The sequence below is a fragment of the Bombina bombina genome, chromosome 1, assembly GCF_027579735.1.
Source record: "Bombina bombina isolate aBomBom1 chromosome 1, aBomBom1.pri, whole genome shotgun sequence".
NCBI lineage: Eukaryota > Metazoa > Chordata > Amphibia > Anura > Bombinatoridae > Bombina > Bombina bombina.
This window is the reverse complement of record NC_069499.1, coordinates 43,572,192-43,644,280: the sequence shown is the minus strand read 5'-3', so window position 1 is coordinate 43,644,280 and position 72,089 is coordinate 43,572,192. Positions and strand designations below refer to the sequence as shown.

General features: G+C 40.2%; 1 long non-coding RNA gene across 1 annotated transcript; it reads left to right on the top strand.

Moving 5' to 3' along the window:
* The first annotated feature begins 31,175 nt into the window (after positions 1–31,175).
* On the top strand, positions 31,176–62,906 carry LOC128636104 (uncharacterized). Its single transcript, XR_008398661.1, has 3 exons — positions 31,176–31,205; positions 59,949–60,110; positions 62,820–62,906. It is a non-coding gene; the product is annotated as an uncharacterized LOC128636104 (long non-coding RNA).
* The last annotated feature ends 9,183 nt before the right edge of the window (positions 62,907–72,089 follow it).

Genomic DNA, 72,089 nt, shown 5'->3' with positions numbered 1-72,089 from the left:
AGCTAGTGACGTATGGGATATACATTCCTACCAGGAGGGGCAAAGTTTCCCAAACCTCAAAATGCCTATAAATACACCCCTCACCACACCCACAAATCAGTTTTACAAACTTTGCATCCTATGGTGGTGGTGAAGTAAGTTTGTGTTAGATTCTACGTTGATATGCGCTCCGCAGCAGGTTGGAGCCCGGTTTTCCTCTCAGCGTGCAGTGAATGTCAGAGGGATGTGAAGAGAGTATTGCCTATTTGAATTCAATGATCTCCTTCTACGGGGTCTATTTCATAGGTTCTCTGTTATCGGTCGTAGAGATTCATCTCTTACCTCCCTTTTCAGATCGACGATATACTCTTATATATACCATTACCTCTGCTGATTCTCGTTTCAGTACTGGTTTGGCTTTCTACTTCATGTAGATGAGTGTCCTGGGGTAAGTAAGTCTTATTTTTGTGACACTCTAAGCTATGGTTGGGCACTTTTATATAAAGTTCTAAATATATGTGTTTAAACATTTATTTGCCTTGACTCAGGATGTTCAACGTTCCTTATTTCAGACAGTCAGTTTCATATTTGGGATAATGCATATGAATAAATCAATTTTTTTCTTACCTTAAAATTTGACTTTTTTCCCTGTGGGCTGTTAGGCTCGCGGGGGCTGAAAATGCTTCATTTTATTGCGTCATTCTTGGCGCAGACTTTTTTGGCGCAAACATTTTTTTTCTTTTGTTTCCGGCGTCATACGTGTCACCGGAAGTTGCGTCATTTTTTTGCGCCAAAAGTGTCGGCGTTACCGGATGTGGCGTCATTTTTGGCGCCAAAAGCATTTAGGCGCCAAATAATGTGGGCGTCTTTTTTGGCGCTAAAAATTATGGGCGTCACTATTGTCTCCACATTATTTAAGTCTCATTGTTTATTGCTTCTGGTTGCTAGAAGCTTGTTCACTGGCATTTTTTCCCATTCCTGAAACTGTCATTTAAGGAATTTGATCAATTTTGCTTTATATGTTGTTTTTTCTATTACATATTGCAAGATGTCCCAGATTGACCCTGAGTCAGAAGATACTTCTGGAAAATCGCTGCCTGGTGCTGGATCTACCAAAGTTAAGTGTATTTGCTGTAAACTTGTGGTATCTGTTCCTCCAGCTGTTGTTTGTAATGAATGTCATGACAAACTTGTTAAAGCAGATAATATTTCCTTTAGTAATGTTACATTACCTGTTGTTGTTCCATCAACATCTAATGCTCAGAGTGTTCCTGTTAACATAAGACATTTTGTTTCTAAATCCATTAAGAAGGCTATGTCTGTTATTCCTCCTTCTAGTAAACGTAAAAGGTCCTTTAAAACTTCTCATTTTTCAGATGAATTTTTAAATGAACATCATCATTCTGATTCTGATAATGATTCCTCTGGTTCAGAGGATTCTGTTTCAGAGGTTGATGCTGATAAACCTTCATATTTGTTCAAAATGGAATTTATTCGTTCTTTACTTAAAGAGGTCTTAATTGCATTAGAAATAGAGGATTCTGGTCCTCTTGATACTAAATCTAAACGTTTAAATAAGGTTTTTAAATCTCCTGTAGTTATTCCAGAAGTTTTTCCTGTCCCTGATGCTACTTCTGAAGTAATCTCCAGGGAATGGAATAATTTGGGTAATTCATTTACTCCTTCTAAACATTTTAAGCAATTATATCCTGTGCCATCTGACAGATTAGAGTTTTGGGACAAAATCCCTAAAGTTGATGGGGCTATCTCTACTCTTGCTAAACGTACTACTATTCCTACGGCAGATAGTACTTCCTTTAAAGATCCTTTAGATAGGAAAATTGAATCCTTTCTAAGAAAAGCTTACTTATGTTCAGGTAATCTTCTTAGACCTGCTATTTCTTTAGCGGATGTTGCTGCAGCTTCAACTTTTTGGTTAGAAGCTTTAGCGCAACAAGTAACAGATCATAATTCTCATAGCATTGTTAATCTTCTTCAACATGCTAATAATTTTATTTGTGATGCCATCTTTGATATCATTAGGGTTGATGTCAGGTATATGTCTCTAGCTATTTTAGCTAGAAGAGCTTTATGGCTTAAAACTTGGAATGCTGATATGTCTTCTAAGTCAACTTTGCTTTCCCTTTCTTTCCAGGGTAATAAATTATTTGGTTCACAGTTGGATTCTATTATCTCAACTGTTACTGGAGGAAAAGGAACTTTTTTACCACAGGATAAAAAATCTAAAGGTAAATTTAGGTCTAATAATCGTTTTCGTTCCTTTCGTCACAATAAGGAACAAAATCCTGATCCTTCACCCTCAGGAGCGGTATCAGTTTGGAAACCATCTCCAGTCTGGAATAAATCCAAGCCTTTTAGAAAACCAAAGCCAGCTCCCAAGTCCACATGAAGGTGTGGCCCTCGTTCCAGCTCAGCTGGTAGGGGGCAGATTACGATTTTTCAAAGAAATTTGGATCAATTCAATTCACAATCTTTGGATTCAGAACATTGTTTCAGAAGGGTACAGAATTGGCTTCAAGATAAGGCCTCCTGCAAGAAGATTTTTTCTTTCCCGTGTCCCAGTAAATCCAGCGAAGGCTCAAGCATTTCTGAAATGTGTTTCAGATCTAGAGTTGGCTGGAGTAATTTTACCAGTTCCAGTTCTGGAACAGGGGCTGGGGTTTTACTCAAATCTCTTCATTGTACCAAAGAAGGAGAATTCCTTCAGACCAGTTCTGGATTTAAAAATATTGAATCGTTATGTAAGGATACCAACATTCAAAATGGTAACTATAAGGACTATCCTGCCTTTTGTTCAGCAAGGGCATTATATGTCCACAATAGATTTACAGGATGCATATCTGCATATTCCGATTCATCCAGATCACTATCAGTTTCTGAGATTCTCTTTTCTAGACAAGCATTACCAGTTTGTGGCTCTGCCGTTTGGCCTAGCAACAGCTCCAAGGATTTTTACAAAGGTTCTCGGTGCCCTTCTGTCTGTAATCAGAGAACAGGGTATTGTGGTATTTCCTTATTTGGACGATATCTTGGTACTTGCTCAGTCTTCACTTTTAGCAGAATCTCATACGATTCAACTTGTATTGTTTCTTTGAGAACATGGTTGGAGGATCAATTTACCAAAGAGTTCGTTGATTCCTCAGACAAGGGTAACCTTTTTAGGTTTCCAGATAGATTCAGTGTCCATGACTCTGTCGCTGACAGAAAAAAGACGTCTGAAATTGGTTTCAGCTTGTCGAAACCTTCAGTCTCAATCATTCCCTTCGGTAGCCTTATGCATGGAAATTCTAGGTCTTATGACTGCTGCATCGGACGCGATCCCCTTTGTTCGTTTTCACATGCGACCTCTTCAGCTTTGTATGCTGAACCAGTGGTGCAGGGATTACACAAAGATATCTCAATTGATATCTTTAAAACCGATTGTACGACACTCTCTGACGTGGTGGACAGATCACCATCGTTTAGTTCAGGGGGCTTCTTTTGTTCTTCCGACCTGGACTGTGATTTCAACAGATGCAAGTCTGACAGGTTGGGGAGCTGTTTGGGGGTCTCTGACAGCACAAGGGGTTTGGGAATCTCAGGAGGTGAGATTACCAATCAATATTTTGGAACTCCGTGCAATTTTCAGAGCTCTTCAGTCATGGCCTCTTCTAAAGAGAGAATCGTTCATTTGTTTTCAGACAGACAATGTCACAACTGTGGCATATATCAATCATCAAGGAGGGACTCACAGTCCTCTGGCTATGAAAGAAGTATGTCGAATACTGGTTTGGGCGGAATCCAGCTCCTGTCTAATCTCTGCAGTTCATATCCCAGGTATAGACAATTGGGAAGCGGATTATCTCAGTCGCCAAACTTTGCATCCGGGCGAAAGGTCTCTTCATCCAGAGGTTTTTCTTCAGATTGTTCAAATGTGGGGATTTCCAGAAATAGATCTGATGGCTTCTCATCTAAACAAGAAACTTCCCAGGTATCTGTCCAGATCCAGGGATCCTCAGGCGGAAGCAGTGGATGCATTGTCACTTCCTTGGAAGTATCATCCTGCCTATATCTTTCCGCTTCTAGTTCTTCTTCCAAGAGTAATTTCCAAGATTCTGAAGGAATGCTCGTTTGTTCTGCTGGTGGCTCCAGCATGGCCTCACAGGTTTTGGTATGTGGATCTTGTCCGGATGGCCTCTTGCCAACCGTGGACTCTTCCGTTAAGACCAGACCTTCTATCGCAAGGTCCTTTTTTCCATCAGGATCTCAAATCCTTAAATTTGAAGGTATGGAGATTGAACGCTTGATTCTTAGTCAAAGAGGTTTCTCTGACTCTGTGATTAATACTATGTTACAGGCTCGTAAATCTGTATCTAGGAAGATATATTATCGAGTCTGGAAGACTTACATTTCTTGGTGTCTTTCTCATCATTTTTCCTGGCATTCTTTCAGAATTCCGAGAGTTTTACAGTTTCAGGATGGTTTGGATAAAGGTTTGTCTGCAAGTTCCTTGAAAGGACAAATCTCTGCTCTTTCTGTTCTTTTTCACAGAAAGATTGCTAATCTTCCTGATATTCATTGTTTTGTACAAGCTTTGGTTCGTATAAAGCCTGTTATTAAGTCAATTTCTCCTCCTTGGAGTTTGAATTTGGTTCTGGGGGCTCTTCAGGCTCCTCCTTTTGAACCTATGCATTCACTGGACATTAAACTACTTTCTTGGAAAGTTTTGTTTCTTTTGGCCATCTCTTCTGCTAGAAGAGTTTCTGAATTATCTGCTCTTTCTTGTGAATCTCCTTTTCTGATTTTTCATCAGGATAAGGCGGTGTTGCGAACTTCTTTTAAATTTTTACCTAAGGTTGTGAATTCTAACAACATTAGTAGAGAAATTGTGGTTCCTTCATTGTGTCCTAATCCTAAGAATTCTAAGGAGAGATCTTTGCATTCTTTGGATGTAGTTAGAGCTTTGAAATATTATGTTGAAGCTACTAAAAATTTCCGAAAGACTTCTAGTCTATTTGTTATCTTTTCCGGTTCTAGGAAAGGTCAGAAGGCCTCTGCCATTTCTTTGGCATCTTGGTTGAAATCTTTAATTCATCATGCTTATGTTGAGTCGGGTAAAACTCCGCCTCAAAGGATTACAGCTCATTCTACTAGGTCAGTTTCTACTTCCTGGGCGTTTAGGAATGAAGCTTCGGTTGATCAGATTTGCAAAGCAGCAACTTGGTCTTCTTTGCATACTTTTACTAAATTCTACCATTTTGATGTGTTTTCTTCTTCTGAAGCAGTTTTTGGTAGAAAAGTACTTCAGGCAGCTGTTTCAGTTTGATTCTTCTGCTTATAATTTCAGTTTTTTTCATTATAAGATTTAAACTTTATTTTGGGTGTGGATTATTTTCAGCGGAATTGGCTGTCTTTATTTTATCCCTCCCTCTCTAGTGACTCTTGCGTGGAAGATCCACATCTTGGGTATTCATTATCCCATACGTCACTAGCTCATGGACTCTTGCTAATTACATGAAAGAAAACATAATTTATGTAAGAACTTACCTGATAAATTCATTTCTTTCATATTAGCAAGAGTCCATGAGGCCCACCCTTTTTTGTGGTGGTTATGATTTTTTTGTATAAATATATTACATAATTACATATATTTTTTATGCTTTCGCACTTTTTTCTTATCACCCCACTTCTTGGCTATGCGTTAAACTGATTTGTGGGTGTGGTGAGGGGTGTATTTATAGGCATTTTGAGGTTTGGGAAACTTTGCCCCTCCTGGTAGGAATGTATATCCCATACGTCACTAGCTCATGGACTCTTGCTAATATGAGAGAAATGAATTTATCAGGTAAGTTCTTACATAAATTATGTTTTGTCTAATCCTCATATATAGCAGGGACTCAGGTGTACAGGTGGCGGTGTTCATCAATATTCCAGTGGAGCTCCTCGGGGTGCTGGCCTGTGAGTACTTTCCTTTTCCCACACAACACCAACTCATCAATAGCCAGATCACACAGGGGTCATATCTGGGGAAGCTAGACACCCGACACACGTTAGAAGCTTACCCACACATTACACCCTTTGATCCATTCTATAATATCTAAATGCCAAAAAGGCGGACATAGCTATTTTAGAGGAAACCCACCTAAAGCCGAGCAAACACCAGAAACTGAAGCAGGGATTGGTGGTGGAGGTACTATTTACACAGTGTGAGTCTAGCAGGGCTAGGGGTGTTGCCTTTCTTTTCAGGAAAAACCTAAATTACAAAGTCACGCAAATTATTACAGACCCAGAGGGAAGGTACATACTCTTAAAAATCACACTAGATGGAACTCCGCTGATTTTGGGGGCGGGGGGGGGTGTATGGCCCACACACATGAAAGCAGGAATTCTGGAGTTCGTTGAGAACCCGCTTATTGCGGATGCTCCGCTGATTTAGGGGGGTTTAATATAGTGCCACAGTCCCCAGCTGATAGGTACAACAATCCAAATCTGACACAACAATCACGTAGCAAACAGTTGAATTCAAAAAGGGACTCCTGCACACTAACAAAATTCTGCAATGCCCTCTCACTAGTGGAGGACAGAGGAACCCAGCAAAGGACACACGCTCGTAAATAGACCTTTTTCTGATCACGCATACGCTGTGCACAAAAAACATAGATGCCACTATAGTTGCCCCATCGGTCTCGGATCATGCCCCAATTATGGTTAAGGTTAAGATGGGACAGTTCAGGAATCCCCCGGGCACATGGACCCTCCCCAGATACCTATATCACAATGTGAATCTTAAAAAGCATCTCATAGAAGAATGGCTACAATACAAAAAGGCTAATTACCAACATCTAGAAAAACCTAGTGTATATTGGGTGGCAGGGAAGGCGGTGCTTAGAGGGGTCACAATGTCGTACATAGCAGGGGCCAGGAAAAAAAAAACTCAGGGAGGAATTATTATTGAGCAAATTACTTAATGCGAGGAATAAATACCTAAGAAACCCCACAACCAATACAAGAAATAGATACAAAGAAATAAAAGTGCAGAGACACACAATGATGGCGCAAAATGCGGCTAAAGACATTAACGTAAATCATGCCAAATACTACCGCCACGGCAATAAAACAGGACGCCTATTGGCTAGACTCACTAAACTAGGCACCCCTAACCGACCTATTGTGGCGATTAAGAAGGAGGGACACATTTACACGGACAACGCTGATATTCAAAAAGTTTTTAAAGATTATTACACAGAGCTATATAAAAGGCAGGAAGTGCAAGACTCCGACAGCCAGAAATTTTGGGGAAACCCAAGCTTTGTCCCGGGCCTTACATCAAAGACATTCAGGGAGTGGAAGGATCTGGGAATAGGCACTATCTCTAAACTCCTGGAAGGGGATGTTAGGACGATTTCCCCCTTTTCCCACTTAGAGGCGCAATATGGGATCCCACGAATGCACCACTTCGCATACCTACAAATAAAGCATTACATAAGGTCACTAACTGCAGCGGATCAGCTCTCAGGGAAGAAGAACCCAATATACTCACTATGCAACGCATATGAACACAGTGTCACCTCAATCTCACTAACGTACAAAACTCTTAGCGTGCTAGATAGCGAATCCTCTTTAACACAAATAAGTAAGAAATGGACAGATATTTTAGGAACTGAGGTACCAGTCAAAACGGTTCAGCAGAGCATACATAAGGTGAGAAAAGCCTCTGTTTCAGCTGACATAAGGGAAGCACACACCAAACTGTTAGGGACCGCATACATTACACCCAAAATATTCAAAATCTGGGAACCACAGTCAGAAAGCAAATACCCGAAATGCTCTATGCCGAAAGCAGACTTGCTACACATGGTCTGGGACTGTCCCAAGCTCGCAACATTTGGGGTATGCTCACACATTGGCTACATTCCTCTCAGCACATAACACTCACCCTCATGCCACATGGGGTGGTATTCCTAGACTTCCAGGACATCCCCAAACCAGACTTACTTTTCATTTACAACGTGATTCTCCAGGCCAGAAAAACTATTTTTAAATACTGGTTAAAGGCTGATGCCCCTACCCTCACACAAATCAAAAGGGAACTCTACCAACAAATGGTGTATGAGCAGGCCAACACTCTAGGGGACATTCAGGGTAAGACAGCACAATTCATGAAAAAATGGGAAACGTACATAAAGAGGCTGAATCCGACACAACAGTTACAGATCATTTACCCAATTAGAAACACTGACTATATACTCAATGCGCAGTTGAGGGGAGAGTGGCCACTTGTCCTGAACACATGATATAATAGTCAGGTGCTATAACTTATAGAGACTGGGATGAATAGCTGGTGACACCCCGGGGACCCCGAACACAAACCGGCTCCCAGAGGGGGGTGGAGGTGGGGAGTTCTATATCTGAGGCTTTATAACACAGGGACAATTAGCTGGCATGGTACTGTAGATACCTGTCTCCCAGGTATGCCCAACCATTCGATACTGCCATTTAATAACCAGCTTACTCTTGAGGGATAGTCCTCTGGAGACTCTAGACTCTTGCCCCTAGATACCCGCCATGACACTGCCACCTCTGCACTAGCTGGGACCCCCTGACTCCCAGAAGGTAGGACCTGGTCTGGCCAGGATTATAGTGAACTAATGGACTGCCTGGCCCTTGGAGATGTTAAAGTAAGGGCTACATGTACAGGATTTAAGTTGGAAAAAGGGACATTACATAATTAAGGTTCAATAACTGTGTAGCTATGTGAACTGCGTTCTTGAATCTCATTGTAAGCTATTGCCTACAGTTGGACAGTCCTGTGAACAATACTCGTTTAAGTTCAGCAAGTTGTATCCGCAGGGGAACTGTGGTTTGGAATCTCTTTGTAAGAAATGTTTAATGTGAAAATGTCTTGTGAAATGAACGCAAATAAGTTTATATTGTATGTCTCGACATAAACAAAGTTTTTTTTTAAAAAAAAAAAAGCCAAATGTGAGTGAGCCAAGATGGTTTTAATAGAGTAAAAGCTTGGTTACTTATTTAGAATTTCCTATTGAAAAGCATGGATGCTAGAGTGACATGTTTGGTGCCATATTATTTGATTAATATCCTTTAGCTCAGGCTAGATTTAATTGTTTTATATAGAGATATGCCTAATTAGCATAAAACAAGCTAAATGAGAGTGAGCCAAGATGGTTTTAACAGAGTAAAAGCTTGGTTACTTATTCAGAATTTCCCATTGAAATGTATGGATGCTAGGGTACCAAGTGTGGTGCCATATTATATGATCAATATCATTTGGCTCAGGCTAGATTTAATTTTTTTATATAGAGGGATGCCCAATTAGTATAAAACAAGCCAAATGTGAGTGAGCCAAGATGGTTTTAATAGAGTAAAAGCTTGGTTACTTATTTAGAATTTCCTATTGAAAAGCATGGATGCTAGAATGCCAAATTTGGTGCCATATTATTTGATCAATATCCTTTAGCTCAGGCTAGATTGAATTGTTTTATATAGAGAGATGCCCAATTAGCATAAAACAAGCCAAATGAGAGTGAGACAAGATGTTTTTAATAGAGTAAAAGCTTAGTTACTTATTCAAAATCTTCTATTGAAATGCATGGAAATTAGGGTACCAATTTGGTGCCATATTATATGATCAATATAATTTGGCTGAGGCTAGATTGAATTTTGTATATAGATGGATGCCCAATTAGCATAAAATAAGCCAAATGTGAGTGAGCCAATATTGTTTTAATATAGTAAAAGCTTGGTTACTTATTTATAATCTCCTATTGAAATGCATGGAAATTAGGGTACCAAGTTTGGTGCCATATTATATGATCAATATCATTTGGCTCAGGCTAGATTGTTTTTTTATATAGAGGGATTGTCAATTAGCATAAAACCAGCCAAATGTGAGTGAGCCAAGATGGTTTTCATAGAGTAAAAGCTTGGTTACTTATTCAAAATTTCCTATTGAAATTCATGGATGCTATGGTGCCAGTTTTGATGCCATATTATATATCATTTGGCTCAGACTAGATTGATTTTTTTTATATAGAGGGATGCCCAATTTCTGTATGTATTAATAATCACATTATGCTCAGCTTCTATAAAATGGTAACAGAAATACTTCCCTCTGAATTGATACTGAGGGCCCTGTTTAGTATACTGTGGGCAGAAAGATTCCCAAGTAGGGTAACATGTCCGCCTGCATACACAGGGAGAGACGCATCATTCACTGCTGGAATATATCATTGCACAAACAATGTCTTGTACATCAAGGTCCACTGCTCTCATACAACCAATTTCATGAGAGAAAGACTTGTCAATCATGTGTTTTTGTAATGTTTTAAGTCTGTCACAGGTTAGAAAGCAACATTATAAACAAGGATGGTTTATGGGGGCTGTGTTGGATCTCAGGGCCCTGAACAACTCTTTATCTTCAAGTTCAAGATTAAGGGGCCTATTTATAATGGCCCGAATGGGACAAATACCCCTGTTTCCATGCTAACCTTCAGGCTCGTTGGAAAAAGGAGTCAAGAAGTAGCAGTCGGGTTGATTGACACCCCCTGTTAGCTTCACCAGAACTGCTTATGCAATGATAAATGCAGACAGCGTATGATATTGATGTTTGGCGAACATGATTGCTACAGCGGATCATGTCTGCCAGACAAATGATAAATCGACCTCTATGTCTTTTCTGCTTCTAATCAATCTAATAACACAGGATATATATCTTCTGTGACTAGATCTTATGAATGCTTATTTCACATCCCCATAGCAAATGCAGTTATTGGCTTCTCAGCAGCAAGTTAGCATTTCCAGTCTGCTGTCCTTCCATTTGGTATTTGTATAATTTACAAATTAGAGAGACTAGTATAACCCAACCCATATTTGGCAAAATCCTTGGCTACAGCAGTGTTTAGTACTGGCTAACTGGCGGCCTAACGGCTACATGCGGTCCTCTACACTAGGTTTTGCAGCTCCAGGGAAAAAACAGAAATAACAATGACCCACTGATAGCTCAGGGTGAGCTATATCAATATTGCAGGCCCACGCTAAGACTAGCTTGCAATCTGGTATTACAAGTCCACAGTAAAAAATAATTACCATGTTTATCATGGCCAAAATCTCTTTAGCGTACCATATACTTCCAATGTATAGAAAGGCCGTAATAAACATGTGTTAAACATGTGGTAGGCTTGAGCTCAAAAATTAGTGAGACTTTAGACCTAATGTAAAGTGTCAGGGCTAAAATAAAATTATAAAAAACATCTACATATATATTAAATATAAAGTATATGTTTGCTATTGAAATAAATGTATTAAAAAGTTTTTTAAAGGGATATGGTATATAACTGACTGTTTGACATATCTACTGTATGTAATTATATATAACTATATGTACACACACACACACATATATATATATATATATATATATATATACAGTATCTCACAAAAGTGAGTACACCCCCCTCACATTTTTGCAAATGTTTTATTATATCTTTTCATGTGACAACACTGAAGAAATTACACTTTGCTACAATCTAAAGTAGTGAGTGTACAGCCTGTATAACGGTGCAAATTTGCTGTCCCCTCAAAATAACTCAACACACAGCCATTAATGTCTAAATCATTGGCAACAAAAGTGAGTACACCCCTAAGTGGAAATGTCCAAATTGGGTCCAAAGTGTCAATATTTTGTGTGGCCACTATTATTTTCTAGCACTGCCTTAACCCTCTTGGGCATGGAGTTCACAGGTTGCCACTGGAGTCCTCTTCCACTCCTCCATGATGACATCACGGATATGGTGGATGTTAGAGACCTTGCGCTCCCCCCACCTTCCATTTGAGGATGCCACACAGATGCTCAATAGGGTTTAGGTCTGGAGACATGCTTGGCCAGTCCATCAGCTTTACCCTCAACTTCTTTAGCAAGGCAGTGGTCGTCTTGGAAGTGTGTTTGGGGTCGTTATGTTGGAATACTGCCCTGCGGCCCAGTCTCCGAAGGGAGGGGATCATGCTCTGCTTCAGTATGTCACAGTACATGTTGCCATTCATGGTTCCCTTAATGAACTGTAGCTCCCCAGTGCCGGCAGCACTCATGCAGGCCCAGACCATGACACTCCCACCACCATGCTTGACTGTAGGCACACTTGTCTTTGTACTCCTCACCAGGTTAACGCCACACACATTTGACACCATTTTAACCAAATAAGTTTATCTTGGTCTCATCGGACCACAGGACATGGTTCCAGCAATCCATGTCCTTAGTCTGCTTGTGTAGAGAAAACTGTTAGCAGACTTTCTTGTGCATCATCTTTTGAAGAGGCTTCCTTCTGGGACGACAGCCATGCAGACCAATTTGATGCAGTGTGCCGTGTATGGTCTGAGCACTAACAGGCTGACCCTCCACCCCTTCAACCTCTGCAGCAATGCTGGCAGAATGCTGGCAGCACTCATACGTCTATTTCCCAAAGACAACCTCTGGATATGACGCTGAGCACTTCTTTGGTCGACCATGGCGAGGCCTGTTTTGAGTGGAACCTGTCCTGTGAAACCGCTGTATGGTCTTGCCCACTGTGCTGCAGCTCAGTTTCAGGGTCTTGGCAATCTTATTATAGCCTAGGCCATCTTTATGTACAGCAACAATTATTTTTTTCAGATCTTCAGAGAGTTATTTGCCATGAGGTGCCATGTTGAACTTCCAGTGACCAGTATGAGTATTTATCTGGTTTTCTTGGGCAAGTCAGCTTTAGTAGCCTCTTCAGTGTTTAAGCTAGCCGTTCACCTATATTGGTATGATTTCCTTTTCTCTGTTTTGCCTTTTTCATAATTAAAGGGACATTAAACTGATGCAGTATAACTGTAAAAAGCTGACAGGAAAATATCTCCTGATATCTATGTAAAAAAAGGAAGATATTTACCTCACAATCTCCTCAGCTCAGCATAGTAAGGTCTGTGTATAAAGTTATACTCAGCTGCTGCCCAGCTGCAGGTAAAAAAAATTAAAAAAATGAAGAAATGAACAGCAGCCAATCAGCATCAGCAGTGCTGAGGTCATGAACTTGTTTACTGTGATCTCATGAGATTTCACTTAACTCTCATGAGATTTCATAGTAAACTTCCTTGAAGGGACAGTCTAGTCAAAATAAAACTTTCATAATTCAGATAGGGCATGAAATTTTAAACAACTTTCCATTTGATTTTATCATTAAATTTGCTCTGTTCCCTTGGTGGTATTTTTAAAAAGCTAAACCTAGCTAGGCTCAAACTGATTTCTAAACCGTTGAAAACCGCCTCTTAGCTCAGAGCATTTTGAGAGTTTTTCACAATTAGATAGTACTAGTTCATGTGTGTCATATAGATAACAATGTGCTTACTCCCGTGGAGTTATTTAGGAACCTGCACTGATTGGCTAAACTGCATGTCTGTCAAAAGCACTAAGATAAGGGGGCAGTCTGCAGAGGCTTAGGTACAAGAGAATCACAGAGGTAAAACATATATTAATATAACTGTGTTGGTTATGCAAAACTGGGGAATGGGTAATAAAGGGATTGTCTATCTTTTTAAATAATAAAAATTCTGGTGTAGACTGTCCCTTTAAACTGAATAGGGAAATAACATGAGTGTACACGAGGCTCACTCCCTTGCCTGTCCTGGGACAGACATACTGATTTGCTGCTTAAAGTCCTTTACAATGGGATGTGAATATTTAGGATTTATTTTGGTAAAATATCTTTCTTTTATACATAGAGATAGATGTTCAGGTGATATTTTCTAGTCAGCTTTTTACAGCTATGCTGCATCACTTTCAAGTGTTTCAACATTTGGGTATCATGGCCCTTTAACTGGGAAGGGAAGTATTTTCAACATATTTTTAAAGATAATTTATTTTGCCAAACACTGAGTAGGTTATCCTTCAAATAGATTCACTCATTTTAGCCAAAGAGACTTGGGCCTCTAGTTATGAAGCTCCGTACGTACCTGTCTTCGCCGGCCCCAATACGCTCGCCTAAGCTCGCCTCACATCGCCGCCGCAGACCTGAATACGCTCGCCAAAGTTATTAATAAATTTGTCAAAAAGCCGCGCACGAAGTACGGGGCGATGAGCAGCGGACTGTGATAGTTATCAATCTTCAATCTCGCTGCTCTTTGGCTTTTTTACAGCTTTATTGATACCCCTTTCACTAAGCACTCACACTATACTATACTGTTCTACCCCCTATACCGGCACCCCCGGAGCCCCCCACAACTAAATAAAGTTATTAACCCCTAAACCGCCTCTCCTAGACCCCGCCGCAACTATAATAAATATATTAGCCCCTAAACCGCCGCTCCCGGACCCCGCCGCAACTATAATAAATATGTTAACCCCTAAACCACCGCTCCTAGACCTGCCGCAACTATAATAAATATGTTAACCCCTAAACCGTCGCTCATGGACCCTGCCGCAACCATAAAAAATATGCTAACCCCTAAACCGCCGCTCCTAGACCCCGCCACAACTATAATAAATATGTTAACCCCTAAACCGCCACACCCGGACCCCGCCACCACCTACATAATACCTATTAACCCCTATCCTGCCCCCCCTATACCGCTGCCACCTATAATAAATTTATTAACCCCTATCCTGCCCCCCCTATACCGCCGCCACCTGTAATAAATTTATTAACCCCTATCCTGCCGCCCCCTACACCGCCGCCACTATAATAAAATTATTAACCCCTAAACCTAAGTCTAACACTAACCCTAATACCCCCCCTAACTTAAATATTAATTAAATAAATCTAAATAATATTACTCTTATTAACTAAATTAATCCTATTTAAAACTAAATACCTATAAAATAAACCCTAATATAGCTACATTATAACTAATAATTACATTGTAACTATTTTAGGATTTATTTTTATTTTACAGGCAACTTTGTATTTATTTTAACTAGGTACAATAGTTATTAAATAGTTATTAACTATTTAATAACTACCTAGCTAAAAGAAATACAAAATTACCTGTAAAATAAATCCTAACCTAAGTTAAAATTTAACCTAACACTACATTATCATTAAATGAATTAAATAAATTAGCTACCGGGGGGGCGTGACTAGCAGCCATAGAAGCTGGACATGTTTTCAGAGAGCTCCTGTGCAGTTAAAGGCTAACGAATAAAATACACCCTATTATCAAGAGACTTTCACTTGAAAATAACCCCAGAGACATTAGGAAGACCAAAGCCTGATTTGCTGGACCCGGCAAAACTTTTCTTCACATATCCGGAGGGATACACAGCTCGGTGAACACTGCCTACAACTTCAGCCGCCGGAGGGTCGGAGCTCCGCTCCGGCGACTGAACAAGTCCTATAAAGAAGATCCCGGAGGAGGTAGACATAAAGTGGCTTCCACAGCCGAAATCTCCAAAGAGAGGAGAACAGGATCGCCGAGAATAGAAAGCGTCTGCCATTACAGCCGGATAGGAAGCCACGCAATCAGCCGACAGGAGCCGACGCTGCAAGGAGGTAAAAGTCTCTCCCATAAGGACACACAAATAAGGCCGGTAGGCTGGGGACTTTAACTGATAAATAAACAGTTATAGACATTAAGCCCTGAGAGGGTTTGGGGGCCACTACGCACATAAAAAAATAAAAAGAGCTTGGCGGGAAAAGACGCCATATTGGGATCCCGAGCCCTCATCCCCACAGCTAACTAATAGTTACCAACACTGCAAGCTTGTGAAAAAAAACACAGCACAGAAACACTCAGCTGCACAAACAAATTACAAATGTAATCAAAATTATTTAAAGATTCACAGTTCCTTCTTCAATCGGTCCCTGTAAGAAACACCAATTAATCCTCCTGGGCCCCAAGAGGCTGCAATTTGGGAAGTGTCCCATGAGCTTTATTAGAGGGACTACAGTCTCAAGACAAAGGAACTGTCTCTTACTTCTCAGGAAGAATACGGAATACAGATCACATTATAGGTCACATACACCCTCCTCAGCTTTCATGATGGATGACCAGTAAACTGAGTGGTGTGACGGGTGGCGGGCTTCAAACTTTCTCTCTTCAAAAAATTAAAAAGGAGGGGAAAAAAATAAATAAAAAAATAAATAAAAAAAATAACATAAAACAGCACAATGCCATTTAGCTTAATATAGCCTTCACATCCCAGCCCCTGAGCCTACTACATAACTAAAGCCAACTGCTGTCACAATATTCTAATACTTTTAGGAGTATTCAACAAAGGGATCACAAGATGAAAAATAAAACGCAAACTGTCAAGGAATGCCTATCTAAATCCCAACTCAAACAAAAACAACTAGACAGGGGTTTGCCAGCACAGGTGAAAAATCAAGATACTAGCATGACGGAAATGAACACACCCCTTATAACAGATACCCAGAATAAAGAACTTTTGTCTCAGATCAAATCTCTATTCCAGGAAGAATTGAAATCTGCGTTATCAGACCTAAGACAAGACATCAAAGATATTGGCACTCGCACTGCAGAACTGGAGGAAAGAACTGATACAATTGCAGAAGAAATCCCATGCATACAAAAATGTCTGTCAGAGCATGAAGAATACATATATAAGCTCGAGGAGCAAATTGAGGATCTCGAAAACAGATCCCGCAGATCCAATTTGCGTATAAGAAACGTGCCAGAGTCAAACAAGAATCTGAAAGAAGCCATGTTAACCCTTTTTCACCAACTTGTTCCTGATATAGAACCTGACAAATTCTTGATGGATAGAGTGCATAGAGCCCTCACCAAACCCCAACAATCTTCCACAAGAGACATTGTCCTTAAACTCCACTATTTTCATATAAAAGAACTCATTCTCAAAGCTGCCAGACAACAACAAACAATTGACTTTGAGGGCCACACAATACAAATCTTTGCCGACATTGCTCCAATCACTCTGAGGAAGCCGCGAACAGCGGACTCGAACTTCTGGTATTGTTCACGAACCGGCGTTGAATTTAATAGGCAGGCGAACTTTAAAACCTACAAGGACTCTTTCTGGCCACAATAGTGATGGAAAAGTTGTTTCAAGGGGACTAGCACCTGGACTGTGACATGCTGGAGGGGGATCCCTGGCAAAACTCCCATGGAAAATTACATAGTTTATGCAGAGTCTGCTTTTAACCCATAAAGGGCCTAAATCACCTAACATTCCCAAATTGTTTGCAATAACGTGCTTTAAAACATCAGTTATGATGTCGTATCTATCAGGTAGTGTAAGGGTTACGGCCGCTTCACAGTGACAGAGTAAACTCCAAGTGTAACGCACCGCAATCAACCGCAAACAGTCCACTTGCACAACCACGAGATAGATAGATTTGATAGATAGATACATAGATTACATAGCTCAATCGATGCAATATAAATATGATCGATACACTGTACATAGATCAATAGATGCAATATGCATTTGATAGATACGAATTACATCGATCAATAGATGCAATATACATTTGATAGATACGAATGTTATCGAATCAAAGATGCAATATACATTTTATAGATACGAATGACATCAACCAAAATATGTAATACACATTTTATAGATACAAATTACATCGATTAATAGATGCAATCTACATTTGATAGTTCGATCGATTTGATAGATAAATAAATCGATTTGAAATATATATAATTTCCCTGACAGAGTATAACAATAAGACATGCGGTCTGTGACCCGTGGTGTGTTAAGTAGTACTATTCTTAGCAGTTTACTACAACCTGTTACTCCCCCTATCGGGGGAGGTCTATAGGGCCTTCATTTTTGGAACCGGGAGATGGAAGAAGATGATTGTTCTGTCCTCCTACTTCAAATTTGTCAAAAACACATGGCTGTCTCAAAACAGTCCGGACAGAAGATAGATCGATAGATAGGATAGATAGATATACATAGATTGATAGTTAGATAGAATCGATAGAAGAGAAATAGATAGATTTGTTAGATATATAATTACCCTGATAAAGTATAATAATTAAATATGCGGTCTTGGACCCATGGTAACTAGGTTGTGTTAAGTAGTACTATTCTTAGCACTTTCAGCCCTGTAACTCCCCCTATTAGTGGAGGTCTATATGGCGGTTATGATTACCCTGACAAAGTATAGCAACAAGACACGCGGTCTGGGACCCATGGTAATTTTGTTGTGTTAAGTAAAACTTTTCTGATCACTTTAATCCCTCTTACCCCCCCTTTTGTTGGAGTTCTATATGGCCTGCATGATTAGCCTGACAAAGTATAACAAGAAAACATCTGGTCTGGGACCCATGGTAACTAGGTTGTGTTTAAGTAGTACTATTCTTAGAACTGTAATCTCTGTTACTCCCCCTATCAAGGGCGGTCTATATGGCCTGCATGATTACCCTGACAAAGTATAACAACAAGACACACGGTGTTGGACCCATGGTAACTAGCTTGTGTTAATTAGTACTTTTCTTAGCACTTTAATCCCTGTTACCCCCCCTATCGGGGGAGGTCTATATGGCCTGCCTGATTACCCTGAAAAAATATAATAATAAGACATGCGGTCTGGGACCCATGTTAACTAGGTTGTGTTTTAAGTAGTACCATTCTTAGCACTTTAATCTCTGTAACTCCCCCTATTTGGGGAGGTCTATATGGATGACTACCCATACAAAATATAATAATAAGACATCTGCTCTGGGTCTTGGACCCATGGTAACTATGTTGTGTTAAGTAGTAATGTCCTTAGCATTTTAATAGCTGTTACTCACCCTATCGGTGGAGGTCTATATGGCCTGCATGATTACACCTTACAAAATATAATAACAAAACATGTGGTCTGGGACCTATGGTAACTAGGTTGTGTTAAGTATTACTCTTCTTAGCATTTCAATACCTGTTACTCACCCTATCGTGGGAGGTCTATACGGCCTGCATGATTACCCATACAAAATATAATAATAAGACATCTGCTCTGGGTCTGGGACCCATGGTAACTAGGTTGTGTTAAGTAGTACTGTTCTTATCATTTTAATACCTGTTACACCCTGTCGGGGGAGGTCTATATGGCCTGCATGATTACCCTGACAAAGTATAATAACAAGACATGCGGTCTGGGACCCATGGTAACTAGGTTGTGTTAAGTAGTACTCTTCTTAGCATTTTAATACGTGTTACTCACCCTATCGGGGGAGGTCTATATGGCCTGCATGATTAACCGAACAAAATATAATAATAAGACATATGCTCTGGGACCCATGGTAACTTTGTGTTAAGTAGTACTGTTCTTAGCATTTCAATACCTGTTACTCACCCTATTGGGGGAGGTCTAATATGGCCTGCATGATTACCCTTACAAAATATAATAACAAAACATATGCTCTGGGACCCATGGTAACTAGGTTGTGTTAAGTAGTACTTTTCTTAGCAGTTTAATACCTTTTACAACACCGAATGGTGGCAGGTCTATCTGGCCTTCATGATTAGCCGCACCCAAACCCAAAAAAAAAGCCAAGCGGTCTTGGACTAAGACCCATGGCTAACTCGGTTTTTTCAATTAGTACTATTCTTAGCACTTTCATCCCTGTTACTTCCAGGCCTCTCGGGGGTGGTCTACATGGCCATCATGATTAGCCAAACCAAATACTACAATCCAACCTTGGCTCAGTCTTCATAAGGCCCTTCATTGGCTGTATTTTGGTAGTACTGTTCTTATTAGTTTAATACCTGATACAACACCGAATGTTGGCAGCTCTATATGGCCTGCATGATTCGCCACACCCAAAGCCAAAAAAAAGCCAAGCGGTCTTGGACTAACACCCATGGCTAACTCGGTTGTTTCAAGTTGTACTATTCTTAGCACTTTCATCTCATCCCTGTTACTTCCAGGCCTCTCGGTGGTGGTCTACATGGCCATCATGATTAGCCTAACCAAATACTACAATACAGCCTTGGCTCAGTCTTCATAAGGCCCTTCATTGGCTGTATTTTGGTAGTACTGTTCTTATTAGTTTAATACCTGATACAACACCGAATGTTGGCAGCTCTATATGGCCTGCATGATTAGCCGCACCCAAAGCCAAAAAAAAGCCAAGCGGTCTTGGACTAACACCCATGGCTAACTTGGTTGTTTCAAGTTGTACTATTCTTAGCACTTTCATCTCATCCCTGTTACTTCCAGGCCTCTCGGGGGTGGTCTACATGGCCATCATGATTAGCCGAACAAAATCATACAACCCAACCTTGGCTCAGTCTTGATAGGCCCTTCATTGGCTGTATTTTGGTAGTACTGTTCTTATTAGTTTAATACCTGATATAACACCAAATGGTGGCAGCTCTATATGGCCTGCATGATTCGCCGCACCCAAAGCCAAAAAAAAGCCAAGCGGTCTTGGACTAACACCCATGGCTAACTCGGTTGTTTCAAGTTGTCATATTCTTAGCACTTTCATCTCATCCCTGTTACTTCCAGGCCTCTCGGTGGTGGTCTACATGGCCATCATGATTAGCCTAACCAAATACTACAATCCAACCTTGGCTCAGTCTTCATAAGGCCCTTCATTGGCTGTATTTTGGTAGTACTATTCTTATTAGTTTAATACATGATACAACACTGAATGTTGGCAGCTCTATATGGCCTGCATGATTAGCCGCACCCAAAGCCAAAAAAAAAGCCAAGCGGTCTTGGACTAACACCCATGGCTAACTCGGTTGTTTCAAGCTGTACTATTCTTAGCACTTTCATCTCATCCCTGTTACTTCCAGGCCTCTCGGTGGTGGTCTACATGGCCATCATGATTATCCTAACAAAGTACAACAATAAAACCTTGGCTCTTGAAAGGCTTTATTTTGGTAGTACTGTTCTTATTAGTTTAATACCTGATACAACACTGAATAGTGGCTAGCTGGGCCTGGCACACAGGCTGGCAGGCAGGAGGAAAGTGCAATTCAATGGAACAAGCCAAATGATGATTCACAATCGAACAATGTTTAATTTTAAATATTAACAATACTGTTACAATAACTATGATTGGTGGCACTAATTGGCTTGTTTGGGCCTGACACACAGGATGGCAGGCAGGAGGAAACTGCAATTCAATGGCACTAGGAGACTGAATATTTGCAGTCAAAAAATGTATGATTTTAAATTTTTTATATACTGTTACAAGAAATATGATTGTTGGCACTAATTGGCTAGTTGGGCCTGGCACACAGGCTGGCAGGCAGGAGGAAAGTGCAATTCAATGGCACGAGCAAACTGATGAATCACAAGCGAACAATTTGTAATTTTAAAGATTAACAATACTGTTACAACAACTATGATTGGTGGCACTGATTGGCTAGTTGGGCCTGGCACACAGGCTGGCAGGCACGAGGGAACTGCAATTCAATGGCACTACTAGACTGCAGATTCACAGTCAAAAAAGTGATGATTCACAATGTTTTCAATACTGTTACAACAACTATGATTGGTGGCACTAATTGGCTAGTTGGGCCTGGCACACAGGCTGGCAGATATGAGTCGTGGCTGGTAGGTAGGGCAGAAATTTAACACTGTATGCTGTGTAAGTGAGAAAAACACAGGCCTGGTAGAAAATTAAGTTAGATTACACTAGCAAAATAATTTAAAATTTTATATTTTAATATTAAAATAATGTTAAGAAGTGCACTGCACATATGAGTGGTTGCACTGGCTGGCTGCTCCGTAGGGCAGCAATTAACAACAGTATGCTGTGTAAGTCAGATAGACAGTTAGACACAGGCCTGATAGAAAATAAAATTAGTTTACACTAGCATAATGATTTAAAGATTTTTTGGGGGAATTTAAAGAAAAAGGTTAAGCACATATGAGTCGTGGCTGATAGCCTTGGAAGGGCAGCTATTAAAAACAGTAGGCTCTGTAAGTCAGATACACACACGCCTGATAGAAAATACTATTAGATTACACTAGAAAAATTATTACAAATTTTTTTTGGGGGGGGAATTAAAAAAAGGTTAAACACATATGAGTCGTGGCTCATAGACTAGGGAGGGCAGCAAGTAAACAAAGTATGCTCTGTATGTCAGCAAAACACACAGACCTGATAGAAAATGATATTAGATTACACTAACAAAAAAATTTAAACGTTTTTTTTTTTAATTTAAAATAAGGTGAAGCAGATATGAGTGGTGGCTGCCTGGCACAGAGCAATTAACCAAAAGACTGAAAAAAACTGAAGTATATTAATGCTGTGTGAGCCTGACAGACACAGGCCTGATAGAAAATGTAATTAGATTACACTAGCAAAATGATTTAAATTTTTTTTTTTAAATTTAAAATAATGTTATAAACGGATATTAACACTGGTGGCTGGCACAGAGCAATGAACCAGAGTATATGCTGTGTGACACAGGCCTGATAGAAAATTAAAATAAATTACACTAGCAAAATAATTTCAAATTTTTGTTGGTTAAATTTAAACTAATGTTGTTAGGCAGATATCAGTGGTGGCAGTAATCACAGCATATGCTGTGCTGTGAGCCTTACACACAGGCTGAAAGCCAGGCAAATGCTAATAAAAATACAAAGAAAAAAAAAAAACAGCTCGAATTATAGCCCTAAAAAGGTCTTTTTGGGGTGCTGTCCTTGCAGCAGAGATGAGATGAGTCCTTCTGGACTGTAGTGGACACTAAATACACTAGCCTAGCTATCTATTTCCCTATAATGTCAGCAGCACAAAAACAACACATCCTCTCACTAAGAAAGCAAGGTCGTTATGAGTCTAAAATGGCTGCTTCCAAGGAGCTGGGAGGGTCTGTGAGGGAGTGTCTGATGTTGATTGGCTCTAATGTGACACATAGGGGGCGGATCGAACATTGCATGTGTTCGCCCACAGCCGCGAACATACTATGTTCGCCGTGAACCGTTCGCGGGCGAACAGTTCGGGACATCACTAATCTCAGACCCATCACAATGGCCCTCACAAAAGCTCAGATAAAATACAGATGGAACTTTCCTTTCAAAATTGGTCTTCACCCACATAAATGTAACCTACTACTGCTCAACACTGGCTGAAGGAACCACCATCCTACAACAACTTGAAATTCCTTTCAACCCTCCTAACACTCCAACTAGTTCAAATTTCTCAGAAAAAATCTATCCAGAGAGAGTGGACACAAGTGGACCAGGCTAAAAAACAAAGAAAATCAAAGATTAACTCGCATAACTCTAGAGAACCGGGACCCTCACGGGAGGAAGAGTTATTTCCAACTTGACAAACAATATGAACTAGATGTATTTCCTGACTAAAAGGCTTTGGTTTAAATATATAGCGGCCTGATGATTCTAAGCTCAACAATAGTGTAACTATATACTGTGATTCACAGTTATGTGCAGATTGTTGTAATTTGTCATTTAGCACTTAATAACTTTTATAAACATACAAGTTGAGCCGCTTTTTCCCCTCGCTCGGGGGCTGTTACTGTTACTGTTACTGCTGTTACTATTGTTATTATTACTGTTAATGTTGTTATGTCATTAGCACCCTCCCCACCACCACCACCACCCCCTCCCCTCCAACTGCGCCTTCTTCATCATTATTTGTCAGTCATCATTGTAGTTTAAACGTGCAATATTGACAACGACACCTTATGGTTCCCCACAATCTCTCCAACCCCATCCCAACCCCTTACTAGTCAATTGCCTAGAAATGGCACACAGTTGAGAAAAGCATATACAAGTTTTAATGGCGTCCGCCACCCCCCACGTAATTCTTTATTTTTCCCTGGCTAGGGATATTGTTACTATGTTGAAAGTTTTTCTGCTCATTATTATTCATGCATACTTAATTCAGGCAAGTTGTCAACTTGAAATGCTTTACACACAAAGATTACAATGCATAATACAAATTGTTTTATGTCATATAGATGCTGCTTGCGGTTTCCTAATATCATCGCCATTGATGTCCTTCATTTGTTGCTGTTGTTCCCTGGTGTCTCTCTCACATAAGGTAGGTCCCGGCTCTCACCCGCAGAATTATAGAATCTATATCCTCACATATAGGGTTTCTTTCATGACAAGCTATCAGTAGCACTCCAAAATTCATGAAAATAGTATATTACATAGCCATACACTTGACAAAGAATTCCTTAAACCCTTTAAATGTCTATAAAAATAATTTCACATAACGTCTGAGGCCTTAATTCAGATATCAAGTGGATAAAGGCAATCACCACCTACAAATCATTACAGGCCCAAATAGTCATGCTACAGGAGACACACTTCACTAAAAATCTCACACCACAATATTGGGACAAAGTGTATTCAACACAATATCATGCGATTAGTGGGGGGAAAAAATGTGGGGTCACAGTACTTTTACACTCCTCCCTAAATTTTAAAGAAGAGAAAATAATAAGAGACAAAGAAGGCAGATTTTTACTAATAAGAGGCTTAATCCAAAACACATCAATACTATTGGTTAATGTTTACGCCCCTAATGATCATCAAGCACTTTTCATAACAAAATTAAGCAAACTACTGACACAATGGAAAAGATACAAAATCATTGTGGGGGGTGACTTTAACCTTACGCTTGACCAGAAACTAGACAGAACGACAGTGGAGACTGCACAACCTAGATCCTCTGGAACCCCTTCGAATATCTTAAAAGACTTCTCACTAGATCACAATCTGGTTGATAGCTGGAGAGCCTTAAATGGGAAGGATAGGGACTACACTTATTTTTCCCCAATGTATCACACTCAATCCAGGCTGGATTATATTTTTATGAGTCAAATTATGATTCCCCTTCTAACCACTGCAAGAATCTTAAATTGCCCTTGGTCGGATCACTCTATGGTAGAAGCAACCATATCTGGAGTTTTAAATCCGAACAGAACTAAATCGTGGTCCCTCAATGCTGGTTTGTTACAAGACCCCGTGATACTACAAAACCTTAATAGACAAATAGCAGAATTCCTTAGAATTAATACAGATAGCACACCTAACTCACTTCACGTCTGGGGAGCACTAAAAGCCTACATAAGAGAGATCCTGATGGCAGAATCAGGTAAACGCAATGAACAGCAGAAAGCTAGACTGTCACAACTACAACACGAAGCCAGCGAACTGCGCTCTCTTGCCGGGGCGAATACTAGCAGAAAGCACAGGACAAGACTAAGATGCATAAATGATGAGATAGATAAAATATTAAACAAAGATGCAGCCAGATCTATAAAACAGATATACACACACTACTATATATATGGGAACAAACCTGACAAAATGTTAGCCAATAAACTCAAAGAAATCACTAGGAACACCACAGTCCCACAACTTCAACTCCCTGACAATAAGAGCACCATTGACCCCCTCCAAATTGCCAGTATATTTGCTGACTTTTATCACAATCTCTACAATCTTTCCCCACACATAACAGGTGGGGACAAATCCGAAGATTTGGATACATTTTTAGGTCCCAACACATTACCAACAATCTCAGAGGAAGAACGTAGCAACTTGAACGCCCCCATATCCCAAGATGAGATAAAATGGGCCATAAAAACCATAAAGAGCACCAAAACACTGGGTCCAGATGGATACTCTGGTGTTTTTTATAAAACACTACAAGAGGTGGTGGTACCCCAGCTCTCCCTAGTGTTTAATGCGATCATGCAAGGTAAAGAAATCCCTAAAGAAATGCTCATGGCCAGAATCGCAATAATCCCAAAACCGGGGAAAAATCATCAGCACTGTAAAAATTATAGGCCCATATCGCTGATTAACCAAGATGTAAAAAGCTTTACAAAAATCCTGGCAAACAGACTTAACCCCATTCTCAAAAATGTAATCCATCCAGACCAAGTGGGGTTTATCAAAAATAGAGAACAACACACGTAAGATTATTGACCTGATTAACGTGGCCACGACTGAAAAAAAAGCCTTCTCTGTTCCTCACTTTGGACGCAGAGAAGGCGTTTGATAGAATCAATTGGGATTACATGTTTGTTGTACTAACAAAAATAGGTATCACTGGAGCCTTCTCAGACGCCCTCTCATCCCTCTACTCGCACCCCACAGCCTTTGTTAAACTTTCAGGATACCAATCCAAACTAATACAAATTAAGAATGGGACACGACAGGGCTGCCCTTTGTCCCCCCTCTTATTCGCGCTATGCATTGAGCCACTAGCTATTCAAATTAGAAATGACCCTGACATATCTGGACTTAGAATAGGAACCAAAGAATACAAAATATCGTTATTCGCGGACGATATAATATTATCTTTAACCAGACCACTTCTAGCTCTACCCCCATTATATGCTTTAATACAGCAATATGGAACACTATCCGGATATAAAATAAAGATAAATGCGAAGCGCTTAGCATCAATCTACCCCTACACACAAAAAAATTACTAGAACTTAATTTCTCTTTTAAATGGGCTCAAAAAAAGTTAAAATATCTAGGGATAAACCTTCCAACCAATATTTTCGCCTTATATCAAGCAAATTACCATCCCATGTTCACACACATTAGGAACTTATTTACCAAATGGCTAAAGCTTAAGATATCCTTCTATAGTAGGATTGTCTCCACCAAAATGACTCTTCTGCCAAAACTACTTTATTTATTCCAATCTTTACCGATGTCTATCCCAATTACTGAGCTTAATGCTCTTCAGAGAGACATCTTGCGGTTTATCTGGCAAGGAAAACCTGCTAGAATTAACAAAAAAATTATGAGTACACACAGAAGAGATGGAGGGATACGCCTTACACACCTGATTTCTTACTATTATTCGGCCCGAATGGCCCAGACGACACACTGGTTCAATGGGACACACCAACCCCTTTGGGCACAGATTGAATCGGAGATCGCTAACACAGACCAGATTTCCAGATTATTGTGGACCCCAAAAAAATATACTCAACCAGGTATATAAAAATTTGTAGCGATTTCACACACCATATCCTTATGGAATAAATTGATCAATAAATATCCTCTAATCTAAGATAAATGTAAACTAACACCTTTAGTGCTACCACAGACCTCAATAGACTTAAATGTACAACAGAAATGGGCAAACAAAGGACTGTATAGAATTGCTGATGTTTATATAAATAACAGTTTCCTCTCATTCGAGCAATACAGAGACATTGACCCCAATGACAGAAATATATGGTTTCACTATTTACAACTAAAATCTAGAGCTCAAGAGGTAACAGGTTCTTCCAGAACATCACCAATCACTACATTTGAGACCTTATGCCTAACTAAAGACCCAATCTCTTTGTTGTACCCTATATTTAACAATCACTTTAGAGAGACTAAATCACCAACTATCCTGAAATGGGAACAAGACCTGAATAGGACCTGGCCTATTAAGACGTGGAACTCTAACTTAGCCAAGGGCCTTTCCTTTTCACATAATGCCATACTGAAAGAGAACTATCTCAAAGTAGTCTTGAGAACTCACCTCCAAAAGCTTGTTACAGAGGATGTAACAGCAGAGGAACATACATGCATATGTGGTGGCAGTGCGATAAAATCAAAGAGATTTGGGAGCAGACCTCAGGTCTTCTCAGTGCAATCTTCCAGAAACAAATAGCTTTATCCCCCGAACAAGCACCGCTGCACTTCCCAATCCCTACCATCTTAAAACAACACCAGAAACTTGTTATGATAATATGTACAGTTGTTAGGATTAGCTTGGCGCAATATTGGAAATCCACATCCCCTAGTTTCGCAACCATTGAAAAGAAGTTAACATATCATTATGAAATGGCTAGCTTAGCAGCAGAAACCTTAAATACTAGGGACGAGTTTGTCGCACAGTGGGAACCTTTCATTATGTACTATGAGGATAGATCACGAAGAGGTCTCGAAACCCCACAATAGAAACAAGGCAAATGTTGGGTAACTTAGCAGAGAGCCAGGGACTACTACCTACTACCCACTACCTATTAACTAATACCTATCAGTGTTCATTTGCTACACATAACTATTATTGATAACGTAATGTTTTTCCTTTACCATGACTGGTGATCATACCTTCAAGATGCGATATTTATATGGATGGCAACGAGAGAGCCGGGGACATTAGAGTAATAACAACTCTGCTACAGAGTTGTTAGGGTTCACACTAACTGGATATAAATGGAAACTAGTTGACAAATATGATAACTTGATTATGTTTGCCTGTATTTTGTAGTGTATTTATTTTATATAAACTCAATAAAAACTCTTTCAAAATAAATAAATTAGCTACCAATACCTACAATTAAATACAATTAAATAAACTAAACTAAATTACAAAAAAAACAAAACACTAAATTACAGAAAATAAAAAAATATTACAAGAATTTTAAACTAATTACACCTAATCTAAGCCCCTTAATAAAATAATAATAAAAAAAATAATAAAAGTCCTACCCTATTCTACATTACAAGGTAATCAGCTCTTTTACCAGCCCTTAAAAGGGCTTTTTGCGGGGCATGTCCCAAAGTAATCAGCTCTTTTGCCTGTAAAAAAAAATACAACCCCCCAACATTAAAACCCACCACCCACATACCCCTACTCTAACCCACCCAATCGCCCCATAAAAAAACCTAACACTAACCCCCTGAAGATCTCCCTACCTTGAGTCGTCTTCACCCAGCAGGGCCGAAGTCTTCATCCGATGGGGCAGAAGAGGACAGGTAGGAAAAATCTGATTGGCTGATGCTATCAGCCAATCAGATTGAAGTTTAATCCGATTGGCTCATTGGATCAGCCAATCGGATCGAACTTCAATTTTTCCTACCTTAATTTCTGATTGGCTGGTAGTCGTCGTGCAAGAAGGATGTTCCGCGCCGGAGGTCTTGAAGATGGAGCCGCTCCTCGTCGGATGGATGAAGATAGAAGATTTCTGTCGGTCTGAATGTCCTCTTCTGCCCCATCGGATGAAGACTTCGGCCCGGCTGGGTGAAGACGACTCAAGGTAGGGAGATCTTCAGGGGGGTAGTGTTAGGTTTATTTAAGGGGGGTTTGGGTGGGTTACAGTAGAGGTTTGTGGGTGGTGGGTTTTAATGTTGGGGGGGTTGTATTTTTTTTACAGGCAAAAGAGCTGATTACTTTGGGGCATGCCCTGCAAAAACCCTTTTAAGGACTGGTAAAAGAGCTGATTACTTTGTAATGTAGAATAGGTAGTGATGTTGCGAACCTTAAAAGTTCGGTTCACGAACGGCGGACTCGAACTTCCGCTACTGTTCGCGAACCGGCGAAGCGCGCGAACCGCCATTGACTTCAATAGGCAGGCGAACTTTAAAACCCACAAGGACTCTTTCTGGCCACAATAGTGATGGAAAAGTTGTTTCAAGGGGACTAACACCTGGACTGTGGCATGCCGGAGGGGGATCCATGGCAAAACTCCCACGGAAAATTACTAGTTGATGCAGAGTCTGGTTTTAACCCATAAAGGGCCTTAATCACCTAAGATTCCTAAAAATTTTTTGAATAACGTGCTTTAAAACATCAGGTATGATGTTGTATCTATCAGGTAGTGTAAGGGTTAAGCCCGCTTCACAGTGACAGGCCAAACTCCCCGTGTAACGCACCGCAAACAACTGCAAACAGTCCATTTGCACAACCACGAGATAGATAGATTTGATAGATAGATAGATAGATAGATAGATAGATACATAGATTACATAGATCAATAGATGCAATATACATATGATAGATACAAATTACATAGATGAATAGATGCAATATACATTTGATAGATACGAATTACATAGATCAATCGATACAATATACATTTGATAGATACGAATTACATAGATCAAAAGATGCAATATACATTTGATAGATACGAATTACATAGATCAATAGATGCAATTTATATTTGATAGATACGATTGATAGTTAGATAGATTTGATAGATAAATAGATAGATTTGATAGATATATAATTTCCCTGACAGAGTATAACAATAAGACATGCGGTCTGGGACCCGTGGTGTGTTAAGTAGTACTATTCTTAGAAGTTTACTACCTGTTTTTGGAACAGGGAGATGGAAGAAAATGATTGGTCTGTCCTCCTACTTCAAATTTGGCCTAAACACAAATGGCTGTCTCAAATCTGTCCGGCCACGAGATAGATAGATTTGATAGATAGCTATACATAGATTGATAGTTAGATAGAATCGATAGAAGATAAATAGATCGATTTGATAGATATATAATTACCCTGACAAAGTATAATAATAAAACATGCGGTCTGGGACCCATGGTAACTAGGTTGTGTTAAGTAGTACTATTCTTAGCACTTTAATACCTGTTACTCCCCCTATCAGGGGAGGTCTATATGGCCTGCATAATTACCCTGACAAAGTATAACAACAAAACATGTGGTCAGGGACCCATGGTAACTAGGTTGTGTTAAGTAGTACTATTCCTAGCACTTTAATCCCTGTAACTCAGAACACAGAACAGTCTCAGAACACAGAAAAAATCACAGACCTTCTCACTTAACTCCTGAAATTGCCACATAACTTTCTACAGTCTCAGAACACAGAAAAAATCACAGACCTTCTCACTTAACTCCTGAAATTGCCACATAACTTTCTACAGTCTCAGAACACAGAAAATATCACAGACCTTCTCACTTAACTCCTGAAATTGCCACATAACTTTCTACAGTCTCAGAACACAGAAAATATCACAGACCTTCTCACTTAACTCCTGAAATTGCCACATAACTTTCTACAGTCTCAGAACACAGAAAAAATCACAGACCTTCTCACTTAACTCCTGAAATTGCCACATAACTTTCTACAGGTAGCCTTCTGGGAAACAGCTTCATTATATTTTACCTGCTAAGTTGTTTATTGTATGTGTTTGTATATTTAGTGATTATTCCTTTTGTTTTGTTTTTACTTTAAATGTATATATTACAGGCTGTGCTAGTCATAATTTGCGTAGTTTAAGCTGCTGTTGTACATTTATCTGTCTATTTGTCTTAATGGTTTTATTTCACCCTTATATGTCTGTCTTATCTCTGTAATATTTTGTTTTTTTATGTGTTTTTTGGTTTCTGCATGACTGACCCTTAGCTTAAAATGTCCACAAATGTACCCTCCCACTCATTTTAACACACTTTCTCTGGACCATCATTAACCAATTTATCTCTCTCCCTTTACACAGTCTCAGAACACAGAAAAAATCACAGACCTTCTCACTTAACTCCTGAAATTGCCACATAAATTTCTACAGGTAGCCTTCTGGGAAACAGCTTCATTATATTTTACCTGCTAAGTTGTTTATTGTATGTGTTTGTATATTTAGTGATAATTCCTTTTGTTTTGTTTTTACTATAAATGTATATATTACAGGCTGTGCTAGTCATAATTTGCATAGTTTAAGCTGCTGTTGTACATTTATCTGTCTATTTGTCTTAATGGTTTTATTTCACCCTTATATGTCTGTCTTATCTCTGTAATATTTTGTTTTTTGATGTGTTTTTTGGTTTCTGCATGAATGACCCTTAGCTTAAAATGTCCACAAATGTACCCTCCCACTCATTTTAACACACTTTCTCTGGACCATCATTAACCAATTTATCTCTCTCCCTTTACACAGTCTCAGAACACAGAAAAAATCACAGACCTTCTCACTTAACTCCTGAAATTGCCACATAACTTTCTACAGGTAGCCTTCTGGGAAACAGATCTTTCGACTCAGATCTTTCCTTCACTCCTCACATTCAGTCATTGGCTAAAGCCTGCCGCTTTCACCTTAAAAACATCTCTAAAATTAGACACTTCCTTACACAAGACACAACTAAGATTTTAATCCACTCTCTCATTCTTTCCCGCCTTGATTACTTCAACTCTGTCCTCTCTGGTCTCCCCACCTGCCGCCTAGCTCCTTTACAATCCATAATGAATGCCTCTGCCAGTCTCATCTTCCTTACACGTCGCTCTTCATCTGCTGCGCCTCTCTGCCAATCCCTTCACTGGCTTCCTCTTGCCTCTAGGATCAAACACAAAACTCTCACTCTGACATACAAAGCCCTCAACTGCACTGCTCCCCCCTACATCTCAGACCTTGTCTCCAGATACTATCCCTCCCGTCCCCTTCACTCTGCTCATGACCTCCTACTCTCCTCCTCTCTTGTCACCTCATCACACTCCCGTTTACAGGACTTCTCCAGACTGGCTCCCATCTTGTGGAACTCATTGCCTCGCTCCATAAGACTCTCTTCTAGTTTTAAAAGCTTCAACTGCTCACTAAAGACTCTACTGTTCAGGGATGAATACAACCTACACTAACCTTTCCTAATACCAGTTCCTCTCATCCACTGCAATCCCCTGAACCCTCTTAGCATGTAAGCCTAATAGTCCAGCTGTTTGTGGATCACCTTCTTAAGAGCTGACTACAGCAGTGCAACTCTTGGCAGGGCCCTCTACCATATAATTGTTTTGTTGTACTCCCCCTTTGTTTATAACGCTGCGGAATCTGTTGGCGCTCTACAAATAAACGATAATAATAATAATAATAATAATAATAATCACTCCCCCTATCGGGGGAGGTCTATATGGCCTGCATGATTACCCTGACCAAGTATAACAACAAGACATGCGGTCTGGGACCCATGGTAACTATGTTGTGTTAAGTAGTACTGTTCTTAGCACTTTAATACCTGTTACTCCCCCTATCTGGGTAGGTCTATATGGCCTGCATGATTACCCTGACAAAGTATAACAACAAGACATGGGGTCTGGCACCCATGGTAACTAGGTTGTGTTAAGTAGTACTGTTCTTAGCAGTTTAATACCTGTTACTCCCCATATCGGGGGATGTCTATATGGCCTGCATGATTAACCTGACAAAGTATAACAAGACATGCGGTCTGGGACCCATGGTAACTAGGTTGTGCTAAGTAGTACTATTCTTAGCACTTTAAAACCTGTTACTCCCCCTATCGGGGGAGGTCTATATGGCCTGCATAATTACCCTGACAAAGTATAACAACAAAACATGCGGTCTGGGACCCATGGTAACTCGGTTGTGTTAAGCAGTACTGTTCTTAGCACTTTAATCCCTGTAACTTCCACTATCGGGGGAGGTCTATATAGCCTGCCTGATTACCCTGACAAAGTATAACAACAAGACATGCGGTCTGGGACCCATGGTAAATAGGTTGTGTTAAGTAGTACTGTTCTTAGCACTTTAATACCTGTTACTCCCCCTATCTGGGTAGGTCTATATGGCCTGCATGATTACCCTGACAAAGTATAACAACAAGACATGCGGTCTGGCACCCATGGTAACTAGGTTGTGTTAAGTAGTACTGTTCTTAGCAGTTTAATACCTGTTACTCCCCATATAGGGGGAATGACTATATGGCCTGCATGATTACCCTGACAAAGTATAACAACAAGACATGCGGTCTGGGACCCATGGTAACTAGGTTGTGTTAAGTAGTACTATTCTTAGCACTTTAATCCCTGTAACTCCCCCTATCGGTGGAGGTCTATATGGCCTGCATGATTACCCTGACAAAGTATAACAACAAAACATGTGGTCTGGGACCCATGGTAACTAGGTTGTGTTAAGTAGTACTATTCTTAGCACTTTAATACCTATTACTCCCCCTATCGGGGGAGGTCTATATGGCCTGCATGATTACCCTGGCAAAGTATAACAACAAAACATGAGGTCTGGGACCCATGGTAACTAGGTTGTGTTAAGTAGTACGGTTCTTAGCACTTTAATCCCTGTAACTCCCCCTATCGGGGGAGGTCTATATTGCCTGCATGATTACCCTAACAAAGTATAACAACAAGACATGCAATCTGGGACCCATGGTAACTAGGTCGTGTTAAGTAGTACTATTCTTAGCACTTTAATACCTGTTACTCCCCCTATCGGGGGAGGTCTATATGGCCTGCATGATTACCCTGACAAAGTATATCAACAAAACATGTGGTCTGGGACCCATGGTAACTAGGTTGTGTTAAGTAGTACTGTTCTTAGCACTTTAATCCCTGTAACTCCCCCTATCGGGGGAGGTCTATATGGCCTGCATGATTACCCTGACAAAGTATAACAACAAGACATGCCGTCTGGGACCCATGGTAACTAGGTTGTGTTAAGTAGTACTGTTCTTAGCAGTTTAATACTTGTTATTCCCCATATCGGGGGAGGTCTATATGGCCTGCATGATTACCCTGACAAAGTATAACAACAAGACATGCGGTCTGAGACCCATGGTAACTAGGCTGTGTTAAGTAGTACTATTCTTAGCACTTTAATACCTGTTACTCCCCCTATCAGGGGAGGTCTATATGGCCTGCATGATTACCCTGACAAAGTATAACAACAAGACATGCCGTCTGGGACCCATGGTAACTAGGCTGTGTTAAGTAGTACTATTCTTAGCACTTTAATACCTGTTACTCCCCCTATCAGGGGAGGTCTATATGGCCTGCATGATTACCCTGACAAAGTATAACAACAAAACATGCGATCTGGGACCCATGGTAACTAGGTTGTGTTAAGTAGTACTATTCTTAGCACTTTAATCCCTGTAACTCCCCCTATTGAGGGAGGTCTATATGGCCTGCATGATTACCCTGACAAAGTATAACAACAAGACATGCGGTCTGGGACCCATGGTAACTAGGTTGTGTTAAGTAGTACTGTTCTTAGCAGTTTAATACCTGTTACTCCCCCTATCGGGGGAGGTCTATATGGCCTGCATGATTACCCTGACAAAGTATAACAACAAGACATGGGATCTGGGACCCATGGTAACTAGGTTGCGTTAAGTAGTACTATTCTTAGCACTGTAATCCCTATAACTCCCCCTATCGTGGGAGGTCTATATGGCCTGCATAATTACCCTGACAAAGTATAACAACAAAACATGTGGTCTTGGACCCATGGTAACTAGGTTGTGTTAAGTAGTACTGTTCTTAGCACTTTAATACCTGTTACTCCCCCTATCTGGGTAGGTCTATATGGCCTGCATGATTACCCTAACAAAGTATAACAACAAGACATGGGGTCTGGCACCCATGGTAACTAGGTTGTGTTAAGTAGTACTGTTCTTAGCAGTTTAATACCTGTTACTCCCCATATCGGGGGATGTCTATATGGCCTGCATGATTAACCTGACAAAGTATAACAAAACATGCGGTCTGGGACCCATGGTAACTAGGTTGTGCTAAGTAGTACTATTCTTAGCACTTTAAAACCTGTTACTCCCCCTATCGGGGGAGGTCTATATGGCCTGCATAATTACCCTGACAAAGTATAACAACAAAACATGCGGCTGGGACCCATGGTAACTCGGTTGTGTTAAGCAGTACTGTTCTTAGCACTTTAATCCCTGTAACTTCCACTATCGGGGGAGGTCTATATAGCCTGCCTGATTACCCTGACAAAGTATAACAACAAGACATGCGGTCTGGGACCCATGGTAAATAGGTTGTGTTAAGTAGTACTGTTCTTAGCACTTTAATACCTGTTACTCCCCCTATCTGGGTAGGTCTATATGGCCTGCATGATTACCCTGACAAAGTATAACAACAAGACATGCGGTCTGGCACCCATGGTAACTAGGTTGTGTTAAGTAGTACTGTTCTTAGCAGTTTAATACCTGTTACTCCCCATATAGGGGGAATGACTATATGGCCTGCATGATTACCCTGACAAAGTATAACAACAAGACATGCGGTCTGGGACCCATGGTAACTAGGTTGTGTTAAGTAGTACTATTCTTAGCACTTTAATCCCTGTAACTCCCCCTATCGGTGGAGGTCTATATGGCCTGCATGATTACCCTGACAAAGTATAACAACAAAACATGTGGTCTGGGACCCATGGTAACTAGGTTGTGTTAAGTAGTACTATTCTTAGCACTTTAATACCTGTTACTCCCCCTATCGGGGGAGGTCTATATGGCCTGCATGATTACCCTGGCAAAGTATAACAACAAAACATGCGGTCTGGGACCCATGGTAACTAGGTTGTGTTAAGTAGTACGGTTCTTAGCACTTTAATCCCTGTAACTCCCCCTATCGGGGGAGGTCTATATTGCCTGCATGATTACCCTAACAAAGTATAACAACAAGACATGCAATCTGGGACCCATGGTAACTAGGTCGTGTTAAGTAGTACTATTCTTAGCACTTTAATACCTGTTACTCCCCCTATCGGGGGAGGTCTATATGGCCTGCATGATTACCCTGACAAAGTATATCAACAAAACATGTGGTCTGGGACCCATGGTAACTAGGTTGTGTTAAGTAGTACTGTTCTTAGCACTTTAATCCCTGTAACTCCCCCTATCGGGGGAGGTCTATATGGCCTGCATGATTACCCTGACAAAGTATAACAACAAGACATGCCGTCTGGGACCCATGGTAACTAGGTTGTGTTAAGTAGTACTGTTCTTAGCAGTTTAATACTTGTTATTCCCCATATCGGGGGAGGTCTATATGGCCTGCATGATTACCCTGACAAAGTATAACAACAAGACATGCGGTCTGGGACCCATGGTAACTAGGTTGTGTTAAGTAGTACTGTTCTTAGCACTTTAATCCCTTTAACTCCCCCTATCGGGGGAGGTCTATATGGCCTGCATGATTACCCTGACAAAGTATAACAACAAGACATGCGGTCTGAGACCCATGGTAACTAGGCTGTGTTAAGTAGTACTATTCTTAGCACTTTAATACCTGTTACTCCCCCTATCAGGGGAGGTCTATATGGCCTGCATGATTACCCTGACAAAGTATAACAACAAAACATGCGATCTGGGACCCATGGTAACTAGGTTGTGTTAAGTAGTACTATTCTTAGCACTTTAATCCCTGTAACTCCCCCTATTGGGGGAGGTCTATATGGCCTGCATGATTACCCTGACAAAGTATAACAACAAGACATGCGGTCTGGGACCCATGGTAACTAGGTTGTGTTAAGTAGTACTGTTCTTAGCAGTTTAATACCTGTTACTCCCCCTATCGGGGGAGGTCTATATGGCCTGCATGATTACCCTGACAAAGTATAACAACAAGACATGCGATCTGGGACCCATGGTAACTAGGTTGCGTTAAGTAGTACTATTCTTAGCACTGTAATCCCTATAACTCCCCCTATCGGGGGAGGTCTATATGGCCTGCATAATTACCCTGACAAAGTATAACAACAAAACATGTGGTCTGGGACCCATGGTAACTAGGTTGTGTTAAGTAGTACTATTCTTAGCAATTTAATACCTGTTACTCGCCCTATCTGGGGAGGTCTATATGGCCTGCATGATTACCCTGACAAAGTATAACAACAAGACATGCGGTCTGGGACCCATGGTAACTAGGTTGTGTTAAGTAGTACTGTTCTTAGCAGTTTAATACCTGTTATTCCCCATATCGGGGGAGGTCTATATGGCCTGCCTGATTACCCTGACAAAGTATCACAACAAGACATGCGGTCTGGGACCCATGGTAACTAGGTTGTGTTAAGTAGTACTATTCTTAGCACTTTAATCCCTGTAACTTCCCCTATCGGGGGAGGTCTATATGGCCTGCATGATTACCCTGACAAAATATAACAACAAGACATGTGGTCTGGTACCTATGGTAACTAGGTTGTTTTAAGTAGTACTATTCTTAGCACTTTAATACCTGTTACTCCCCCTATCTGGGGAGGTCTATATGGCCTGCATGATTACCCTGACAAAATATAACAATAAGACATGCGGTCTGAGACCCATGGTAAGGTTGTGTTAAGTAGTACTATTCTTAGCACTTTAATCCCTGTAACTCCCCCTATCTGGGGAGGTCTATATGGCCTGCATGATTACCCTGACAAAATATAACAATAAGACATGCGGTCTGGGAGCCATGGTAACTAGGTTGTGTTAAGTAGTAGTATTCTTAGCACTTTAATCCCTGTAACTCCCCCTATCGGGGGAGGTCTATACGGCCTGCCTGATTACCTTGACAAAATATAACAAGAAGACATGCGGTCTGGGACCCATGGTAACTAGGTTGTGTTAAGTAGTACTATTCTTAGCACTTTAATCCCTTTTACTCCCCTTATCGGGGGAGGTCTATATGGTCTGCCTGATTACCCTGACAAAATATAACAATAAGACGTGTGGTCTGGGACCCATGGTAACTAGGTTGTGTTAAGTAGTACTATTCTTAGCACTTTAATCCCTTTTACTCCCCCTATCAGGGGAGGTCTATATGGTCTTCCTGATTACCCTGACAAAATATAACAATAAGACATTCGGTCTGGGACCCATGGTAACTAAGTTGTGTTAAGTATTACTATTCTTAGCACTTTAATACGTGTTACTCCCCCTATCGGGTGAGGTCTATATGGCCTGCATGATTACCCTGACAAAGTATAACAACAAGACATGCGATCTGGGACCCATGGTAACTAGGTTGCGTTAAGTAGTACTATTCTTAGCACTGTAATCCCTATAACTCCCCCTATCGGGGGAGGTCTATATGGCCTGCATAATTACCCTGACAAAGTATAACAACAAAACATGTGGTCTGGGACCCATGGTAACTAGGTTGTGTTAAGTAGTACTATTCTTAGCACTTTAATACCTGTTACTCCCCCTATCTGGGGAGGTCTATATGGCCTGCATGATTACCCTGACAAAGTATAACAACAAGACATGCGGTCTGGGACCCATGGTAACTAGGTTGTGTTAAGTAGTACTGTTCTTAGCAGTTTAATACTTGTTATTCCCCATATCGGGGGAGGTCTATATGGCCTGCATGATTACCCTGACAAAGTATAACAACAAGACATGCGGTCTGGGACCCATGGTAACTAGGTTGTGTTAAGTAGTACTGTTCTTAGCACTTTAATCCCTTTAACTCCCCCTATCGGGGGAGGTCTATATGGCCTGCATGATTACCCTGACAAAGTATAACAACAAGACATGCGGTCTGAGACCCATGGTAACTAGGCTGTGTTAAGTAGTACTATTCTTAGCACTTTAATACCTGTTACTCCCCCTATCAGGGGAGGTCTATATGGCCTGCATGATTACCCTGACAAAGTATAACAACAAAACATGCGATCTGGGACCCATGGTAACTAGGTTGTGTTAAGTAGTACTATTCTTAGCACTTTAATCCCTGTAACTCCCCCTATTGGGGGAGGTCTATATGGCCTGCATGATTACCCTGACAAAGTATAACAACAAGACATGCGGTCTGGGACCCATGGTAACAAGGTTGTGTTAAGTAGTACTGTTCTTAGCAGTTTAATACCTGTTACTCCCCCTATCGGGGGAGGTCTATATGGCCTGCATGATTACCCTGACAAAGTATAACAACAAGACATGCGATCTGGGACCCATGGTAACTAGGTTGCGTTAAGTAGTACTATTCTTAGCACTGTAATCCCTATAACTCCCCCTATCGGGGGAGGTCTATATGGCCTGCATAATTACCCTGACAAAGTATAACAACAAAACATGTGGTCTGGGACCCATGGTAACTAGGTTGTGTTAAGTAGTACTATTCTTAGCAATTTAATACCTGTTACTCCCCCTATCTGGGGAGGTCTATATGGCCTGCATGATTACCCTGACAAAGTATAACAACAAGACATGCGGTCTGGGACCCATGGTAACTAGGTTGTGTTAAGTAGTACTGTTCTTAGCAGTTTAATACCTGTTATTCCCCATATCGGGGGAGGTCTATATGGCCTGCCTGATTACCCTGACAAAGTATCACAACAAGACATGCGGTCTGGGACCCATGTTAACTAGGTTGTGTTAAGTAGTACTATTCTTAGCACTTTAATCCCTGTAACTTCCCCTATCGGGGGAGGTCTATATGGCCTGCATGATTACCCTGACAAAATATAACAACAAGACATGTGGTCTGGTACCTATGGTAACTAGGTTGTTTTAAGTAGTACTATTCTTAGCACTTTAATACCTGTTACTCCCCCTATCTGGGGAGGTCTATATGGCCTGCATGATTACCCTGACAAAATATAACAATAAGACATGCGGTCTGAGACCCATGGTAAGGTTGTGTTAAGTAGTACTATTCTTAGCACTTTAATCCCTGTAACTCCCCCTATCTGGGGAGGTCTATATGGCCTGCATGATTACCCTGACAAAATATAACAATAAGACATGCGGTCTGGGAGCCATGGTAACTAGGTTGTGTTAAGTAGTAGTATTCTTAGCACTTTAATCCCTGTAACTCCCCCTATCGGGGGAGGTCTATACGGCCTGCCTGATTACCTTGACAAAATATAACAAGAAGACATGCGGTCTGGGACCCATGGTAACTAGGTTGTGTTAAGTAGTACTATTCTTAGCACTTTAATCCCTTTTACTCCCCCTATCGGGGGAGGTCTATATGGTCTGCCTGATTACCCTGACAAAATATAACAATAAGACGTGTGGTCTGGGACCCATGGTAACTAGGTTGTGTTAAGTAGTACTATTCTTAGCACTTTAATCCCTTTTACTCCCCCTATCAGGGGAGGTCTATATGGTCTTCCTGATTACCCTGACAAAATATAACAATAAGACATTCGGTCTGGGACCCATGGTAACTAAGTTGTGTTAAGTATTACTATTCTTAGCACTTTAATACGTGTTACTCCCCCTATCGGGTGAGGTCTATATGGCCTGCATGATTACCCTGACAAAGTATAACAAAAGACATGCGATCTGGGACCCATGGTAACTAGGTTGCGTTAAGTAGTACTATTCTTAGCACTGTAATCCCTATAACTCCCCCTATCGGGGGAGGTCTATATGGCCTGCATAATTACCCTGACAAAGTATAACAACAAAACATGTGGTCTGGGACCCATGGTAACTAGGTTGTGTTAAGTAGTACTATTCTTAGCACTTTAATACCTGTTACTCCCCCTATCTGGGGAGGTCTATATGGCCTGCATGATTACCCTGACAAAGTATAACAACAAGACATGCGGTCTGGGACCCATGGTAACTAGGTTGTGTTAAGTAGTACTGTTCTTAGCAGTTTAATACCTGTTATTCCCCATATCGGGGGAGGTCTATATGGCCTGCCTGATTACCCTGACAAAGTATCACAACAAGACATGCGGTCTGGGACCCATGGTAACTAGGTTGTGTTAAGTAGTACTATTCTTAGCACTTTAATCCCTGTAACTTCCCCTATCGGGGGAGGTCTATATGGCCTGCATGATTACCCTGACAAAGTATAACAACAAGACATGCGATCTGGGACCCATGGTAACTAGGTTGCGTTAAGTAGTACTATTCTTAGCACTGTAATCCCTATAACTCCCCCTATCGGGGGAGGTCTATATGGCCTGCATAATTACCCTGACAAAGTATAACAACAAAACATGTGGTCTGGGACCCATGGTAACTAGGTTGTGTTAAGTAGTACTATTCTTAGCAATTTAATACCTGTTACTCCCCCTATCTGGGGAGGTCTATATGGCCTGCATGATTACCCTGACAAAGTATAACAACAAGACATGCGGTCTGGGACCCATGGTAACTAGGTTGTGTTAAGTAGTACTGTTCTTAGCAGTTTAATACCTGTTATTCCCCATATCGGGGGAGGTCTATATGGCCTGCCTGATTACCCTGACAAAGTATCACAACAAGACATGCGGTCTGGGACCCATGGTAACTAGGTTGTGTTAAGTAGTACTATTCTTAGCACTTTAATCCCTGTAACTTCCCCTATCGGGGGAGGTCTATATGGCCTGCATGATTACCCTGACAAAATATAACAACAAGACATGTGGTCTGGTACCTATGGTAACTAGGTTGTTTTAAGTAGTACTATTCTTAGCACTTTAATACCTGTTACTCCCCCTATCTGGGGAGGTCTATATGGCCTGCATGATTACCCTGACAAAATATAACAATAAGACATGCGGTCTGAGACCCATGGTAAGGTTGTGTTAAGTAGTACTATTCTTAGCACTTTAATCCCTGTAACTCCCCCTATCTGGGGAGGTCTATATGGCCTGCATGATTACCCTGACAAAATATAACAATAAGACATGCGGTCTGGGAGCCATGGTAACTAGGTTGTGTTAAGTAGTAGTATTCTTAGCACTTTAATCCCTGTAACTCCCCCTATCGGGGGAGGTCTATACGGCCTGCCTGATTACCTTGACAAAATATAACAAGAAGACATGCGGTCTGGGACCCATGGTAACTAGGTTGTGTTAAGTAGTACTATTCTTAGCACTTTAATCCCTTTTACTCCCCCTATCGGGGGAGGTCTATATGGTCTGCCTGATTACCCTGACAAAATATAACAATAAGACGTGTGGTCTGGGACCCATGGTAACTAGGTTGTGTTAAGTAGTACTATTCTTAGCACTTTAATCCCTTTTACTCCCCCTATCAGGGGAGGTCTATATGGTCTTCCTGATTACCCTGACAAAATATAACAATAAGACATTCGGTCTGGGACCCATGGTAACTAAGTTGTGTTAAGTATTACTATTCTTAGCACTTTAATACGTGTCACTCCCCCTATCGGGTGAGGTCTATATGGCCTGCATGATTACCCTGACAAAGTATAACAAAAGACATGCGATCTGGGACCCATGGTAACTAGGTTGCGTTAAGTAGTACTATTCTTAGCACTGTAATCCCTATAACTCCCCCTATCGGGGGAGGTCTATATGGCCTGCATAATTACCCTGACAAAGTATAACAACAAAACATGTGGTCTGGGACCCATGGTAACTAGGTTGTGTTAAGTAGTACTATTCTTAGCACTTTAATACCTGTTACTCCCCCTATCTGGGGAGGTCTATATGGCCTGCATGATTACCCTGACAAAGTATAACAACAAGACATGCGGTCTGGGACCCATGGTAACTAGGTTGTGTTAAGTAGTACTGTTCTTAGCAGTTTAATACCTGTTACTCCCCATATCGGGGGAGGTCTATATGGCCTGCCTGATTACCCTGACAAAGTATCACAACAAGACATGCGGTCTGGGACCCATGGTAACTAGGTTGTGTTAAGTAGTACTATTCTTAGCACTTTAATCCCTGTAACTTCCCCTATCGGGGGAGGTCTATATGGCCTGCATGATTACCCTGACAAAATATAACAACAAGACATGTGGTCTGGTACCTATGGTAACTAGGTTGTTTTAAGTAGTACTATTCTTAGCACTTTAATACCTGTTACTCCCCCTATCTGGGGAGGTCTATATGGCCTGCATGATTACCCTGACAAAATATAACAATAAGACATGCGGTCTGAGACCCATGGTAAGGTTGTGTTAAGTAGTACTATTCTTAGCACTTTAATCCCTGTAACTCCCCCTATCTGGGGAGGTCTATATGGCCTGCATGATTACCCTGACAAAATATAACAATAAGACATGCGGTCTGGGAGCCATGGTAACTAGGTTGTGTTAAGTAGTAGTATTCTTAGCACTTTAATCCCTGTAACTCCCCCTATCGGGGGAGGTCTATACGGCCTGCCTGATTACCTTGACAAAATATAACAAGAAGACATGCGGTCTGGGACCCATGGTAACTAGGTTGTGTTAAGTAGTACTATTCTTAGCACTTTAATCCCTTTTACTCCCCCTATAGGGGGAGGTCTATATGGTCTGCCTGATTACCCTGACAAAATATAACAATAAGACGTGTGGTCTGGGACCCATGGTAACTAGGTTGTGTTAAGTAGTACTATTCTTAGCACTTTAATCCCTTTTACTCCCCCTATCAGGGGAGGTCTATATGGTCTTCCTGATTACCCTGACAAAATATAACAATAAGACATTCGGTCTGGGACCCATGGTAACTAAGTTGTGTTAAGTATTACTATTCTTAGCACTTTAATACGTGTTACTCCCCCTATCGGGTGAGGTCTATATGGCCTGCCTGATTACCCTGACAAAGTATAACAACAAGACATGCCATCTGGGACCCATGGTAACTAGGTTGTGTTAAGTAGTACTGTTCTTAGCAGTTTAATACTTGTTATTCCCCATATCGGGGGAGGTCTATATGGCCTGCATGATTACCCTGACAAAGTATTACAACAAGACATGCGGTCTGGGACCCATGGTAACTAGGTTGTGTTAAGTAGTACTGTTCTTAGCACTTTAATCCCTTTAACTCCCCCTATCGGGGGACGTCTATATGGCCTGCATGATTACCCTGACAAAGTATAACAACAAGACATGCGGTCTGAGACCCATGGTAACTAGGCTGTGTTAAGTAGTACTGTTCTTAGCACTTTAATCCCTGTAACTCCCCCTATCGGGGGAGGTCTATATGGCCTGCATGATTACCCTGACAAAGTATAACAACAAAACATGCGATCTGGGACCCATGGTAACTAGGTTGTGTTAAGTAGTACTGTTCTTAGCAGTTTAATACTTGTTATTCCCCATATCGGGGGAGGTCTATATGGCCTGCATGATTACCCTGACAAAGTATAACAACAAGACATGCGGTCTGGGACCCATGGTAACTAGGTTGTGTTAAGTAGTACTGTTCTTAGCACTTTAATCCCTGTAACTCCCCCTATCGGGGGAGGTCTATATGGCCTGCATAATTACCCTGACAAAGTATAACAACAAAACATGTGGTCTGGGACCCATGGTAACTAGGTTGTGTTAAGTAGTACTATTCTTAGCACTTTAATACCTGTTACTCCCCTTATCTGGGGAGGTCTATATGGCCTGCATGATTACCCTGACAAAGTATAACAACAAGACATGCGGTCTGGGACCCATGGTAACTAGGTTGTGTTAAGTAGTACTGTTCTTAGCAGTTTAATACCTGTTATTCCCCATATCGGGGGAGGTCTATATGGCCTGCCTGATTACCCTGACAAAGTATCACAACAAGACATGCGGTCTGGGACCCATGGTAACTAGGTTGTGTTAAGTAATACTATTCTTAGCACTTTAATCCCTGTAACTTCCCCTATCGGGGGAGGTCTATATGGCCTGCATGATTACCCTGACAAAATATAACAACAAGACATGTGGTCTGGTACCTATGGTAACTAGGTTGTTTTAAGTAGTACTATTCTTAGCACTTTAATACCTGTTACTCCCCCTATCTGGGGAGGTCTATATGGCCTGCATGATTACCCTGACAAAATATAACAATAAGACATGCGGTCTGAGACCCATGGTAAGGTTGTGTTAAGTAGTACTATTCTTAGCACTTTAATCCCTGTAACTCCCCCTATCTGGGGAGGTCTATATGGCCTGCATGATTACCTTGACAAAATATAACAAGAAGACATGCGGTCTGGGACCCATGGTAACTAGGTTGTGTTAAGTAGTACTATTCTTAGCACTTTAATCCCTTTTACTCCCCCTATCGGGGGAGGTCTATATGGTCTGCCTGATTACCCTGACAAAATATAACAATAAGACGTGTGGTCTGGGACCCATGGTAACTAGGTTGTGTTAAGTAGTACTATTCTTAGCACTTTAATCCCTTTTACTCCCCCTATCAGGGGAGGTCTATATGGTCTTCCTGATTACCCTGACAAAATATAACAATAAGACATTCGGTCTGGGACCCATGGTAACTAAGTTGTGTTAAGTACTATTCTTAGCACTTTAATACGTGTTACTCCCCCTATCGGGTGAGGTCTATATGGCCTGCCTGATTACCCTGACAAAATATAACAACAAGACATGCGGTCTGAGACCCATGGTAAGGTTACTTCCTTTTGCACAATAGAGTACAGGTATGGCATCGATTTTATGAACCCGGAGATAATTTTTAGGAACCGGGAGATGGAAAAAAATGCTTGGACACCCAGTACAGGTCGTTCTCCTTCAGCCTTCTTATAAGAGGGTCCAGGACCCTCAACAGAAACAACAGCATGAAACACCACATATGCCATCCTTTTGCACAATAGAGTACAGGTATGGCATCCATTTTAGGAACCCAGAGATAATTTTTAGGAACCGAAGAGATGTAAAAAGATGCTTGGACAACCAGTACACTTCGTTCTCCTTCAGACTTTTTAGACGAGGGTCCAGGACCCTCAACAGAAACAACAGCATGAAGCACCACATATGCCATCCTTTTGAGCAATCCAGTACAGGTAGGGCATCAATTTTAGGAACCCGGAGATAATTTTTAGGAACCAGGAGATGGAAAAAGATGCTTGGACACCCAGTACAGCTCGTTCTCCTTCAGCCTTTTTAGACGAGGGTCCAGGACCCTCAACAGGCACAACAGCATGAAACACCACATATGCCATCCTTTTGAACAATCCAGTACAGGTATGGCATCGATTTTAGGAACCCGGAGATAATTTTTAGGAACCGGGAGATGGAAAAAGATGCTTGGACACCCAGTACAGCTTGTTCTCCTTCAGCCTTTTTAGACGAAGGTCCAGGACCCTCAACAGAAACAACAGCATGAAACACCACATATGCCATCCTTTTTAACAATAGAGTACAGGTATGGCATCCATTTTAGGAACCCGGAGATAATTTTTAGGAACTGGGAGATGGAAAAAGATGCTTGGACAACCAGTACACTTCGTTCTCCTTCAGCCTTTTGAGACGAGGGTCCAGGACCCTCAACAGAAACAACAGCATGAAACACCACATATGCCATCCTTTTGAACAATCCAGTACAGGTATGGCATCGATTTTAGGAACCCGGAGATAATTTTTAGGAACCGGGAGATGGAAAAAGATACTTGGACAACCAGTGCACTTCGTTCTCCTTCAGCCTTTTTATAAGAGGCTCCCGGACCCTCAACAGAAACAACAGCAGGAAACACCACATATGCCATCCTTTTTAACAATAGAGTACAGGTAGGGCATCCATTTTAGGAACCCAGAGATAATTTTTAGGAACCGGGAGATTGAAAAAGATGCTTGTACACCCAGTACAGGTCGTTGTCCTTAAGCCTTTTTAGACGAGGGTCCAGGACCCTCAACAGAAACAACAGCATGAAACACCACATTTGCCATCCTTTTGAACAATAGAGTACAGGTATGGCATCGATTTTAGGAACCCGGAGATAATTTTTAGGAACCGGGAGATGAAAAAGATGCTTGGACACCAAGTACAGGTCGTTCTCCTTCAGCCTTTTTATACGATGGTCCACGACCCCCAACAGGCACAACAGCATGAAACACCACATATGCCATCCTTTTGCACAACAGATTACAGATATGGCATTAATTTTAGGAACCCGGAGATAATTTTTAGGAACCGGGAAATTGAACAAAAAACGTGCTTGGACACCCAGTACAGGTCGTTCTCCTTCAGCCTTTTTATACGATGGCCCACGACCCTCAACAGGCACAACAGCATGAAACACCACATATGCCATCATTTTGCACAATAGATTACAGATATGGCATTGATTTTAGGAAACCGGAGATAATTTTTAGGAACCGGGAAATTGAACAAAAAACATGCTTGGACACCCAGTAGAGGTCGTTCTCCTTCAGCCTTTTTAGACGATGGCCCACGACCCTCAACAGGCACAACAGCATGAAACACCACATATGCCATCCTTTTGCACAATAGATTACAGATATGGCATTGATTTTAGGAACCCGGAGATAATTTTTAGGAACCGGGAAATTGAACAAAAAACATGCTTGTACACCCAGTACAGGTCATTCTCCTTAAGCATTTTAAGACGATGGCCCACGACCCTCAACAGGCACAACAGCATGAAACACCACATATGCCATCCTTTTGCACATTAGATTACAGATATGGCATTGATTTTAGGAACCCGGAGATAATTTTTAGGAACCGTGAAATTGAACAAAAAACATGCTTGGACACCCAGTACAGGTCGTTCTCCTTCAGCCTTTTTAGACGAGGGTCCAGGACCCTCAACAGAAACAACAGCATGAAACACCACATATGCCATCCTTTTGCACAATAGATTACAGATATGGCATTGATTTTAGGAACCCGGAGATAATTTTTAGGAACCGTGAAATTGAATAAAAAACCATGCTCGGACACCCAGTACAGGTCATCCTCCTTTAGCCTTTTTATACAATGGTCCACGACCCCCAACAGGCACAACAGCATGAAACCATGAAACACCACATATGCCATCATTTTGCACAATAGATTACAGATATGGCATTGATTTTAGGAACCCGGAGATAATTTTTAGGAACCGTGAAATTGAACAAAAAACCATGCTTGGACACCCAGTACAGGTTGTTCTCCTTCAGACTTTTTTATACGATGGTCCACGACCCTCAACAGGCACAACAGCATGAAACACCACATATGACATCCTTTTGCACAATCGAGTACAGGTATGGCATCGTTTTTAGGAACCCATAGATCATTTTTCGGAACCGTGAGATGGAAAAAGATACTTGGTCGGTCCTCCTACTTCAAATTTGGGGCACTGCGCGTGCAATCTACTGTGCCACCAGATATGAGTGGTGTGTTAATAATGACTGAGTACTATTCTTAACAGTTTCATCACTGTTATGTCCCGTTTTTTGGTTTGGGTTTTGTAGCCACAGTGCAGCACCAGAGGCCAGAAAAATTAGGCATGTCCAAATGCCTGAAAAATTCGGTATTGTTGTAGCCGCTGCTGTAGCAGTGGCCAGAAAAATTGATGTTTGTTAAACAGTTAGAAAGTACGCTAAAACCTTGCGGGTTGAACGCTAGTTGTTGGTGGATAAGTCACGCAAGTCATCCTGCATTCTAAGAAAAACTACGCCACTGTGTGTACCATTTGTAGCCCAAGGCAGCTCATCTAATCATCAGGCCTTTTTTACTCAAATGTATCGCCCAATGTCAGTCCCTTCGGGATCCATCCCTCATTCATTTTAATAAAGGTGAGATAATAAAGACTTTTTTGACCTAGGCGACTTCTCTTCTCAGTGACAAAACCTCCTGTTGCACTGAATGTCCTTTCTGACAGGACACTTGAAGCGGGGCAGGCCAGAAGTTCGATTGCAAATTGGGATAGCTCAGGCCACATGTCAAGCCTGCACACCCAGTAGTCAAGGGGTCCATCGCTCCTCAGAGTGTCGAGATCCGCAGTTAATGCTAGGTAGTCTGCTACCTGTCGGTTGAGTCTTTCTCTGAGGCTGGATCCCGAAAGGCTCTGGTGATGCATAGGAGTTAAAAAGGTCCGCATGTCCTCCATCAACAACACGTCAGGAAAGTGTCCTGTCCTTGCCGCCATGGTCGTGGGAGGAGGAGGATTACTTTAATCTCTTCCCCTGTTAGATTCCCGTTGTGCTGTGACATCACCCTTATACGCTGTGTAAAGCATAGTTTTTAATTTATTTTGGAACTGCTCCATCCTTTCCGACTTGCGGGAATTTGGTAACATTTCAGTCACTTTATGCTTATACCGGAAGTCTAGTAGCGTGGACACCCAGTACAGCTCGTTCTCCTTCAGCTTTTTTATACGAGGGTCCCTCAACAGGCAAGACAGCATGAAAGACCCCATTTGCACAAGGTTGGATGCCGAGCTAATCATGTCCTGTTCCTCATCCTCACTGATGTCACTAAAGGTATCTTCTTCCCCCCAGCCACGTACAACACCACGGGTACCAGATAGGTGACAACAACGAGCACCCTGGGATGCCTGTTGTGCTTGGTCTTCCTCCTCCTCCTCAAAGCCACATTCCTCCTCTGACTCCTCTTCCTCACAATCCTCTCCCTGCGTTGCCGCAGGTCCAGCAAGCGATGCTGATAAGGCTGTTTCTGGTGATGATGGACACCACAACTCTTCCTCTTCACGCTCATCTACGGCCTGATCCAGCACTCTTCGCAGGGCACGCTCCAGGAAGAAAACAAATGGTATGATGTCGCTGATGGTGCCTTCGTGCGACTGACAAGGTTTGTCACCTCCTCAAAAGGACGCATGAGCCTACAGGCATTGCGCATGAGCGTCCAGTAATTTGGCAAAAAAGTTCCCAGCTCCCCAGAGGCTGTCCTACCACCCCGGTCATACAAATACTTGTTAACAGCTTTTTCTTGTTGGAGCAGGTGGTCGAACATTAGGAGTGTTGAATTCCAATGTGTCGGGCTGTCGCAAATCAAGCGCCTCACTGGCAGGTTGTTTCGACGCTGAATATCGGACAAGTGCGCCATGGCCGTGTAGGAACTCCTGAAATGGCCACACACCTTCCTGGCCTGCTTCAGGATGTCCTGTAAGCCTGGGTACTTATGCACAAAGCGTTGTACAATCAGATTACACACATGTGCCATGCACGGCACATTTGTCAACTTGCCCAATTTCAATGCCGCCACCAAATTACTTCCATTGTCAGAAACATCCTTGCCAATCTCCAGTTGGTGCGGAGTCAGCCACTGATCCACCTGTGCGTTCAGGGCGGACAGGAGTGCTGGTGCGATGTGTCTCTCAGCTTTCAGGCAAGTCAACCCCAAGACGGCGTGACACTGCCGTATCTGGGATGTTGAATAGTACCTGGGGAGCTGGGGGGTACGGTGATGTGGAGCAAGACGCAGCAGCAGAAGAGGACTCAGCCGAGGAAGAGGTTATGGAAGAAGATGGAGTAGAGGGGGTAGCAGCAGGCCTGCCTGAAAGTCGTGGCGGTGTCACCAACTCCTCTGCAGAGCCACGCATTCCATGCTTGTCAGCCGTCAGCAGGTTTACCCAATGCGCAGTGTAGGTGATATACCTGCCCTGACCATTCTTTGCAGACCAGCTATTAGTGGTCATATGGACCCTTGCCCCAACGCTGTGTGCCAGACATGCCATTACTTCCTTTCGCACAATCGAGTACAGGTTTGGGATTGCCTTTTGTGAAAGAAATTTCGGTCAGGTACCTTCCACTGTGGTGTCCCAATAGACACAAATTTTTTGAAAGCCTCAGACTCCACCAGCTTCTATGGTAAAAGCTGGCGGGCTAAGAGTTCAGACAAGCCTGCTGTCAGACGCCGGGCAAGGGGGTGACTTAGGGAAATTGGCTTCTTACGCTCAAACATGTCCTTGCTACGTAAGAGAGACTGAGTGGAGGATGGTTGAGAGGGGCAAGGAGGACAGCAGTAGTTGACGTGGCTGAAGATGCTGGACCAGGAGGAGGAGGGCGGCTTTGAGTTTGTGTGCTGCTTCTATTCATGTGTTCTTCCCATCGGCGTTTGTGATGTGAGACCATGTGCCTTTGCAAAGCAGTTGTACCTAGGTGGGTGTTGGACTTCCCACGACTCAGTTTCTTTTGGCACAGGTTGCAAATGGCATCGCTGTTGTCAGAGGCAGACACACAAAAAAAATGCCACACTGCTGAGCTCTGCGATGACGGCATTCTGGTAGTGTCAACAACATGCGTTGATTGGCGTCGGTGTGCTGTCTGGCTGACCCCGTGTGCCGATGCATGCTGTCTGACTGTGCCACTAGCTCCTTGCAACAACCTCCCCATGCTTCCAACTCATCTCCTCCTCTCTGTCTCCCCATCTGAACTTTCCCCCTCTTCTTCTTCTCTTCTAGCAGGCACCCACGTGACATCCACGGACACATCATCATCAACCGCTTCACTTGTATCTGACACATCAACAAAGGAAGCAGCAGCGGGTACAACATCATCATCATCATCACACCGTACATCCATGTCTGTAATGCTGCCTGACTGAGACATATCACTGTTATCTACATCCTCTGTCAATGATGATTGCGCATCACTCATTTCTTCCAACTGATGTGTCAATAACTCCTGTGAAAGATCAAGTGAAGCGGTTGTGGTGCTAGTGTTGATGGTGGTGACAGGCAGGCGAGTGGCACTGGTCACTTGAGAGGTGCCCAAAGCACAGCTGGAGGTGGATGGTGCGTCAAGGTTAGGACTAGGAGCGGAAGCTGTAGAAGATTGGGTGTCCTGTTTTAGCCATTCAACTAGGTCCTCCTCAGAACTTTTCGCGTCCCTGGCACCTGGCCTCTGAACAATGTGCATAGTTGTAGGGTCTAAAGGAATCACAGCACCACGACCACGACGGCACCTGCGGGGTGGCCTGCCTCTGCCTGTCATTTTTTTTAAAATGTACACTTACAATACTATAAAACAAATTATGAGTGGTGGCACTGGGCAAGTGGGCACAGTATACGCTGTGAGCCTGACAGAAAAAGCAGACTGATGTTTCAAAGTCAAAAATGTTTATTTTTTAAATATTAAAAGTACTGTGACAACAAATATGATTGGTGGCACTAGTTGGCAAGTGGGCCTGGCACACACGCTGGCAGACAGGAAAATGCAATTCAATTGCACTAGCAGACTGATGATTCACAGTCAAAAAAGTTTTAATTTTAAATATTAACACTACTGTAATAACAAATATGATTGGTGGCACTAGTTGGCAAGTGGGCCTGGCACACACGCTGGCAGGCAGGCAACTGCAATTCAATTGCACTAGCAGACTGATGATTCACAGTCAAAAAAGTTTGTATTGTAAATATTTACACTACTGTTATAACAAATATGATTGGTGGCACTAGTTGGCAAGTGGGCCTGGCACACACGCTGGGAGGAAGGCAACTGCAATTAGATTACACTAGCTGACTGATGCTTCACAGTCAAAAAAGATTTTTTTTTTAAATATTTAAAATACTGTTATAACAAATATGATTGGTGGCACTAGTTGGGAAGTAGGCCTGGCACACACGCTGGGAGGAAGGCAACTGCAATTAGATTACACTAGATGACTGATGCTTCACAGTCAAAAAAGTTTATATTTTAAATATTTACAATACTGTTATAACAAATATGATTGGTGGCACTAGTTGGCAAGTGGGCCTGGCACACCCGCTGGCAGGCAGGCAACTGCAATTCAATAGCACTAGCAGACTGATGATTCACAGTCAAAAAAGTTTTTATTTTAAATATTTACAATACTGTTATAACAAATATGATTGGTGGCACTAGTTGGCAAGTGGGCCTGGCACACACGCTGGCAGGCAGGCAACTGCAATTCAATTGCACTAGCAGACTGATGATTCACAGTCAAAAAAGTTTTTATTGTAAATATTTATACTACTGTTATAACAAATATGATTGGTGGCACTAGTTGGCAAGTGGGCCTGGCACACACGCTGGGAGGAAGGCAACTGCAATTAGATTACACTAGCTGACTGATGCTTCACAGTCAAAAAAGATTTTTTTTTTAAATATTTAAAATACTGTTATAACAAATATGATTGGTGGCACTAGTTGGGAAGTAGGCCTGGCACACACGCTGGCAGGCAGGCAACTGCAATTCAATTGCACTAGCAGACTGATGATTCACAGTCAAAAAAGTTTTTATTGTAAATATTTATACTACTGTTATAACAAATATGATTGGTGGCACTAGTTGGCAAGTGGGCCTGGCACACACGCTGGGAGGAAGGCAACTGCAATTAGATTACACTAGCTGACTGATGCTTCACAGTCAAAAAAGATTTTTTTTTTAAATATTTAAAATACTGTTATAACAAATATGATTGGTGGCACTAGTTGGGAAGTAGGCCTGGCACACACGCTGGGAGGAAGGCAACTGCAATTAGATTACACTAGATGACTGATGCTTCACAGTCAAAAAAGTTTATATTTTAAATATTTACAATACTGTTATAACAAATATGATTGGTGGCACTAGTTGGCAAGTGGGCCTGGCACACACACTGGCAGGCAGGCAACTGCAATTCAATAGCACTAGCAGACTGATGATTCACAGTCAAAAAAGTTTTTATTTAAAATATTTACAATACTGTTATAACAAATATGATTGGTGGCACTAGTTGGCTAGTGGGCCTGGCACACACGCTGGCAGGCAGGAAACTGCAATTCAATTGCACTAGCAGACTGATGATTCAAAGTCAAAAAAAGTTTTAATTTTAAATATTAACACTACTGTAATAACAAATATGATTGGTGGCACTAGTTGGCAAGTGGGCCTGGCACACACGCTGGCAGGCAGGCAACTGCAATTCAATTGCACTAGCAGACTAATGATTCACAGTCAAAAAAGTTTTTATTTTAAATATTTACAATACTGTTATAACAAATTTGATTGGTGGCACTAGTTGGCTAATGGCCCTGGCACACACGTTGGCAGGCAGGAAACTGCAATTCAATTGCACTAGCAGACTGATGATTCACAGTCTAATTTTTTTTTATTTTAAATATTTACAATACTGTTAGTACAAATATGATTGGTGGCAGTAGTTGGCAAGTGGGCCTGGCACACACACTGGCAGGCAGGCAACTGCAATTCAATTGCACTAGCAGACTGATGATTCACAGTCAAAAAAGTTTTGATTTTAAATATTTTCAACACTGTTATAACAAATATGATTGGTGGCAGTAGTTGGCAGCAAGTGGGCCGGGCACACACGCTGGCAGGCAGGCAACTTCAATTAGATTACACTAGCAGACTTCACATCTTTCACAGTCAAAAAATATTTTTTAAAAATATTTACACTACTGTTATAACAAATATGATTGGTGGCACTAGTTGGCAAGTGGGCCTGGCACACACGCTGGGAGGAAGGCAACTGCAATTAGATTACACTAGATGACTGATGTTTCTCAGTCAAAAAAGTTTTTATTTTAAATATTTCCAATACTGTTATAACAAATATGATTGGTGGCACTAGTTGGCAAGGGGGCCTGGCACACATGCTGGCAGGCAGGCAACTGCAATTCAATGGCACTAGCAGACTGATGATTCACAGTCAAAAAAGTTTATATTTTAAATATTTACACTACTGTTATAACAAATATGAATCGTGGCACTAGTTGGAAAGTGAGCCTGGCACACACGCTGGCAGACAGGCAACTGCAATTAAATAACAATAGCAGACTGATGTAAAAGGTTTTTTAAAAAAAGTTACACTAATGTTACAACAGATAGCAGTGATGGCACTCAGGATAGAAGTAGGCACAGTATGTGCTGGCAGCCTGACACACAGGCTGGCACTAGTGGCAGGCTGGCCTGGCAACTAAAATTAAATAACACTAGAAGAATGATGTAAAAGTTTTTTTTTAAAAAAATTTAAACTAATGTTACACCAGATAGGAGTGGTGGACTGGCACTGAGGATGGAAGTGGGCACAGTATATGCTGGCAGCCTGACACACAGGCTGGCACTAATGGCAGCCAGGCTAGCCTGGCAAATAAAATTAAATAACACTAGAAGAGGACTGATGTAAAAAAAAAAAAAAAAAATTTTACACTAATGTTACACCAGATATAAGTGGTGGAAAAAAGAGCTATTAATCACACTATATGATGTGGGCCTGACACACAGGCCTGATGTAAAATGAAATTAGATTACACTAGCAAAATGATGTAAAAGTTGTTGTTTTTTAAATTTAAAATAATATTAACCAGATATCAGTGGTGGCACTGAAGAATTAATCACAGTATATGATGTGAGCCTGATACACAGGCCTGATAGAAAATTAAATTAGATTACACTAGCAAAATGATTTACATTTTTTATTTTTTTGAATTTACAATAATGTTAAGCAGATATCAGTGGTGGCAGAGAGCAATTAACCACAGTATATGCTGTGTGAGCCTGACACACAGGCCTGATAGAAAATGAAATTAGATTACACTAGCAAAATGATTTAAAAGTTTTTTTGTTTAAATTTACAATAATGATTGTTAAGCAGATATGAGTGGTGGCTGGCACAGCAATTAACCACAGTATATGCTGTGTAAGCCTGACACACAGATCTGATAGAAAATGAAATTAGATTACACTAGCAAAATGATTTAAAAGGTTTTTTTTAAAAATTTACACTAATGTTAAGCAGATATGAGTGGTGGCTGGCACAGAGCAATTAACCACAGTATATGCTGTGTGAGCCTGAGACACAGGCCTGATAGAAAATTAAATTAGATTACACTATCAAAATGATTTAAATTTTTTATTTTTTTGAATTTACAATAATGTTAAGCAGATATCAGTGGTGGCAGAGAGCAATTAACCACAGTATATGTGTGAGCCTGAGACACAGGCCTGATAGAAAATGAAATTAGATTACACTAGCAAAATGATTTAAAAGTTTTTTTAAATTTTTTTTTAAAATAATGTTAAGCAGATATGAGTGGTGGCTGGCACAGCAATTAACCACAGTATATGCTGTGTAAGTCTGACACACAGGCCTGATAGAAAATGAAATTAGATTACACTAGCAAAATGATTTAAAAGTTTTTTTTTTTAAATTTACAATAATGTTAAGCAGATATGAGTGGTGGCTGGCACAGCAATTAACCACAGAATATGCTGTGTAAGCCTGACACACAGGCCTGATAGAAAATGAAATTAGATTACACTAGCAAAATGATTTAAAAGTTTTTTTGTTTAAATTTACACTAATGTTAAGCAGATATGAGTGGTGGCTGGCAGCCTGGCACAGAGCAATTAACCACAGTATATGCTGTGTGAGCCTGAGACACAGGCCTGATAGAAAATGAAATTAGATTACACTAGCAAAATGATTTAAAAGTTTTTTAAAAAATTTACAATAATGTTAAGCAGATATGAGTGGTGGCTGGCACAGCAATTAACCACAGTATATGCTGTGTAAGCCTGACACACAGGTCTGATAGAAAATGAAATTAGATTACACTATCAAAATGATTTAAAAGTTTTTTTTTTTTTAAATTTACACTAATGTTAAGCAGATATGAGTGGTGGCTGGCACAGAGCAATTAACCACAGTATATGCTGTGTGAGCCTGAGACACAGGCCTGATAGAAAATGAAATTAGATTACACTAGCAAAATGATTTAAAAGGTTTTTTTTAAAAATTTAAAATAATGTTAAGCAGATATGAGTGGTGACTGGCACAGTAATTAACCACAGTATATGCTGTGTAAGTCTGACACACAGGCCTGATAGAAAATGAAATTAGATTACACTAGCAAAATGATTTAAAAGTTTTTTTGTTTAAATTTACACTAATGTTAAGCAGATATGAGTGGTGGCTGGCACAGAGCAATTAACCACAGTATATGCTGTGTGAGCCTGAGACACAGGCCTGATAGAAAATTAAATTAGATTACACTAGCAATATTATTTAAAAGTTTTTTTTAAAAAAATTTACAATAATGTTTAGCAGATATGAGTGGTGGCTGGCACAGCAATTAACCACAGAATATGCTGTGTAAGCCTGACACACAGGCCTGATAGAAAATGAAATTAGATTACACTAGCAAAATGATTTAAAAGTTTTTTTGTTTAAATTTACACTAATGTTAAGCAGATATGAGTGGTGGCTGGCACAGAGCAATTAACCACAGTATATGCTGTGTGAGCCTGAGACACAGGCCTGATAGAAAATGAAATTAGATAATACTAGCAAAATGATTTAAATGTTTTGTTTTAAAATTTACAGTAATGTTAAGCAGATATGAGTGGTGGCTGGCACAGCAATTATCCACAGTATATGCTGTGCGAGACTGACACACAGGCCTGATAGAAAATGAAATTAGATTACACTAGCAAAATGATTTCAAAGTTTTTTTGTTTAAATTTACAATATTGTTAAGCAGATATGAGTGGTGGCTGGCACAGCAATTAACCATAGTATATGCTGTGCGAGACTGACACACAGGCCTGATAGAAAATGAAATTAGATTACACTAGCAAAATGATTTCAAAGTTTTTTTGTTTAAATTTACACTAATGTTAAGCAGATATGAGTGGTGGCTGGCAGCCTGGCACAGAGCAATTAACCACAGTATATGCTGTGTGAGCCTGAGACACAGGCCTGATAGAAAATGAAATTAGATTACACTAGCAAAATGATTTAAAAGTTTTTTTTAAAAATTTACAATAATGTTAAGCAGATATGAGTGGTGGCTGACACAGCAATTAACCACAGTATATGCTGTGTAAGCCTGACACACAGGTCTGATAGAAAATGAAATTAGATTACACTATCAAAATGATTTAAAAGTTTTTAAAAAAAATTTTACACTAATGTTAAGCAGATATGAGTGGTGGCTGGCACATCAATTAACCACAGTATATGCTGTGTGAGCCTGAGACACAGGCCTGATAGAAAATGAAATTAGATTACACTAGCAAAATGATTTAAAAGTTTTTTTGTTTAAATTTACACTAATGTTAAGCAGATATGAGTGGTGGCTGGCACAGAGCAATTAACCACAGTATATGCTGTGTGAGCCTGAGACACAGGCCTGATAGAAAATTAAATTAGATTACACTAGCAAAATGATTTAAAAGTTTTTTTTTTTTAAATTTACAATAATATTAAGCAGATATGAGTGGTGGCTGGCACAGCAAGTAACCACAGAATATGCTGTGTAAGCCTGACACACAGGCCTGATAGAAAATGAAATTAGATTACACTAGCAAAATGATTTAAAAGTGTTTTTGTTTAAATTTACACTATATTAAGCAGATATCAGTGGTGGCACTAATCACAGTATATGCTGTGAGCCTCACACACAGGCTGACAGCCAGGCAAATGCAAATACAAAAAAAAAAAAAAAAAAACGACGGAAGTTCTAGCCCTAAAAAGGGCTTTTTTGGCTGAAGTTCTAGCCCTAAAAAGGGCTTTTTGGGGTGCTGTCCTTACAGCAGAGATTAGATGAGTCCTTCAGGACTGTAGTGGACACTAAATACACTAGCCTAGCTATCTATTTCCCTATAATATCAGCAGCAGCAGCACTAAACCTCCTCTCACTAAGAAAGCAGGATCGTAATGAATCTAAAATGGCTGCTGCCCAGGAGCTGGGAGGGTCTGTGAGGGAGTGTCTGCTGCTGATTGGCTCAAATGTGTCTGAAGGCTGTGAGATACAGGGTCAAAGTTTCCTCAATGATGACGAATAGGGGGCGGATCGAACATCGCATATGTTCGCCCGCAGCGGCGAAGGCGAACAAGCTGTGTTCGGCGGGAACTCTTCTCCGGCGAACTGTTTGCGACATCACTAAAAATAATAAATTTTATTCTTTTGTCAGTCAGTCATTGGTGACGCATTAAATATAATAAATGATTTGCTGTTCTAAGCACATGATTCATATATTGCGCCAATCAAAATGCATTAAATAATTGATATTGCAAAAAAACAATAAGATAGCTGTATGTTTTTGATTTTTTTAGTGTCACTTTATATTCTTTTGAGGGATGTGTTATTTTGAGAGTGAGCAGGTGTTTTTTGGAGTTGTTTGTGTTATTTAAAGTTATGTCGTAGCCACCAGCATTTAGTGATGGGGAACTTGTCATACTTGTCTATGGTATGAATAGATATTTTCAAAGGAGGATTGGTGGAGTGAGAGGGATCAGACATGAGCAACGTGATATAAAAGTATACGAAATGATGAGATGCATTAGGCGGTTGTCCGGCATACAGAGGTCGCGTCGCCAATGTCTCCGACGGTTCAGTTATCTGAGGCGTACGGAGCCGGATCGCTACAAAGCGATCAGATCACTGATCCGGAGATGTGAGCAGTGTTCCCTCTAAGGCCGGTTTAGTGTGCGGCTCAGCAGTGAAAGAGTTAATTAGGTAACCACACCCTGTAATTAGTAAACACTGCACAATGTAGACTGCAAGGTATGGTTCTGTTATTAACTGTTTCACTGCTGGGCAGCACACAAAACTGGCCGTAGAGGGAACACTGGATGTGAGAATTATTTATGACGCAAAACATTAAACAAATAAAAAAAAGGTTTATTATTTTAATTGTTAATAGATTATATATTACATAATTATTACTATATATATATATATATATATATCATAATATATGTATATTTACTTTAATTAAGATAGATAAATACATAGATAGAGATATGTGTATGTGTGTTTATTTATATATATATATATATATATATATATATATATATATATATATATTTATATCTAAATCTTTTAATATTTTTAAATTTAAAATGTGTTTACTATGGAATATATAATCTCCATGCATTTAAAAAACATTGACATTAAACATCATATTAGAATATAACTGATTCTAATGTTGACATTCAACATTGTATGATTGCAGACCTAACAAGGCCACAAGAGAGGAGACCAAGATATCTAATGCCAGTCTCCATGGAGAGCCCAAGGAGCAACAGGGCATTCCTGCCGCTGCCTATCAGTCTCCTACAGCCGATGAGGGAGGGAGAATCTGGCACATCTTCTTCTGATGTGTCAGATACAGAAGGTAATTTAACATATCAACATTAGTGATGTCCCGAACTGTTTGCCCACGAACGGTTCCCTGCGAACATAGCTTGTTTGCGTTCGCTGCTGCGGGCGAACATATGCGATGTTCGATCCGCCCCCTATGTGTCATCATTGAGGAAACTTTGACCCTGTATGTCACAGCCTTCTGACACATTAGAGACAATCAGCAGCAGACACTCCCTCACAGACCCTCCCAGCTCAGGGCAGCGGCCATTTTAGACTCATTACGATCTTGCTTTCTTAGTGAGAGGAGCTTTAGTGTTGCTGCTGCTGACATAATAGGGAAATAGATAGCTAGTATAGTGTATTTAGTGTCCACTACAGTCCTGAAGGACTCATCTCATCTCTGCTGCAAGGAGAGAACCCCAAAAAGCCCTTTTTAGGGCTATAACTTCAGTCGTTTTTTTTTTCTTTGTATTTTTATTTGCATTTGCCTGGCTTTCAGCCTGTGTGTGAGGCTCACAGCATATACTGTGATTAGTGCCACCACTGATATCTGCTTAACATTAGTTTAAATTTAACTAACAAAAATTTGAAATTATTTTGCTAGTGTAATTTATTTTCATTTTCTATCAGGCCTGTGTGTTTCTGACTTACAGAGCATACTGTGGTTAATTGCTGCCCTACCTAGGCTAGCAGCCACGACTCATATGTGCTTAACCTTTTTTTAAATTTAAAAAAAAAAACCTTTAAATCATTTTGCTAGTGTAATTTATTTTCATTTTCTATCAGGCCTGTGTGTTTCTGACTTACAGAGCATACTGTGGTTAATTGCTGCCCTACCTAGGCTAGCAGCCACGACTCATATGTGCTTAACCTTTTTTTAAATTAAAAAAAAAAAACCTTTAAATCATTTTGCTAGTGTAATCTAATTTTATTTTCTATCTGGCCTGTGTGTTTCTGACTTACAGAGCATACTGTGGTTAATTGCTGCCCTACCTAGGCTAACAGCCACGTCATATGAGCTTAACCTTTTTTAAAATAAAAAAAAAAAAACTTTAAATTATTTTGCTAGTGTAATCTAATTTTATTTTCTATCAGGCCTGTGTGTTTCTGACTTACAGAGCATACTGTGGTTAATTGCTGCCCTACCTAGGCTAGCAGCCACGACTCATATGTGCTTAACCTTTTTTTAAATTAAAAAAAAAAACCTTTAAATCATTTTGCTAGGTAAGGGTAATTATATATCTATCAAATCGATCTATTTATCTTCTATCGATTCTATCTAACTATCAATCTATGTATATCTATCTATCCTATCTATCTATCTATCTATCTATCTATCTATCTATCTCGTGTCCGGACTGTTTTGAGACAGCCACTTGTGTTTTTGACAAATTTGAAGTAGGAGGACTGACCAATCATCTTCTTCCATCTCCCTGTTCCAAAAATGCAGGCCATATAGACCAGGTTGTAGTAAACTGCTAAGAATAGTACTACTTAACACACCACGGGTCACAGACCGCATGTCTTATTGTTATACTCTGTCATGGAAATACAAACAACTTGTAATGTCTAATCATAAACTGTTGGGGATAATGTATGTAAGCTAATAATAGCTAAATTTAGATGCATTCATTAAGATATAAAGGCCTATTTATCAAAGGTCTGTCGGAGATGGTCTAACAGACTTCGCTGAATGCGGAGAGCAAAACGCTCTCCGTATTCAGCATTGCACCAGCAACCCGATCATACTCGATTGGGTTGAATTGTGGTGATCTCTGTCCGCCTGCTCAGAGCAGGCGGACAGGGTTATGGAGCAGCGGTCTTTAGACCGCTGCTCCATAACTGCTGTTTCTGGCGTGCCTGCAGGCTCGCAAGAAAACCGGGCCCTTAAGCTCCATTAGAAGCTTGATAAATGGGCCTTATAGAGAAAATATGCAAGACAGAATTAAATATTTTCATTAATTGACTTAATGTAATTTTGTTACGTTGTTGCATATAAAGGGCAATGATTTTTTCAAAGTGTATTCTTCTTTACCTCCATTAATCCCTCAACTTGCTAGCTCCCTCAACTCAATCACTCATTATAGATCAAATGACTCCCTTTAGCCCATTTTTAAATAATTTATTTTAATCAACACTACCTCCATTCATGCTTTTCTTTCCTTAACTTTGGTTACACTCCCTTCCTTTCTATCACTTCTCTCATAGATAAAATGGTATGAGATGCATGCAATTCAACTATGGTTTCCACCTCCGCCATGTTTTCATGGGCACTTATAAGTTAAACATGCTGCAGGGTGTGTATAGAGGGACATGAATAGTGCTGTCTTGGGTTACTATTTTTGGCCTGTCAAGCAGCACAATGCATGTTCCCCTCTGCACACCCTGAAAAATGTGTAACTCATAAGTGTCCATGAACACATGGCCAAGGTGGAAACCCTAAATTCTACACACCTGTATGCAAGTGTTTTTCAATTAATTTTTTTTCTAATTTTTTTAAAAACAAAATAAGAAAAAACACACAACATCAAAAATAAAAAATAATTTGAAATTAGAGTGCCTAGGGAAGAACAAATCAGAAATACACCACTGAGTTTTATGTTAGCGATTGTGTTTTAAATGATTTGATTGATATCATTCAGTTTTCATAACCGTCTACAGCAATGATGACCATAATCTAGGACTTATCACATATTAATCATTCTAACATTGATTTGTGTTTATGCTTCTTCTCGGACAGCTGAAAATGAGGAATCCTCGCAAGAGGATTTTCCACCAGCAGCCCAGAGTCCGGAGGGGAGTGTGGACGAGGTGGCTCATACTGAATGTAAGCATTTATCATATCCTGTTTTGTCACTGCTATATTGATTGTGAATTAGTAGAGCATAATTTGTTTTGTTTTGGAGAACAATCTGGAGTATAACCTAGGTCTTGACATATATTCAACATCCCAAACAATCGGCTAGATTACGAGTTTTTCGTTTTGAGCTGTGCGGTGCTAACGAGCAGTTTTTACTCACCGCTCACCTGCAGCGCTGGTATTACAGGTTTTTACAAACCCGGCGTTAAAAGGCAAGAAGTGAGCGTTGAGCAAAATTTTGCTCCTTACCGCACTTCAGGGGCGTATTAAGGCACAGGCCAACGAGGCCGGTGCCTAGGGCAGCAGAATTTTGAGTCCCTAGGGCCATTCTACTGAACTCAGGGCCGGGTGGCTAAATCAACCAATTACAAATGACTTAAATGGCTGGCCCGGCTATTGCTATCCTATGGGATTGTATGTGGGCGCGCATGACATGGTGACATTGGAGGCGGAGCTCACTTGCACAGCCTGACCTGGACTGAGAGGGAATGCGGTATTCTTCCTGGCTCCACCGCGTGATTGAGACTCACACAGACTACACAGTGCAGTGTGAACTACACTGACCACTGTGAAACAGCATATGCTTTTCTCCCTTCAATTCATCTTCATTAGGCATTAAAATACTTTAACGGATTAGTCACTAAATACTTGTACATTTACTGTTTGTCTATCTGTCATACATGCAAAGAATAAGTATTTATTGCTGAATCTATACAACTATGTGACTTAAAGCACAACTAAAAATATGTTGTATGGTGTTTAATACATTCAGAAACAATACAAATATATACTTTATTATGATTGTATCATGTGACTTTATCCCCTAGGATACAATTTCTAAACCTATCATAACTACTGTTGTATTTTGTAAGTACTTTTAAAGGCCAGTTTGTATATTCATTACATATTTATCCAAGCAGATATTTTGCTTAAATAACTGTCAATCACCAAAGAAGATGTTTAAGGTTAAACAACTACCTACTGACAAACTATCATACAGTGAAGGATATTTTTTTCTGATATAAACACTTTAATCATCTGACTTGCAAAATAATGTCTTAATATATATATATATATATATATATGTATGTGTGTGTGTGACCAGAGTGAATGCAAGCCCTGGTGAACATCTACTTAAAAAGACATATTTTTTTTAAATTTTTTACACCCTGCCCCAAAAATATTATGTCTAAAAAAAGGCCTTAAACCTGGGGTGGGGTGGGGGGTGGGGGGACAGAATTTTGAGTGCCTAGGGCAGCACAAAACCTAAATACGCCCCTGCCGCACTTCAATACCAGCGCTGCTTAAGTCAGCGGTGAGCTGGTCATACGTGCTCGTGCAAGATTTCCCCATAGGAATCAACTGGGAGAGCCGGCTGAGAAAAAGTCTAACACCTGCCAAAAAGCAGCGTAAAACTCAGTAACGCAGCCCCATTGAGTCCTATGGGGAAATAAAATTTATGTCTACACCTAACACCCTAACATGAACCCCGAGTCTAAACACCCCTAATCTTACACTTATTAACCCCTAATTTGCCGTCCCCAACATCGTCGACACCTACATTATTCTTATTAACCCCTAATCTGCCACTCCAGACACAGCCGCCACCTACAATATACTTATGAACCCCTAATCTGCTGCCCCCAACATCGCCGAAACCTACATAATATTTATTAACCCCTAATCTGCTGCCCCAATGTCGCTGCGACCTACCTACATTTATTAACCCCTAATCTGCTGCCCCCAATGTCGCCGCCATTATAATAAACATATTAACCCCTAAACCGCCGCACTCCCGCCTCGCAAACATTAGTTAAATATTATTAACCCCTAATCTGCCAGCCCTAACATTGCCACCACCTACCTACATTTATTAAACCCTAATCTGCCGCCCCCAACGTTGCCGCCCCTATACTAAATGTATTAACCCCTAAACCTAAGTCTAACCCTAACACCCCCTAACTTAAATATAATTAAAATAAATCTAAATAAAATTACTATATATATAACTAAATTATTCCTATTTAAAACTAAATACTTACCTGTAAAATAAACCCTAAGCTAGCTACAATATAACTAATAGTTACATTGTAGTTATCTTAGAGTTTATTTTTTATTTTACAGGCAAGTTTGTATTTATTTTAAATAGGTAGAATAGTTACTAAATAGTTATTAACTATTGAATAACTACCTAGCTAAAATAAATACAAATTTACCTGTACAATAAAACCTAACCTACACTGTAATTAAATAAATTAACTAAATTAACAACAATTAAATAAATTAAATTAAATTAGCTAAAGTACAAAAACAAACACTAAATTACAGAAAATAATAAACAAATTACAAAATATTTAAACTAATTACACCTTATCTAATAGCCCTATCAAAATAAAAAAAGCCCCCCAAAATAAAAAAAAACCCTAGCCTAAACTAAACTATCAATAGCCCTTAAAAGGGCCTTTTGCGGGGCATTGCCCCAAAGTAATCAGCTCTTTTACCTGTAAAAAAAAATACAAACAACCCCCCCAACAGTAAAACCCACACAACCATCCCCCCAAATAAAATATTATCTAAAAAAACTAAGCTCCCCATTGCCCTGAAAAGGGCATTTGGATTGGCATTGCCCTTAAAAGGGCAGTTAGCTCTTTTGCGGCCCAAACCCTAATCTAAAAATAAAACCCACCCAATAAACCCTTAAACTCTAACCCCCTGAAGATCGACTTACAGTTCTGAAGACCGGACATCCATCCTCAAGGAAGCGGCAGAAGTCTTCATCCAACCGGGCCGAAGTCCTCAACGAAGCTGGGAGAAGTCTTCATCCAAGCCGGGCGAAGTGGTCCTCCAGATGGGCAGAAGTCTTCATCCAGATGACATCTTCTATCTTCATCCATCCGACACGGAGCGGGTCCATCTTCAAGACATCCGATGTGGAGCATCCTCTTCTGCCAACGACTACCCGACGAATGAAGGTTCCTTTAAGTGACGTCATCCAAGTGAACGTCCCTTAGATTCTGATTGGCTGAATTCTATCAGCCAATCGGAATTAAGGTAGAAAAAATCCTATTGGCTGATCCAATCAATAGGATTGAGCTCTACGTCGGATGGATGAAGATGGATGAAGATAGAAGATGTCGTCTGGATGAAGACTTCTGCCCATCTGGAGGACCACTTCGCCCGGCTTGGATGAAGACTTCTCCCGGCTTCGTTGAGAACTTCGGCCCCGGTTGGATGAAGACTTCTGCCGCTTCCTTGAGGATGGATGTCCTGGCTTCAGAACTGTAAGTCGATCTTCAGGGGGTTAGTGTTTTTTTAAGGGTTTATTGGGTGGGTTTTATTTTTAGATTAGGGTTTGGGCTGCAAAAGAGCTAAATGCCCTGTTAAGGGCAATGCCCATCCAAATGCCCTTTTCAGGGCAATGGGGAGCTTAGGTTTTTTTAGATAGTATTTTATTTGGGGGGTTGGTTGTGTATGTGGTGGGTTTTACTGTTGGGGGGGTGTTTGTGTTTGTTTTTACAGGTAAAAGAGCTAATTACTTTGGGGCAATGCCCCGCAAAAGGCCCTTTTAGAGGCTATTGATAGTTTAGTTTAGGCTAGGGTTTTTTTTTTATTTTGGGGGGGCTTTTTTATTTTGATAGGGCTATTAGATTAGGTGTAATTAGTTTAAATGTCTTGTAATTTGTTTATTATTTTCTGTAATTTAGTGGGGGGGGTTTGTACTTTAGCTAATTTAATTTAATTTATTTAATTGTTGTTAATTTAGTTAATGTATGTAATTATAGTGTAGTGTTAGGTGTTATTGTAACTTATGTTAGGTTTTATTTTACAGGTTAATTTGTATTTATTTTAACTAGGTAGTTAATAAATAGTTAATAACTATTTAATAACTATTCTACCTAGTTAAAATAAATACAAACTTGCCTGTAAAATAAAAATAAACCTTAAGATAACTACAATGTAACTATTAGTTATATTGTAGCTATCTTAGGGTTTATTTTATAGGTAAGTGTTTAGTTTTAAATAGGAATAATTTAGTTAATTATAGTAATTTTATTTAGATTTATTTTAATTATATTTAAATTAGGGGGTGTTAGGTTTACACTTAGGTTTAGGGGTTAATACATTTAGTATAGTGGCAGAGATGTTGTGGGCGGCAGATTAGGGGTTAATAAATGTAGGTAGGTGGCGGCGATGTTATGAACGGCAGATTAGGGGTTAATAATATTTAACTAATGTTTGCGAGGCGGGAGTGCGGCGGTTTAGGGATTAATATTTTTATTATAGTGGTGGCAGATTAGGGGTTAATAAATATAATGTAGGTGTCTGCGATGTTTGGGGCAGCAGATTATCGGTTTATAAATATAATGTAGGTGGCGGCAGTGTCCGGAGTGGCAGATTAGGGATTAAAATTTTTATTTTCGTGTTTGCGATGCGGGAGGGCCTCGGTGTAGGGGTTAATAGGTAGTTTATGGGTGTTAGTGTACTTTTTAGCACTTTAGTTATGAGTTTTATGTTACAGTGTTGTACCATAAAACTCTTAACTACTGACTTTTAAATGCGTTAGGTATCTTGGAGGTAGAGGGTGTACCACTCCCTTTTTGGCCTCCCAGGACAGACTCGTAATATCAGCGCTATGGAAGTCCCATAGAAAAAGACTTTACAATGTTTATGTAAGTCGTTTTGCGGTAAGGCCAAAGAAGTGTGCGGTACACCTATACCTGCAAAACTTGTAATAGCGGCGGGCGTAAAAAAGCAGCGTTAGGACCTGTTAACACTGCTTTTTTACCTTAACGCACAACTCGTAATTTAGCCGAATGTTTTTGTCTTTTGTGCTTCTTCTCGGACATCTGAAGGTGATGAATACGCCACATCAGCCAGGAGTCCTGAGGGGAGTCTTGAGGAGGTGGCTTATACTGAATGTAAGCATTTATCATATCCTGTTTTGTCACTGCTATATTGATTGTGAATTAGTAGAGAATCATTTGTTTTGGAGAACAATGTGGAGTATAACCTAGGCCTTGACACATATTCAGCATCCCAAACAATCGGCTAGATTATGAGTTTTGCGTTATGAGGGGTGCGGTAGTAACTTTCACGTTATTGTCCCCGCTCACTTTCCTACAGTGCTGGTATTACAGGTTTTCTGAAACCAGGCGTTAAAAGACAAGAAGTGAGCGTAGAGCAAAATTGAGCTCCATACCACACTCCAATACCAGCGCTGCTTAAGTCAGCGGTGAGCTGGTTGTACGTGCTCGTGCACGATTTCCCCGTAGACATCAATGGGGAGAGATGGCTGAGAAAAAGTCTAACATCTGCAAAAAAGCAGCGTAAAGCTCCGTAACGCAGCCCCATTGATTTCTATGGGGAAACACATTTTATGTTTACACCTACCACCCTAACATGAACCCCCGAGTGTAAACACCCCTAATCTTACACTTATTAACCCCTAATCTGCCGCCTCCGACATCTCCAACACCTACATTATATTTATTAACCCCTAATCTGCCGCTCCGGACATCGCCTACACCTACATTATACTTATTAACCCCTAATCTGCCGCCCCCAACGTCGCCGCCTCTATAATAAACATATTAACCCCTAAACCGCTGCAGTCCTGCCTCACAAACACCAGTTAAATATTATTAACCCACTATATTAAATTTATTATCCCCTAAACCTAAGTCTAACCCTAACACCCCCTAACTTAAATATAATTAAAATAAATCTAAATAAAACCTACAATTAATAACTAAATAATTCCTATTTAAAACTAAATACTTACATGTAAAATAAACCCTAAGCTAGCTACAATATAACTAATAGTTACATTGTAGCTAGCTTAGGTTTTATTTTTATTTCACAGCTAAGTTTGTATTTATTTTAACTAGGTAGAATAGTTACTAATTAGTTATTAACTATTTACTAACTACCTAGCTAAAATAAATATAAATTTACCTGTAAAATAAAACCTAACCTAAGTTACAATAACACCTAACACTACACTACAATCATCCAGACAGCATCTTCTATCTTCATCCATCTGGCGCAGAGCGGGTCCACTTTCAAGACATCCGACGCGGAGCATCCTCTTCTTTCTGATGACTAACGACAAATGAAGGTTCCTTTAAAAGACGTCATCCAAGATGACGTCCCTTAGACTGTTCCAATCAGCCAATAGAATTTGAGCTCAATCCTATTGGCTGATTGGATCAGCCAATAGGATTGAAGTTCAATCCTATTGGCTGATTGCATCAGCCAATATGATTTTTTCAACCTTAATTTCGATTGGCTGATAGAATTCAGCCAATAGGATTCTAAGGGATGCCATCTTGGATGACCTCATTTAAAGGAACCTTCATTCATTGTTAGCTGTCGGAAAGAAGAGGATACTCTGCGTCAGATGCCTTGGAGATGGACCCCCTCCACGCCGGATGGATGAAGATAGAAGATGCCATCTGGATGAAGACTTCTGCCCATCTGAAGGACCACTTCTCCCGGCTTGGATGAAGACTTCTCCCAGCTTTGTTGAGGACTTCTTGCGGCTTTGGTGAGGACTTCTCTCGGCTTTGTTGAGGATGGATGTCGGATCTTCAAAACTGTAAGTGGATCTTAAGGGGTTAGTGTTTTTTTAAGGGTTCATTGGGTGGGATTTATTTTTAGGTTAGGGTTTGGGCCGCAATAGAACTAAATGCCCTTTTAAGGGCAATGCCCATCCAAATGCCCTTTTCAGGGCAATGGGGAGCTTAGGTTTTTTTAGTTAGGGTTTTATTTGGGGGGTTGGTTGTGTGGGTGGTGGGTTTTACTGTTGGGGGGTTGTTTGTATTTTTTTTTTCAGGTAAAAGAGCTGATTTCTTTGGGGCAATGCCCCGCAAAAGGCCCTTTTAAGGGCTATTGGTAGCGTAGTTTAAGCTAGGGGATTTTTTTATTTTGGGGGGGCTTTTTTATTTTGATAGGGCTATTAGATTAGGTGTAATTAGTTTAAATATCTTGTAATTTGTTTTTTATTTTGTGTAATTTAGTGGTTTTTTTTTGTAATTTAGGTAATTGTATTTAATTTATTTAATTGTAGTGTAGTGTTAGGTGTTAGTGTAACTTAAGTTAGGTTTTATTTTACAGGTAAATTTGTATTTATTTTATCTAGGTAGTTAGTAAATAGTAAATAACTATTTAGTAACTATTCTACCTAGTTAAAATAAATACAAACTTGCCTGTAAAATAAAAAAAACCCTAAGCTAGCTACACTGTAACTATTAGTTATATTGTAGCTAGCTTAGGATTTATTTTATAGGTATTTAGTTTTAAAAAGGAATTATTTATGTAATGATATTAGGTTTTATTTAGATTTATTTTAATTATATTTAAGTTAGGGGGTGTTAGGGTTAGACTTAGGTGTTAATAAATATAGTATAGTGGCGACGATGTTGGGGGCGGCACATTAGGGGTTAATAATATTTAACTAATGTTTGCGAGGCGGGAGTGCGGCGGTTTAGGGGTTAATATGTTTATTCTAGTGGCGGCGATGTCGGGAGCGGCAGATTAGGGGTTAATAATTTTATTTTAGTGTTTGCGATGCGGGAGGGCCTCGGTTTAGGGGTTAATAGGTAGTTTATGGGTGTCAGTGTACTTTTTAGCACTTTAGTTATGAGTTTTATGCTACAGCTCTGAAGTGTAAAACTCATAACTACTGACTTTAGAATGCGTTACGAATTGTAATACTGGCGCAATGGAAGTCCCATTGAAAATAGACTATACGCAAATTGCGTAAGTTGATTTGCGGTAAGGCCAAAAAAGTGTGCGGGACAGCTGTACCTGCAAGACTCGTAATAGCAGCGGTAGTAAAAAAGCAGCGTTATGTGGCTTAACGCTGCTTTTTTACTCATAACGCAAGACTTGTAATCTAGCCGAATGTTTTTGTGTTTTGTGCTTCTTCTCGGACAGCTGAAGGTGATGAATACGCCACATCAGCCAGGAGTCCTGAGGAGATGGCTGATACTGAATGTAAGCATTTATCATATCATGTTTTTTCACTGATATGTTGATAGTGAATTTGTAGACCCGCACATTTTTGTTTTAATTACAAACTATGTGGAGTATAATCTAGGCCATGACACATATTATAAACCCATAACAATGGCTTTGTTTTGTGCTTCTTCTCGGACAGATGAAACTGATGATGATGATGATGATGATGATGATGATGATGATGATGATGATGATGATGATGATACCGAATATGCGGCCACAGCAGAAGAGGAGGTGGCAGGAACAGAAAGTAGGAATCTTTCATCTGATGTTTTCTAACTTATATCTTGAAAGTGAATTGTTGTAACATATTTCATTTTGTGTTTTTATTACAGCTGTGGAACAGGGCACAGAAACAGAGCCCTTTATTCTGAATTTAATGGGAAACCTAAGACAGGCGCTAGAAAATGTGGTGGAGGCTGTGCTCCAAATCCAAGAATACCTTACTGAATTAATTAATTATTTTATTATATATATATATATTTATTTTTTTAAATCCAATTGTTCTAAATAATAAAAAGTTTATATTAAGAATATCATGCTGTCGCTACATTATTATTATTATTATTATTATTATTATTATTATATTATTATATTATTATTATTATTATTATATTATTATTATTATTATATTATTATTATTATATTATTATATTATTATTATTATATTATTATTATTATTATATTATTATTATTATTATTATATTATTATTATTATATTATTATATTATTATTATTATTATTATATTATTATTATTATATTATTATATTATTATTATTATTATTATATTATTATTATTATATTATTATATTATTATTATTATTATATTATTACATTATTTTAAGCATTATCTTAAAGGGACATGAAAATGAAATATATATTTAATCATCTATCGATATCATGCAATGTTGTTGATTATTATTTTGTTAGATATATTACATTTGTAAACCTTTTATGGATATATCCTTTGATGGGTAGCATATTTATATAAACTATATAGCTGCAGAATGATGTCTACATATGGATGACTCATGTGATTGGCATTGTCTATCTGCATAATGAAATAACATATCAGTGTGATGTCCCTTTAAGATATTAAATGTCTATTTTTGTAATAGAATAATTAA